The 70,038-nt window shown below is 48.9% G+C and overlaps 3 protein-coding genes across 4 annotated transcripts; 2 read left to right on the top strand and 1 right to left on the bottom strand.

Annotated features, from left to right (window-relative positions):
* Positions 1 to 1,905: 1,905 nt before the first annotated feature.
* On the top strand, positions 1,906 to 5,323 carry LOC100847190 (zinc finger protein 764). Of its 2 annotated transcripts, none has more exons than XM_005224979.3 (3): positions 1,906 to 2,353; positions 2,509 to 2,622; positions 3,387 to 5,323. In XM_005224979.3, exons 1-3 carry the CDS (start codon positions 2,146 to 2,148, stop codon positions 4,298 to 4,300), a joined length of 1,236 nt encoding a protein of 411 aa, XP_005225036.1. In that variant the 5' UTR covers positions 1,906 to 2,145; the 3' UTR covers positions 4,301 to 5,323. The 2 variants fall into 2 exon arrangements, with proteins under 2 accessions (XP_005225036.1, XP_003587878.2); XM_003587830.4 differs by having other exon boundaries at positions 3,384 to 5,323.
* Positions 5,324 to 10,917: 5,594 nt separating this feature from the next.
* ZNF768 (zinc finger protein 768) lies at positions 10,918 to 13,777 on the top strand. Its single transcript, XM_005224981.5, has 2 exons — positions 10,918 to 11,371; positions 11,662 to 13,777. The coding sequence occupies exons 1-2, from the start codon at positions 11,284 to 11,286 to the stop codon at positions 13,257 to 13,259; spliced, it is 1,686 nt and encodes a 561-aa protein (XP_005225038.1). The 5' UTR covers positions 10,918 to 11,283; the 3' UTR covers positions 13,260 to 13,777.
* A 7,643-nt stretch (positions 13,778 to 21,420) lies between these two features.
* Positions 21,421 to 69,541, bottom strand: ITGAL (integrin subunit alpha L). The gene is made up of 31 exons (NM_198221.2): positions 69,487 to 69,541; positions 68,067 to 68,169; positions 67,251 to 67,342; positions 67,081 to 67,148; positions 60,824 to 60,941; positions 60,569 to 60,699; positions 59,682 to 59,827; positions 57,754 to 57,886; positions 57,444 to 57,594; positions 52,305 to 52,378; positions 52,092 to 52,224; positions 43,878 to 44,029; positions 41,889 to 42,026; positions 41,030 to 41,227; positions 40,756 to 40,886; positions 37,222 to 37,382; positions 36,981 to 37,132; positions 34,234 to 34,323; positions 31,244 to 31,300; positions 31,076 to 31,149; positions 30,415 to 30,556; positions 28,183 to 28,293; positions 27,702 to 27,781; positions 27,510 to 27,596; positions 25,917 to 25,992; positions 24,277 to 24,387; positions 23,972 to 24,028; positions 23,778 to 23,876; positions 23,038 to 23,133; positions 22,083 to 22,193; positions 21,421 to 21,591 (listed from the first exon to the last, which is right to left on the bottom strand). The coding sequence occupies exons 1-31, from the start codon at positions 69,539 to 69,541 to the stop codon at positions 21,421 to 21,423; spliced, it is 3,498 nt and encodes a 1,165-aa protein (NP_937864.2).
* Positions 69,542 to 70,038: the final 497 nt, after the last annotated feature.

Genomic DNA, 70,038 nt, shown 5'->3' with positions numbered 1-70,038 from the left:
AGTCATGTCCGACTCTTTGCGACCCCATGAATCGCAGCACGCTAGGCCTCCCTGTCCATCACCAACTCCTGGAGTTCACTCAAACTCACATCCATCGAGTCAGTGATGTCATCCAGCCATCTCATCCTCTGTTGTCCCTTTCTCCTCCTGCCCCCAATCTCTCCCAGCATCAGGGTCTTTTCCAATGAGTCAACTCTTCGCATGAGGTGGCCAAAGTACTGGAGTTTCAGCTTTAGCATCATTCCTTCCAAAGAACACCCAGGACTGATCTCCTTTAGAATGGACTGGTTGGATCTTCTTGCAGTCCAAGGGACACTCAAGAGTCTTCTCCAACACCACAGTTCAAAAGCATCAATTCTTCGGTGCTCAGCTTTCTTCACAGTCCAACTCTCACATCCATACATGACCACTGGAAAAACCATAGTCTTGACTAGACAGACCTTTGTTGGCAAAGTAATGTCTCTGCTTTTTAATATGGTGTCTAGGTTGGTCATAACTTTCCTTCCAAGGAGTAAACGTCTTTTAACTTCATGGCTGCAATCACCATCTGCAGTGATTTTGGAGCCCCAAAAAATAAAGTCTGACACTGTCTCCACTGTTTCCCCATCTATTTCCCATGAAGTGATGGGACCAGATGCCATGATCTTAGTTTTCTGAATATTGAGCTTTAAGCCAACTTTTTCACTCTCCTCTTTCACTTTCATCAAGAAGCTTTTTAGTTCCTCTTCACTTTCTGCCATAAGGGTGGTGTCATCTGCATATCTGAGGTTATTGATATTTCTCCAGGCAATCTTGATTCCAGCTTGTGCTTCTTCCAGCCCAGCGTTTCTCAAGGCTTCTTAGGGCAGGGTATATTTATGAAGGCTTGTGGAAAGCACTGAGTAGGCAGTCAATAAATGTGTCCAGTGAGAGAGAGAGCTTGGAGGTAAAAATGATGAAGAGAGTTGGTGCCATTTGCTAAGACAACACCCCAGGGGCAGCAGGCAAAGGGAAATAAAGGATGAGTTCAGCTTGAGCTTGCAAAATCCGAGGTGTTCATGGGCCATCCATGCCAGGGCACGGTGGCAAGTGGCTCTGGGATCAGGAATTCAAGGAACTTGCCTTGAGCCAGCGGAGAAGGCGATGGCACCCCACTCCTGGCAAATCCCATGGACGGAGGAGCCTGGTAGGCTGCAGTCCATGGGGTCGCTAAGAGTCGGACACGACTGAGCTACTTCGCTTTCACTTTTCACTTTAATGCATTGGAGAAGGAAATGGCAACCCACCCCAGTGTTCTTGCCTGGAGAATCCCAGGGACGGGGGAGCCTGGTGGGCTGCCGTCTATGGGGTCACACAGAGTCGGACACGACTGAAGCGACTTAGCAGCAGCAGCCTTGAGCTAGAGCTAAATGGATGTTCGGGAGGCGTCCTGAAGGGTACGCGGGGAGGGGGTAAGCTTACAGAAAGAGAGTCCTTCCGACCTTTCTCAGACCTCATCCTACCCTCCTCCGGCTGCCCCCACGATCTCCTGAAACTGAAGTTCCCAGAATTTCAATAGCTCGATCAAGTTTCTTTTATCCGCTCCATTCTTTTACCCTCAACACTGGGGGAAGAGTGCGGTCACCTAGCGATGGGCCAGCCAGGAAACCTAACGTTTGAAATCACCGCGCGGAGCGGGCCGGGGTCGGGGCTGGAGGTCGCTGCTCCAAGTCTGGGCGGGGCCGCGGCGATTCCTTCAGCGCGGCGGGCGCGGGGACCCGGCGGGGAAGCCCGGGCTCTGCGCCTCCGAGGCCCGGCGCCGCTCTCTGGAGAACGCCGGCCCTCACCCCCCCGTGCCCGGGCCGGTGGCGGCGTCTTCCCGGGCGCCTGTAGCCGCCGCGGCCATGTTGGCTGAGGGCTCGAAGACAAAGCCACCTGGAGACAGCCGAGTGGCGTCATCCGGGCACGATGGCGCGGGAGCGAAATACGTGGGGCCGCGTGGCCGCCATCTCTTAGGAGAGCACCTTCAGCCACCTGCCCTCAGTGTTCAGCCACCCCCGTGGACCCTCGAGGGGCCGTTCCTACTCTCCCGGCCTCCCCGACTCTTGAGCCCGGTGGGGGAGCGTTCTGGATCTCGGAGGCTCCGTGGACCCCGGCGGGTAGGGGTGGCGCCGGTCGGCCGCCCGGATGGTATTTACGATGGCGCCGCCCCCGGCCCTGCTCCCCGCGCGGGAACCTAACGGGGTCAGGCCCCAGGGGGAGACATCCGAGCCCGTGAGCTTCGCGGACGTGGCCGTGTACTTCTCCCCGGAGGAGTGGGGGTATCTGCGGCCTGCGCAAAGGGCCCTGTACCGGGACGTGATGCGGGAGACCTATGGCCACCTGGGCGCGCTCGGTGAGGCCCCACCTGCTCGCCTGTGCTCACACCCGCGTCCACCCCGCCCAGCCTCTGGATCCTGCACGTGGAGTGGGAGGCCGCAGGAAGTCGGGACCCTGGGCGGCGGCCTCCCCCGCAGCGTGGGCTTTGCGTTCTCTCCCCCTTCCCTCCAGGCTTCCGAGGCACCAAGCCAGCCCTCATCTCCTGGGTGGAGGAAGAGGCACAACTGTGGGGTCCAGATGCCGGGCCTCCTGAGATGGGAGAATGTGTTACAGAAGCAGACACAGGTGAAGTAGTGGGGACTTCCTCTGGGTCCTACCCATCATGTTACCCTCTGCCAACTCCTTACGTGCTCATCAGTTTCCTGCCTGAATTGCTTTCCCAGCTAAGGTTATTATTACGCCTGATCCCTGCCTAGCTTCTGGATTCAGCCTAGAAAGGGCCCGAGAGTGTGACCCAGGCATCCCTGCCTCTCTACTCCCCAGCTCCTCCGAACCTGAGCCCCTGACCTCTAGCTGGTCTCTAAGTTCCTCTGAGCGCCACATCACCCCACCTGTTTGCCTGTTCTCTAGCTCCTCCACCACCTCCTGTGTTCACTTTGTTTTTGTTATATTTTTGTTGCAGCCTCCTTTCTCTTGGCTGGTACTGTTTTGTTCCTCTGGTTCATCCTGTCCTCCTGCTGCACTTGTGCCCAGCCCCTTTGAACTTGGCAATGCCCACCCCCTTCATGCCTCTCTTTGTGCTGTTCCCGCTGCTAGCTGCATACTTAACATCCAGTCATGCTCTGTGATCTAGCTCAATTGTCATCCCCCCCATTTCCCCAGCTCCCAGAATGTACCCTGCCCCTGTCCTTCCTTCTCTTTTTGTCTCTACAGTTTTTCTTTCTGTCCCATGCGACTGAGGGTAAAGTGTAACTTCTAACTTCCCTGCCCGTACTGAGCTGAGTCCCAGAGGCAGCTGTATCTAAGAGGCTTCTCTGACCCCATAGTGGGTGTGGGCATCAAGGACCAGGATAAGCTGAGGTCTGAGCTCTCCCCTTGTCTCCCAGCAGGTTCCGGAAACCAGGCAGAAAAAGGACAAAGAGGAGGGAGGGAGGCACTGGGGAAGATTCCTTCTGTGGATGCTCAGCTTCCCGGGCTGACGGCTTTCAAACCCCTCTCTGCTGGCTTTCCTTATGGTTGGCAGCAGCCACGGAAGGTACCTCGCCGGGGTCGCCCGCCACTCTCTGCCCACCCCCCTGTCCCCAGAGCCGACCGGCGGCATGGCTGCTACGTGTGCGGGAAGAGTTTCGCCTGGCGCTCCACCCTGGTGGAGCATCTCTACACCCACACGGGCGAGAAGCCCTTCGGCTGCCCGGACTGTGGCAAGGGCTTCAGCCAGGCGTCCTCTCTGAGCAAGCACCGGGCCATCCACCGTGGGGAACGGCCCCACCGCTGTCCGGACTGCGGCCGGGCCTTCACCCAGCGCTCGGCGCTCACCACCCACCTCCGGGTCCACACGGGCGAGAAGCCCTACCGCTGCGCCGACTGCGGCCGCTGCTTCAGCCAGAGCTCCGCCCTCTACCAGCACCAGCGGGTCCACAGCGGGGAGACCCCCTTCCCCTGCCCAGACTGTGGCCGCGCCTTCGCCCATGCCTCAGACCTCCGGCGCCACGTGCGCACCCACACGGGCGAGAAGCCCTACCCGTGCCCAGACTGCGGGCGCTGCTTCCGGCAGAGCTCGGAGATGGCCGCCCACCGGCGCACCCACAGCGGCGAGCGCCCCTACGCCTGTCCTCAGTGTGGCAGGTGCTTTGGCCAGAAGTCAGCCATGGCCAAGCACCAGTGGGTCCATCGTCCAGGGGCGGGGGTGCGCAGGGGCGGGGGTGCCGGTGGGCTGCCTGTGCCCCTGGCCTCTGCCCCAGGGGACCTGGACCCCCCCGTGGGCTTCCAGCATTACCCAGAGATATTCCAGGAGTGTGGGTGATGGCTTCGTGGGTGACAGGCCAAGGGTGAAGATGTAGACATTGTCTGAGGCCCAAGATGGCCTCAGGGGCCTCAAACTCGGGCAACTCCGGGGAGGTCACAAAATTCCCAGAAGGGCTGGACCTGGGGGTGGGGGTGAGGACCATTTTATCTTAGGCCTTCATCAGTTTCATCTGCTGAGACCTTGTCCCCTATGGTTCCAGACTCTAGAGCCCCCTTTGTTGAGTCAGGGCTGAGGTAGGAACCCCCACTAGACTTCCACGATGGGAAAGGCTGTTTCTCAGCTTAGGTTTAAGAGGACTGAGGTGGAAAATTTTGTTTTATCCACTGCCTTGACTGCAGAAGTTAAAAACTGATGGCCAGGTACTGAATCTGGTCTCCCAATAGCCTTTTACATGTAGTTTTAGACCAGCCAGCATTTTTAAGTGTTATGAATTATTTGTTAAGATGTAAAAATCAGGCTATTTCACACACACAAAAAAACAAGTTTCTGGCCTCTTGAAAAAATCCAAAGATTTGGCGACTTGACCTGAGTTTCCACAAAACCACCATTGACAGGAGCTGAGAGGCCGCTTTGAATGGAGCCCAGGCTCTTCAGTTCAGCCCACCTGCCAACTCCTTAGCGCTTCCTCACCGGTGTCAGCTGCCACTTGCCATGGCTGTTTCTGGCAAAGCAGGCCCTCTCCATCTGGCATTTTCTACTTATTTACATGACCTGTTGGACTCCTATAGTCATTTTTTTAACAACATGTATTTTTAATACATAAAAATATGTATTTATTTATTTGGCTGGTCTTAGTTGCGGCATGCAGGATCTAGTTCCCCAACCAGGGATCAAACCCAAGCCCGCTGCATTGGGAGCACTGAGTCTTAGCCACTGGACCACTAGGGATGCCCCCTCCTGTAGTCATTTGAGTTTACAAACTAGTCTATGGCATTCAGTTGTTTTTGAATCAGGGATTCAGGTAGAGAGCACATTTGTGAAAGGGCAGCAGGAGAGAAGTAAAAGCAGGCTTTTCTGTTAGATCTTGGCTCATATTGCATTTTATGGTTTACAAAGGACTCTTGTCCATCAACTCAATTCACCCTCATAATTGCCTATGGAAGGAAGCATCTGCTTGGAGAGGACAGATCATCAGGAAGAGGCAGTTAGGACTGAATCTTTTCAGTATTTATTTTTTTGGCTGCATTGGGTCTAGTTGTGGCACACAAGCTCAGTAGTTGTGGGGCGCAGGTTTAGTTGCCCTGTGGTATATAGGATCTTTGTTCCCAGGCCAGGGATTGAGCCTTCATCCTCTCCATTGGAAGGTGGATTCTTAACCAATGGACCACCAGGGGAGTTCTAGGACTGAATCTGTTGCCCCAAACAAGTGGTGTCTCCACCTCGGCACCCCTCAGCTGACCTGCACTTCCTATTTCTGAAGGAGAAGGACCCAAGAGCCCCTGCGATGTGTCAGATCTTTATTCCCTTCTGGGGCCTCCCTGGGAGAGCCCCATGGCTTAGGCTTTGCCACTTTAGGCTCAGATGGGAAGGCCTCATTACATTTTTTTTTTAATGGCTTTATTTCATTTAATCTTTTGCTCTGTGGCATGTAGGATCTTCGTTCCCTGAGCAGGGATCAAACCTGTGCCCCTTGCATAGGAAGCGCAGAGTCTTAACCACTGGACCACCAGGGAAGTCCTCATCACATTTTTGAACTGAAAGAGATCTTAGGCTTTCCATCCTTTTGCAGTTGGGGACACAGACTGGGAAAGACTGAGTAACCTGCCCAAGATCTAACACAGGGCGAGAGATACTAGGATTCTGGGTTTCCTTCTGTCTTCACTACACCACTCCTGAGTTCCTTGCCAGTGTCTCAGCCAGGGTTCTGGAGGCATCTCCCAGACAGGGACAGAGCAGCCCAGTGTCAGTGAAGCCCAGGTACAGGATGAGTGACAAAGCCAACAAGGCAAGGGAAAAACCAGCCTGAGAGGAGAGTTCCAGGGCCAACAAAATCAAAGCTTGCATCTTCACTCTCTAGGATCTCCATCACCAGCAAAGGGGGACCAGAACAGGAACATTTGGAGTCAGTAGCCAGAGGGAACTGTGCTTGTCTATATTCCCAAGCTCTGCACAGAATCCCTCCCCCATCACCCTGCGACTCTATTATTCATCTACCACTCATTTCTTTGTGGTCATTGCCCAGGTGATGGAAGCAGCCAGCCATGGACAGACAGACTTTCCTGCCACTGGTCAGGACAACCTTTCACCTCAAGTAGGATTAGCAAAGGCTTATGTCCTCGGTTGCCTTCTGACAACTCAGCCCTGTGTCTGGCCTAACTTAGGAAGAAACCAGATCTGTCAACCTAAAGGAACTTCTAAAGGAAGAGCTTGAAAATTTGGGGAAAAGACACTGTTGAGGTAAACTAATGAACTGACTTGATTCCAACCTAATTGGCCCCACCAAGACCTCTCTTAGCCTTAAGTTCACTGGGAGAATCTGCCAACTGTCACAAGGGAAATGTGGGAGTGAGGAGAGGCACCTTGGCAGAAGTAGCTACCTTTTAATCCCCTAAAGAAGCCATCCTTCTGCCCTTCAGCACTGCCTGAGGAACTCACAGCCTGCAATACCAGTTCTCAGCTCAGCCTCAAAACCAGATCTAGACCCTGCCCTGAGCTTGCAAATTAAAAGTATTGTAATTACTATTTTCTCTTGAGTACTTTGAAGTTTTCAAGGCTTGCTTAGGGCCCCCAAACCAAATCCAACTCCTCTGCTTCCTGCCCTCCTGACCCAAATCTCCTCCACTTAATGAATTTTCGAGTGTCATGGAACACCTAAGCCTCAATCTTGCCCCCTTCTTAGCTCCTCACTCCTTGGCACGGATTCTTCCCCCCGGCCCCGCCAAAGATAGCGCTTCTCTTTAATTATTGGGTACACTGGGTCTTCACTGCTGTGCATAGGATTTCTCTAGTTGCAGCAAGTGGGGGCTACTCTCTAGCTGTGGTTTATGGGCTTCTCAGTTCAGTAGTTTTTCTTGTTGCAGACCATGGGCTCTAGAGCATGCAGGCTCAGTACTTGTGGCTCACAGGCTTAGTTGCATCCGAGGCACGAGGATCCTTCCCAGACCAGGGACTGAACCCGTGTCCTCTGAATTGGCAGGCAGATTCTTAACCACTGGACCACCAGGGACCTACCATAGGTCTTTGAGGCTCAGTCCGTGAAGCAAGTTAAGCCAGGAAGAGGGTTTTTCTAGGGCTTCTTTGGTGCATCAGGAGAAATGCTAATCTGTACTAGTGAAAACCTGAGCCCTATCCACATGGTCTATCCCTAATGTGTTCAGGCCATGTAAAGGGTATTGATTTGAGCTCCAAAGACCCCCTAAGTCTGGGCAGGGTCGGGCGGGGGGGCGATATTTGTTTATGTGTATCTTTCTAGGAACATGTGCAAAGACATTTATGATTCAGAGGCTAAAATCTGCCCCAGACCAGTACTTTTCAAAGTGAGGCCTTTTTGCTGCAGAATTATATGCAGTATCTTTTCAGAAAGCAGCTGTCTCCCTGGGCCCTGTTCCTAGTCTGTTGAATCAGTATTTCCAGGGATGGAATCTTATGCCTGCTAAAGTTTGAGAGGACGACTGCTCTGAACAGAAAACTTATTTTTCTGGCTGATCTTAGCTTTACAAGTGTAGGGGTTGGTCTCTGGGCATGTTCCGAACGTGTCAGGCCAGCCAATGACCTTGCCATACACACAGACTCCCATTTCCTTTGTTCTTCCCAAAAGGGCCTGTGCCATGACTGGTCTTTTCCTGGATACCTTAAATCTTGAATATACCAGGACATCACTTGTAGCATCTGACAGGACTTTTACTTATTTTTTTAAGGGTTTTTTCCTCTTTTTTTGACTATTATTTATATTTGGCTGCACTGGGGCTTTGTTGCTATGGAGAGACTTTCTCTAGTTGCAGCAAGTGGGGGCTACTCTTCATTGCGGTGTGTGGGCTTCTCATTGCAGAACATGGGCTCTAGGGCACCTGGGCTTCAGTAGTTGTGGCACACAGATTTAGCTGCTCCTCAGCACATGATCTTCCTGGACCAGGGCTCGAGCCCATGTCCCCTGCATTGGCAGGCAGATTCCTAACCACGGCACCACCAGGGAAGCCCCAGAAGGCCTTTCAGAGGGTTTGTCCGTTGCATGCAGGGAGGAAGCAGATCACAGAGGTGCCTCTCTCACACTGAGAACCTACCTTGAGTGTGGGCCAAGCCACCATAAACCAAGGCTACCCACTGAATAGCTCTGCCCCGGTGCTGCTGCACACCACGGGATGATTCTGTGGATAAAGTGGTTGCCCAACTCAGGACACACACACTCAGGGCAAGTTGGAACCCTCAACAGAGGCTTCCCTGTGCTTCTAGCCTGTCACTGCTATGGGCGTGTGTCAGGCAGAGGCTGGCTGCCTCTCGAAGGCCCACTGATGAGAGAGGACAGGTGCTGGAGGAGGCTGCCTGGCAGTCGGTCATGTACTAACAGACTGAATTTCCATGTGGAAATACTGGTGCCAGAGCCGGCTGAAGCCCTGGCCCCACTCCTGCTACTCATGGGGCTTGAGGCCTGTGCTATGAAGAGTCCAGGCAATGGACCACATCAGAGCTGGGGCTGGAGGGCTCACTATACACTTTGCAGGGGACAGCTGTTCTCTGGTATGAATTTCCTGGTAGGTAAGAAGGTTGGAGGTCAGAGAGAAGTGTCTCTGTCTCATGAAGCTCCTTTGTGTGTTTTGGCAATGATCAGAAGGTGCCCCAGGTCCCACTCTTCCCATAATCACTGCACTTGTAGGTTCTGCCTGTGGACCCTCTAGTGCTGGGCCCTGTGAGCCGTTCTCCACAAAGCTTTTTGGACAGACATTGGGATGGGAGAGAGCTATGGAGCTGGAAGCTGATACTTTGGAGGGCAGAAAAGGACTTCTGCTTTATTAGTAGGAAGGTGTCTGTCTGTGACTGTTTGTAAGCCTCTACTGAGAACTGAGATTGCTTCTCTCCAGGCTTTGCCCACTAGCAATTCTCCAAATTCTTGTTCTCATCTCTTTTCAGGAGAATGGAAGATGTTATCTTTCCTCCCAACCAGTTTCCTTCCTTCGTCTGAGTAGGCAACAGGAGAACAATCTATGGCTCCTGCATCATTCACAAAGGGAGAATTTGGTTCATTAATTGTCAAGAACACTAGTTTTAGCAGCAAGGGTAGAAAAAGGTCAAGAATTGGATTCTATTCAGTTGTCTTTTCAGGATCACTTTTCCTTTGATTCAAAGCTGCACCTATGTTTCTCAGGTCCCTTTCTCTAGAAGCCTCTATCCAAGTCAGACAGTGGAAAATTTTTAATTGCCTTAAAGGCCAGATGATTCTCTACCCACTTCCCCTCCTGAACTCTATTACCCTCACCTGAAGGAATTCTCATAGGATCCTTGCGTCCCTGTGAGAAAATCCAGGAACCAGGGACTAAAGCTCCAAGGGACTGAGTTAAACTCAGGCTTCGGAGCAGGTGGAGGGGAGAAGCAGGTTAACAGAAAAAGAAGCAACCTTCTTTCTGCAGCAGGATCCCCCCGAACCCAACCTCCTCTGCCCCGGACTGGCCTGTAACCTGTGAGAAAAAGAAAACTGCTGGGAAGGGGAGAGAGGGGAGCCAAGGGTGTCTATCCTCAGATCCCTGTCTTTCATTCTTCAGAAAGATAAACTCTAATGAAGGGTAAATGAGGGCGGGAAAAGCCCTGAAAGTACAGTTCAGAGAAGACGAGAGACGCCAGGACCTCCCTCGCACTCCTCCCGGGGGCACTTCTGGAGCACGGAGGAGGTGGAACCGGCCTGTGCACCCTGCAACCAATCAGAAAGGTGCCTCGCGTTCCCTGGCGACCCTTAAGGCTTAATAGGTGGTGTAGTGGTAAGAGGCGGGATGGTGAGAGCACGAGCTCCACCAGCCAATCGCAGAGCTCCCTGGGAGGGAGGGGCGGTGCCTCTGGAAACTGGAGGCGGGGCTGTTTCCTTGGCAACGATCCTAGCCCTCCCAGAGCGGGGGAAGGGTGGAGATTAGGAGAAGCAGCGAGATGCGGGGGGTGGGGGGGGACCAGGAGGAGTGAGGGTGGGAGCGCCCGTATGGGGGAGTGGAGTTCGAAGAGGGGCGTCCCGGACTCAGGAGCCTCGATGAGGCTAAGTCGGGGGTGAGGGTAGGGGGTAGGTCTGTCCAGGTTCCCGAGACGCGGCCAGAACTGACCCCAAGGCCCGGGAGGGGAGGGGAGCTAGACACCGCCCCCGCTGGCGCCGGGAAGCGTCGCTCCTTCTCGCTGACCTTGGTCTCTCTTGTTGCCTCGCCCTTGGCCACAAGCACTGACGGACGCAGGGCCCAGGAGACAGACAGATAGGCCCTCGGGCGGACGGAGACCTACGACATAGGCACATAAACTGCCCGAGCCTCTCCCGCGGGCTCCAGGGCGCCCAGTCTTCCCCCTACCTCGACGTCGGGGCCATCCTGCCCAGGGTTAATGCCAACGAGTTTCCACCTCCAGCCACTCCTAGAGAGGCCGCAAAGCTAGCCGGCGGGGGAAACTGGCCGCGGACGGACACTTCCTGTGCGGAGGGGAGGGGGTCGGCCAGCCGCAGCCCAGCCGGGGGCTGGGAGGCCAGACGACGGGGTCTCGGGTGGGGAGCGGTATCGGGGGGCAGCAAGGCGAGTCGTGAAGCCCCTCACCTCTGAGGCCACGACGCTTGGGGGCCTGCGAGGACCTCAGGGCAAACCGAGACCTTGTGGGTGGGGGCGGGGCCGCGGGTAGGGGAGGGGCCCGGCGGGCCGGAGAGGCCCAGGGTCAAGACGTCCGGCCTCAGGGGCCGGGGCTGGACAGCCGGGTCTCCTGGCCGGCGCTGAGCGGGCGGCCGGCGAGGGCTCGGGTCTTGGGGCGCTCAGACCAAGTCGCAGGATCGTCCACCATCGCCCCTGCCGCCGCAGTGGGAGCCGGCGGGGATGGAACGGGAGGCGTCGCCGTGGGGCCTCGAGCCCCGAGATATGCAAAGTCCTGATGAAATGGGGAGCCCTGAAGGGTCCCTCAAAGGTGAGGGAGGGAGCGCCCCTCCGAGAAGTGTGCCTGGGAGCGGGAGAGGGGGCTGTGGTGGGTGGGAGGGGACGAAAGCAGGGGGCTTGGACACCTGGGACTTGGAGGAGGCGGGGTCGGGACGCGGTGGCCTGGGTTTGCTGATGGGGAGGTGGGAATTTCAGCACTTGCCCAAGGGCCAGCGACCCTAATTGAGGAGGAGGGAAAGATTTGTGTCAATTAATGGTGGGACCCAGTAACCTTCCAGGTCCCACACAATCTGGGTTTTTTGTAATTCTCTGATCCTGCAGGTAACATGAGTGAGAATGAGGAAGAGGAAATTTCTCAGCAAGAAGGCACTGGGGACTATGAGGTCGAAGAGATAGCTTTTGGGCTTGAACCCCAGAGCCCTGGTTTTGGGCCACAAAGCCCAGAGTTTGAACCCCAAAGCCCCAGGTTTGAGCCTGAAAGCCCAGGTTTTGAGTCCCGAAGCCCTGGATTTGTGCCCCCAAGCCCTGAATTTGCACCCAGAAGTCCTGAATCAGATTCTCAGAGCCCCGATTTTGAACCTCAGAGCCCTAGGTATGAGCCCCAAAGCCCTGGGTATGAACCCAAGAGCCCTGGATATGAACCCCGGAGCCCTGGGTACGAACCCAAGAGCCCTGGGTATGAACCCCGGAGCCCTGGATATGAATCTCAGAGTCCCAAGTATGGGACTCAGAGCCCAGAGTATGAACCCCAGAATCCGGAGTTCAAAACCCAAAGCCCTGAGTTTGAAGCTGAAAGTTCCAAATTCCAGGAAGGTGCAGAAATGCTTCTGAATCCTGAGGAAAAGAATCCCTTGAGCATCCCCTTGGGAGTCCACCCCTTGGACGCCTTCACCCAGGGGTTTGGGGAACAGCCTGCAGGGGGCATGCCCCTAGGGCCCCCATTTGAGATGCCCACGGGGGCCCTGCTGGCTCCACCCCAGTTTGAGATGCTCCAGAATCCCCTGGGCCTGACGGGGACCCTTCGTGGTCCAGGCCGCCGGGGTGGCCGGGCCAGGGGTGGGCAGGGCCCAAGGCCCAACATCTGCGGCATCTGTGGGAAGAGCTTCGGGCGGGGATCCACCCTGATCCAGCACCAGCGCATCCACACGGGTGAAAAACCCTATAAATGTGAGGTCTGTAGCAAGGCCTTCTCCCAGAGCTCTGACCTCATCAAACACCAGCGTACCCACACGGGCGAGCGGCCCTACAAGTGTCCCCGTTGCGGCAAGGCCTTCGCTGACAGCTCTTACCTGCTTCGCCACCAGCGCACCCACTCTGGTCAGAAGCCCTACAAGTGCCCGCACTGCGGCAAGGCCTTCGGTGACAGCTCCTACCTCCTGCGGCACCAGCGCACTCACAGCCACGAGCGGCCCTACAGCTGCCCCGAGTGTGGCAAGTGCTACAGCCAGAACTCCTCCCTGCGTAGTCACCAGAGGGTGCACACTGGGCAGAGGCCCTTCAGCTGTGGCATCTGCGGCAAGAGCTTCTCCCAGCGCTCGGCACTTATCCCCCATGCCCGCAGCCATGCCCGTGAGAAGCCCTTTAAGTGCCCTGAGTGTGGCAAGCGCTTTGGCCAGAGCTCGGTGCTCGCCATCCACGCCCGCACCCACCTGCCAGGCCGCACCTACAGCTGTCCCGACTGCGGCAAGACCTTCAATCGCTCCTCCACGCTGATTCAGCACCAGCGCTCGCACACGGGCGAGCGGCCCTACAGGTGCGCCGTGTGTGGCAAGGGCTTCTGCCGCTCCTCCACGCTGCTGCAGCATCACCGGGTCCACAGTGGGGAGCGGCCCTACAAGTGCGATGACTGTGGGAAAGCCTTCTCTCAGAGCTCCGACCTCATCCGCCACCAGCGGACCCATGCAGCCGGCCGGCGCTGACCCGGGGCCCTGTCGGGGTTAGGGAGCTGGTAGGCAGAAAAGAAGGGGACAGGGAGCTACAGCAACTTTGTGAGAGAATAGTGGAGACTCTGGAGGAGAAAAGAGATTCTAGGAGGTGAGGGGGCCAGGGTGGAGGAAGTGACATGCCCTGGAGAGTTGTGGTAAATGGGCTATGAAGAGGGGTTGGAGGGAGGCCAAGCTGGCAGCCGGAGGCTCTGGGAGAGATCGAGAAAGAGGTCAGCGGAGAGCTGGCCTCAGCAGCAGCATGCCCCTTGGTGGAAGCCTGGCTTGGCAAAGAGCTAGATGGGGGTGGGGGGAGGGGGGGTCGGGTTACTTAATTAGATTGGGTAGCTTAGACTGGTAGCTACTGAGACCCTCATTGAATCAGGAAGGGGTGAGGGGAGGGATGGGGCCCAAAGTGGGGCCTGGCTTCTGAGCACAAACCCCAGCCTCTCTTGTCTTCCTCAGGCTTTGGAGCCCCTGAATTTGAGTTCAATAAAAACCTTTATGTGGTAAAAGAGACTTGTCCTTAAATTTTGTGTGTGGATAGTGCCCTGGGCATTGAGAGATGCTGGATCATAACGGCAGCCAACGAAGCCATAAGCCCTTGTCTGGGAAGTGCTTTTATATTCAGCGTTTCACCGGAATCCTGTAATCCGAGGCACAGGAGACATGACTTGCCCATATCTGCTCAAGTTCATGTCCTGTGCTTTGAATCCTGCACAAATGCAAAGGGTGTGAGAAAACTCTCAACTTTGTTCACAAACACGGAGGGTCTGTCCTTGGGCCAGAAAACAGACCCTGATTCTCATATCCAGGCCTAGAGCCTGCATTCCCGCATTCCTGGGCTCCCAGCACCCAGCTGGGCCATCCCTTCCCCCTCCCAGCTGGAACCTCTGGCCACCCTTCTGTACACACTGACTGACCGTGTGTCAGTTACAGGGAGTGTCTCCAGTTCCAACCCCACCCACAAGGGAACATACCGGATCCAGTATGAAGGTTAGACAGCTTCAGGCTTCAAGACCCTCCCACCAGGCTGGTCCTTTTTAGGACCACCTTGTTACTACCCCACCTTTCTCCTACTTTACTATCTGAGTCTCAGCCCTCCCAACACTCGACTTCTCAGGAAATGATGGGGAGTTGGTGCCATCAGTCTGGGGGATTCTGGAGTGTGGCCAGTCATGACCTTAGTTGAGGAGGCTAGGCTGCACCTCAGGGAATTACCCAGCTGCCGGACACATCTTGAGATGAACACTTACTGAGGGCTGAGCAGTGCCCTGTCAAGGAGACATTCAGAACATGTCTGCCGGGCACCACCTGCCCCCAGCAACTCAGCCTCACAGGCAGGTGGGGAGTCATTGCTCCATGAGACCTCTAGGGCCCCACGCCCATCCTCATAGCTGCCTTAGAACTTGTCAAAAGCAAATAACCTCTCTAAGCACATTTCAGTCCAACCTCTTGTGATCTATAAACTCTGGAAAGGGGCCCCAGACACGTAGTTCAGTAGTTTGGTGTGTTTAGTGGTTTTCAAAGTTTATATGATTTTGGATACAGAACATTACTTTTCAAGTGAAATCTCAGTTTTTTAAAGACCTTTGTAAAATGTATGCATATTTCTGTACAGACACCCTACTATACACAATTTCAGATAGTAAAATACTCCAGTTCTCACATCTAATATAGTTCATATATGTTGAACAGAGCTGCATTTGAATATCTGACATGATATCACGTTAGTAGACATTTACTGCAGCATTTATTTCAATTATACAATTCAATCTCCTTATTTTGGAGGTGGATTTTTCTTTGGCTCCAAAATGTAGGCACTTGAAAGCTAGAAGGCCTTGGGCACAGTGCCTGTGGTGTTCAACTGTAGCACCACAAAGTAGCCTTGGTTTTTTTGTTTTTTTTCTTTTTGGTCACATGGTTCATGCCAGACCTTAGTTCCCCAACCAGGAACTGGATCTGTGCCCTTGGCAGTGAAAGTACTGAGTCCTAACCATTGGACTGCCAGGGAATTGCCAGTAGCCTAGATATTTAAAATCGGTTCAAATGAGGATGGAGATATAGATGCTCGGCTCCTACCCCTCTCTTCATGACAGCTCCGGGGGTACCTTCAGTTGCCAGGTGGAGCAGACCAAACCCAAAAAGGACATGTGTGTTCTCCAGCATCAAGGTGGAAGGGATAATGGAAGATATTGGTCTCCAGCACCAAGTCTCTTGACTCTTGGTCAACATGTTGCTTTTTTTTTTTTTAATGGTCATTTTATTTATTTATTTACTTATGGCTGTACTGGGTCTTTGCTATTTGCATGGGCTTTTCTCTAGTTGCAGTGAGTGAGGGCTTCTCTTTGTTGTGGCGCTCAGGTTTCTCACTGTGGTGGGGAGCGTGGGCTCTAGAACTCTGGCTCAGTAGCTATGGTGCATGGGCTTAGTTGCATCCGAGACATGTGGAATCTTCCTGGACTAGGGATCAAACTGGTGTCCCCTGCATTGGCAGGCAGATTCTTATCCACTGTGCCACCAGGGAAGTCTCAGCCTGCTGCTTTTACTATGCCCTCCTGCTTCCCTTGTGGCTCAGCTGGTAAAGAATCCTCCTGCAATGCAGGAGACCTGGGTTCGATCTCTGGGTTGGAAAGATCCCATGGAGAAGGGAAAGGCTACCCACTCCAGTTTTCTGGCCTGGAGAATTCCATGGACACAGTCCATAGGGTCGCAAAGAGTCGGACACGACTGAGCGACTTTCACTTCACTTCACCTGCACAACAGACCAACCACTTCTGCCCACCACCATTAGTGCTTACACGCTAGGGACAGTGCTAAGCAGTTTACATGTGTTACTTAATGCTCTGAGCTATTATTCCTGTGTAGCAGATGAAGAAATGAATCCCAGAGAGGGTAAAGAATTTGCTCTACATGACACAGCTAGGAAGCTGAAGAGCCTGGATTCCATCCCTTCCTAAAGATACTAAGGGCTTCCCTGGTGGTTCAATCGGTAAACAATATGTCCGCAATGCAGGAGACTCAGATTTGATCCCTTGGTTGGGAAGATCCGCTAGGGGAGGAAATAGCAACCCACTTCAGTATTCTTGCCTGGAGAATTCCATGCACAGAGGACCCCAGTCCATGGGGCTGCAAAGAGTTAGACACAACTGAGCGACTAACATTAATAATACTAAGAAGTTATTTACTTTTTTCACTCTCTTTCTCCCACAAGGAACAGTTTTCTAGAAGCTGCTTGACATAAGATAACGTATGTCATCACTTTGATGGCTTGCGTGGAATGTGGACTTGGGTATTCTTATGTTTTAAATTTTTCTCCATTTTAATTTCTAATTGGATGAAACCAATAGATTTAATCCATATACACTTAGGGTCACTGAATCAAACCATTATGAAATGATAGCTTACTGTGAACGATGTCAAATTTGTGATCTCCGAAGAAGATTTAGCTTTGGGATCAGGGACCAGGCTTGATTACTCAAGAGCTTTTGTGTAGCAGAGTTTTATTAAAGTGAAAAACGACAGAGAAAGCTTCTGACATAGACATCAGAAGGGGGAGGGAGAGTGTCTCCCAACTAGTCTTATCAAGGCCTTATATACTTTAACAGACCCACTCCCATAACATAAATCTTAAATTAGCAAGATTAGAACTAACAATAGAAAAGTCTTACTAGACCCACTTCCACAATATGTTTTTTAAGATAACAGGTTTAATCAGAAGGTTCTTAAGAAGGAGAAACATGTTCTCGAGCAGGATACATTGTTATTATATAAAGATGAGTTGTCTTGTGTAATCATTGACTCTGGGCTTAAAGAAAATAACGTTTTATGTGACTAAGACAAAGCAATGTAGAAAAAAAAAGTTTGTCCTTTTGTCCTCCTCCCTCTAGTCAAGGCTATGGTTTTTCCAGTAGTCATGTATGGATGTGAGAGTTGCACTGTAAAGAAAGCTAAGCGCTGAAGAATTGATGCTTTTGAACTGTGGTGTTGGAGAAGACTCATGAGAGTCCCTTGGACTGCAAGGAGATCAAACAAGTCCATCCTAAAGGAAATCAGTCCTGAATATTCATTGGAAGGACTGATGCTGAAGCTGAAACTCCAATACTTTGGCCACCTGATGCGAAAAGCTGACTCATTTGAAAAGACCCTGATGCTGGGAAAGATTGAAGGCGAGAGGAGAAGGGGACAACAGAGGATGAGATGATTGGATGGCATCACCGACTCAATGGACACGAGTTTGAGTAAACTCCGGGAGTTGGTGATGGACAGGGAAGCCTGGTGTACTACAGTTGATGGCGTCGCAAAGAGTCACAGCTGAGTGACTAATACTTTCACTTTGGATGAAAACATCCACTTTTCCCCTCATGTCACATCATATTGCCTCCTCAGAGAGACTTTCCTGATCACCTATGAAAAAGGGCCCTTTCCTTCACCCCCTGACCCCTTACCTTACTTCATTTTTTTTCACGGCCCAATTCCTACCTAGAATCACATTTGTACTTTTTGCTCTGTTTCCCACTGAAGTGAAGCTTCTAGAGGGCAGGGACTTGTCTGTTATGTTCACCATGTCCTCAAACTCAGCCCAGGGCCTGACACAGAGTGGTCAGTTGGTCACTCAGGATTGGAAGCTGCAGTTGGTTTTGCCAGGCTGCTACTTCCCCATGGCTTTCTGAGCCAGGGAAGCTGTGAATAGAACCTGACTCTTGCTTCACAAGGCTTATGGATCATTCCATGTACTTTTAGTAGTTCTGTGATACTCCTTTTTTTTTTTTTTTTTGTGATACTCCTTTTTTTTTTTTTTGTGATACTCCTTTTTTTTTAAACTTGGTATGATGAGGCGCCTGGAGAATCCCCATGGACAAGGAGCCTGGCGGGCTTCAGTGCATAGGGTCGCACAGAGTTGGATACAACTGTAGCAATTGAGCATGCACAAGCATGATGAGATTTAATTTTAATATTATTATTTTGGCCATGCCACATAGCATACAGGATCTCAGTTCCCTGACCAGGAATGGAACCTGTGCCCCTTGCAGTGGGAACTTGGAGTCCTAACTACGAAACCACCAGGGAATTCTGTGATACGCCTGGTCAAAACACTTTTTTCCCCTCTTTGGGAAAATGAGCCTCACTTCTTCCTTCTTGATGTCTTGTTTTGGAGCCAGACCCATGGTTCCTTGGGGGCTGGACCAGAAGGGTATTGATGAAGTGGAGAGGCTGGCAGGCTTTGAAAGACTGTTCTGGGCTTTGTGTGTCTGGCTCAGGAATGTCCACTTACCCTGCTGTTGACAGAAAGGAGCCATCGAAGGTCACTGCTTGGGGAACAAAACGTTGCTTCTCACCTCGCAGGTCTGGACGGGAGCTGGCAGGATTACTCAATATTCCCCTGGAATCCTACTGACCACAAGAGGGCAGCAGTGACCAGTCCCATCTGCTCCTTCTGAAGGTAAAGGCCTTCAGGGTCAAGGCCCTACAACCATTGATTGCTTTTTTAAAAAGAGGGGGCGGTGGGCATAAATAGACAATACCTCAATAAAAAAATATTTTTTTTAAACAACTTCCCTGGTGGTACAGTGGATAGGATTCTGCCTGCCAATGCAGGGGACATGGGTTCAATTCTTGATTCAGGAAGATCCAGCATGTCTCAGAGCAAGTAAGCCCATGTGCGGCAACTGCTGAGCCCATGCTCTAGGGCCCGCGAGCTGCAACTACCAAGCCTGTGCGCTGCAACTACTGAAGCTCGCGTGCCTGGATTCTGTGCTTCTCAACGGAAGAAACCACCAAAATGAGACGCCTGTGCACCGGAAGAAAGAGTAGCCCTGATTTGCTGCAACTAGAGAGGGCCAATGCGCAGCAAAGAAGACCCAGCACAGACAAAATAATAAATTAATAAATAAAATTTAAAAGAGGGGTTGTCTACCACCTCTGTTTCCTCAACGCTGACCTGGGATACTGGTGAGCTAGCTTCTTTATTGGGAAGCCTGCTCTCCCACTCATGGCTGTCAAGCACTCGGAATCTGCCCAGTATCCACTGGCATTATCACTGGTGACCTGGCTCGGGAAGCCATGGAGAAGTAGCAGCCTGGCAAAACCAACTGCAGCTTCCAATCCTGAGTGACCACCAGCAGCCACCAGACTTCCTTCCAAGGCACAGGCTCATCAGAGATCCCTCCTCTCCCATCCCCTCTCCAAGACTAAGCAGACTGCAACCCACAGAGACAGTTGGGCTTTTAATATGAAAACAGAAAAATACCAAGAAGGAAGTTGAGAGAACCCCACCCTTTACTATCCAAGCCACACAAGAGACTTCCTGATGTCCCATAAACCTTGCCTTGTACCAAGTGGAAAATAATCTCCAAGCAACAAGTAAAACAAGGCGGGATGGGGGGGTAATGTCAGCGAAAGTCTATTGTCACAGCTTAATAAATGTTCAGTGCCTCTCCCTAACCTGTTCCTCACTTTCTGTGCCTCTCTCACTGCTTCTTCTTTTTTAAAAAATATTTATTTATTTATTTGGCTGTACCAGGTCTTAGTTGCGGCACACAGGATCTGTAGTTGTGGCATGTGGGATCTTATTCCCTGATCAGGGATCGAACCTAGGCCCTCTGCATTGGGAGTGCAGTCTTAGCCACTGGAACACCAGGGAAGTCCCTCTTGCTGCTTCTCTTCAATTAACTCACAATATCAGGCACAAGTCAGTTTCTGAGGGTCATCATGGCAAAAAAGAAGAAAGAAGGGGAAGGAGAGAAAGAAGAGGAAGAAGGGGAAGAGGAAGGAAAAAAAAGAAAGGAAAGAAAACAACAACTAAAAAAAATCTGACTGTTTTGGGCCCACTTAGTGGAAGGATTGAGGAGGAAATATTCATTTAATTGAGTCAGGCTGGAATGTTATACCAGTACAAAAACATCACAAAATTGGCCAGAGTTTCACATTTATTTGCTAAATACATACAAGCATTGTCGTTGACACTGGGAGCCAAGTCACTGGACATAGTTTCCATCTTTGAGCTCACAGTCTCACAGCAGGGGCCATGGTAGGATGTGATGGGGTGCTGGGGTGGGGGGCTGTGGAATGAGGAGGCAGGTGCCTGGGGAAGGCTGAGCCTCAATGGATGACGTTGCCAGGGGGCCCACCCAAACTTTTTTCCCTGTCTTCCCACGGGCACCCTCACTAATGCAGTGAAACTGTGCCAAGCACCTACTATGTATCTGGCTCTGTGATATCACCAGGGGTCCCAAGGTGAACAAGACAGCTATGATCCTCACCCTCATGGAGTTCATCGTTTAATTTCAGAGACAGATATGAAGTAAATCATTTAACAATTAACAAACATGATCAGTGCTATGCAGAACAAGTACAGGCTATGTAGGCATGTATAACATGGGGACCCAACTGAGCTGAGGTTGGGGGGGTGGTGCTGCTCTGCGAAAGTGATGTGTGAGCTGAGAACTGAAAGCTGAGAGTTAGGCAGGAGGAACGTGAGAGGAGTCTGAAGTGAGAAGTGAGAAGAGTCTGGGTGAAGGCAGTAAGCCAGGAAGGAGCCATGCAAGTGAAAAGGCTGGTCATCTCTGGAAGGAAGGCGGGACATTTCTAGAAGAGTCTGGGAGGGAAACAGGGGCCCAATTTTGCAGATTTTGGAAGGCATATTAAGGAATTTGGTTGTTAGTCAAAGGGTTTGCAGGAGCAATGTAGTGACACAGAAGAGATTTGCTCTGGCAGGAGAATTAAAAGCTGACAGGATTCCAGGGAAGGCAGGGCAAGGTTCTGGGGAGGGGGACGTGGTCTGAGGTCCCTGAGGACATCCAGGCACAGGTGGATATGACAGCCTGGAGTGTTACTAGGTCCTGAGATGACCATTTCTCCAAATTTAGATCAGATGTTCTCTTGCAGGGGAGGAAACTAACAGGGGCCGGTGGGAACCAGGACATGTGATGATTACAAAGCCTCACCTCTGGGGCCTTCCTGGTGCACCCCTAAGTGGATCTTTAGCACAAGCCTGCACAGGAGGCAGGCAGGAAAGGGCCCATGTTCAAGATAGGGAAACTGAGGCTTATGGAGGGGCAGTGCCTTGCCCTGGAACACACAGTGAAATTCAGGTAGAGCTAGGCTGGTACCAGGCACCCCGAGTCCAGTCCTGGGCCCTCTGCATATGGGCTGCACCTCAATCTCCACCACTTCCGTCCTCATCCGTCTTCTGGAGGGGCTCCAGGCAGCCTGGGTCCTTGCACTCTTTCTCCAACTCCGGCTGCCCAGCATCTTCTCCAGGGATTTCACTGGAAGCATCTACGTTCGCCTCCATCTTCTCCTTCAGGTTCCGTTTGAAGAAACCAACCTGTAGGAAGACAACACTGGAGTGAACAAAGAGCCCGCAGAGCCCTAACTTCTATTCATCCTTCATATCCCAACTCAAAGGCTGCCTCTCTTGAGAGGCCTTCCTGGACTTCCCTAGCCTAGGTTAGGCTCCTGTGTTACAGGCTGCAGAGCACGTTCACGTCCGTCTGCCATAGAGACTGGGAGCATCTCAGAGGCATGGACCACGTGTGTGGTCCGTGCCTCTGTATCCCAGTGCCTGGCCCTCAATACACGGGAGATTCCTTCTTCTTCTCCCTGGGTACCCAGGTCTGGCTTTGCCAGTGCTTGTTGAGGGATGGGGCAAGTCTTACTTGCTCTTTGGGCCTCAGCGGGCTTATCTGTAGAAGGAGGAGTAGACTGACGCTCCTTCTGGCTTTAATACCCTCTTGTCTTGGTGTTCTGCTCCCTGACTCCACTCAATTCTGCTTTCCATGGCCTGGTTGGGTGCCCGTTCTTCCCAGAAGCTCCTACCTTGTACAGAGCTATGAAAATCAGGAACAGCAACAACAGCCCCCCGATTCCGCTCAGCACGTAGAGATAGAGCATCTCTTTCTCATATACAAGGTCAACCTTCATGACGACCTGTGGGAGAGGAGAGACAGAAATGCGGGGAGGAAGCTGTTCCCATCCTAGATGCAACGTATGAATCTGGCCTCAGACCCTAGGTCTTAGCTTTTCCCATCTGGATTGTGTCACGCAGAGCATGGGGCTTGGGCCCAGACCCTCCCTCTCTAGTACATCTCCCATTGCAGCCACTGTAATGAACCAGCAAAACTGCACCTCAGGCCCCGCGCCCCACCCCTCCTTAAGCCCTTAAAAGGCTTCGCTCAGTCCCAGGATGAAATCCCAACTCAAAGCCTTCCGGAATCTGGCTTCTATTTACTTTTTCAGCTATCCCTTCCCTTCTGCTCTGAGCTCTCTGCTCTTATTTATTTTTATTTTTTTCCTTTTTTTGACCATGCATCACAGCCTGTGGACTCTTCAGTTCCCAGACCTGGAGTCGAACCCACGCCCCCTGCATCGCCTGCGTGGAGTCTTAACCACTGGACTGCCAGCGAAGTCCCTGAGCTTCCTGCTGTTAAACCCACCTCGCCCGCTCTCTCAAAGCTGGGCCCTGCACGTGCTACTCTCTCTGCCCAGAGCACCTTCCCACTGTGCCCCGCCTGCAGGGTAGTGGCCCCTTGGCTGAGCTGCCGTCAAACTCATCCTGGCCTTATGCTTGGTCTGTCTGCCCACCAGCGGTGGTGGGGAGCTGTGCCAAGGCCTGTGGCTCTGGCTGAGAGGAACTTCTTACGGCACTAAAGCCCCAACCTTCTCCTCCATGGCTTCCCACACTCCCAGCTTCCGCTCTCCTAGCTCTGCCCTGGGGCTCCTCCCACCCCTCTGCTCTCCCTTGTTCCCGGGTCTTCTGAGGAGGCAGAGATACCTGGGCCATGGAGGCGTTCCTGCCATAGAGGTGAAAATGCTTGCTGCTGTTGAAGGAGATAGCGAGGGAGCTACAGAGGCTCAACATGGAGGAGGCCTGTGGGAGGCAGGGGTGCAGGAGGGGCAGCCATCAGGCTAGAGGGGAGGAGGACTCAGGACCCCCTGACTTCTGCCCCCCAGCGCAACTCAAGGGGCAGAGGCAGTGGAAGGGTCCTGGTGGGCACGCTGTCTCTACTCCATTCTCTCCTGGAGTGTCCCAACGTGCTGCTTGTTACTGTGGGAAGGAGGTTTTTCCTACAAAGAACTTGTAAGAACCATCCGTGAGTGAGTGAGGGATAGTCACTCAGTCATGCCTGACTCTTTGAGACCCCATGGACTGTAGCCTGCCAGGCTCCTCTGCCCATGGAATTCTCCAGGCGAGAATAATGGAATGGGTTGCCATGCCCTCCTCCAGGGGATCTTCCCAACCCAGGGATTGATCCCAGGTCTCCTGCATTGCAGGCAGATTCTTTACTGTCTGAACCACCAGGGAAGCCCTAAGAACCATCGGTCGGCCCATGAAAATAGTCCTGCAAATTTTAAACAAATGTTGGTCCTCTTTCATCTGCAACTGTGTAAATGTCGGGGACATTTCCTCAAGACAGAACAAAAAAAAGGCAGGTCTGCTGGGAGAACCCATCGTCCCTCTTGAGCCCAACCCCCCCAACCATTTGGGGTCTGTGGCCATCGGGTGCTTGCTACCTTGATCGTCCCCCTCAACTCCACCATCCCGTTCACTTGGACAAGGATCTCCTGTCTGAAGTCAATTGGGCAGCGGAACTCGGTTCCAAACGAGCAAGACTGACGGGAAGAAGGAAAGCAGAGGGTCAGGGAGGTCTCTTCCCACCTGCCCCCTGCCCAGCCCCTGCCTCAGTTGCTGAGGTCACGGCCGGTACCTCAGCCTCATCAGATGGACTCTCCAGATTTCTGGGGCTGCAGTTGACTGGAGGCTCCTGGGAAGGAGGAGTCAGGGTCTTCAGTTAGTCCAGAGCTGAGAGGATGCTGGCCCCTTGAGCCCAGACCCATCCATCATTCCTCCCCACCTCTCCGATACCACCTTGTCTCCCAGTTCTCCCCTCCTTGGTTCTTGGCAGGTTCAATCAGTCTCACTACCATCTCTACCCATCTGTCACCCCTCATTCCCCGTCAGGAGCTCCCCTTCACAGACCTGGGTGCCCTTCCCTCCTCTGGGCCAACTCACCATCTGTATGCTCCACTTGTGGGTGATGAGCCCCTCGCTGTGCACCCGTGGTACCCTAACCAAGGCCTCCAGTGGGGGCATGTTGTCATAGTTAGAAGGCTGGATCCTCACCTGGTACAGAGGACAAGGGGCTGCAGAGCCCTGAATGCCACCCCAACTGTCACCCCAGATCCAATCCTCCTTGGCTGGGGCCCAAGGAGCCCCCTCTTCATTAGGCAGCGGGCCATGGTCATTCACACCATTACAGCTTGGGTTCTTCTCTGCTTCCTCCATATGGCCTACCCTTGCCCATCCTGCAAGATACTGCTCAGACATCATCCCTGAAGGTCTGGCTGACTCCCCCACAGCACTTTTGTTCTCTAGCAAGATAGTAAACCATCTGTTTGTGTGTGTGTGTGTGTGTGTGTGTGTGTGTGTGTGTATCCCCCCTAGACTGTGAGCTGTGTGAGGGCAGGAGCCGGGGATCTTTTCACATGCACTTCGTATAGCCATGACACAGTACTCAGCATATAACCAGCCTCGCAAGAGTTATTTTCTGAATGAGTGAAAGAGGAAGGACATTTAACAAGGACGGATGCAAAAATTATTTGCACAATGCAGGTTGGCAAAGACATTTTGGCAAGTGCACTGGATTGATTTAAGAAACACTTCCTGGGAGTTCACAGGTGGCTTAGTGTTTAGGATTCCAGGCTTTCACTGCTGTGGCCCAAGTTCAATCCCTGGTTGGGGAACTGAGATCGTGCAAGCAGTGCCTTGAGGCAAAAACAAAAACAAGCAAACAAACAAAAACCTAGGTTCTCTCTGAAAGACATGAATTGGATTCCGTACCTGAGAACACAATTAGCAGATCAAATGTCTACATAATTGAATCTTAAAATAAATGGGAATTTTCTATTTCAAAAAACCAAAAAAGCAATACAACATTGGAAATCAATTATGCACGAGTGCATGCTAAGTTTTGCAACCCTATGGACCATAGGCTGCCAGGCTCCTCTGTCCATGGGATTCTCCAGGTGAGAATACTGGAGTGGGTTGCCATGCCCTCCTCTAGGGGATCTTCCCAACCCAGGGATCTAACCTGCATCTCTTATGTCTTCTGCATTGGCAGGTGGGTTCTTTACCACTAGTGCCACCTGGGAAGCACATATCAATCATACTTCAGTAAAATAAATACAAAAATCACAAATCAGTGACTTCCCTGGTGGTTCAGTGGTTAAGACTTCGCCTTCCAGTGTAAGGCGTGCAGGTTGATCCCAAGTCAGGGAGTTAAGATCCCACATGCCTCAGGGCCAAAAAGCCAAAACAAAAAAACAGAAGCCATATAGTCACAAATTCAATAAAGACTAAAAATGGTCCACATCAAGAAAATTTTTTAAATATAAAAACAAAACTCAAAAAATTAGGTTCTTTCTTAGAGTACTTGGGTTCTAGAGTTCTGTGATTCCAGAAACAATTTATCCAGGGGTGGAAAGGAGCCGATGAGTATGCTGCCACTGGGAGCATTTCAGGAAAGGATCACAGAAGGTGGAGGGCTGGGGTCCTTTAGGGACAGGATCTAGTTGGTCTCTGCTGCATACTTAGTTCTTGGGATGGGGCTGCGCCTGGCACTTCTAAGGACTCTTTCACATTGAGGTTCATACCTGGTAAATGTGCTTGACATGGTGGATCTTGGGACTCTTGGGGGTGAAACTGATATACAGCGTGGAGTTTTCCTGGCTGTGGAGAGAGAGGAGCAGCTGGAGACGATGGAGAAGACAGCAAACCAGTCACTTGGGGGGCCCCGGGCAGGGGAAGCCTTGGAGTTGCCAGCCACTGTTCTAGAAATGGTGCAGGCTCGGTCTCACATCATCCCGACACTGCTCTGCTGTTGCCCTTTGGAAATTCAGGCTCATGGAAGGGGTTGGTCTTACTCAGAGTCCTGCAGTGGGGGACCAGGGCAGGATCACAGAGGGGTGGCCTTTGGAGCTGTGTTCTCCCCACTAGACGCCACCTCGCTGGGGCCTCCGTTGTCCTCTGGACCCCACTGCTCATCTCCTAGAGAACTACACCAGCCTCTGGACCACTCCCCACTCCATCCTTCTAATGAGCTCCCTAATCTTGTCATGCATTTCCTTTGAATCCATCAGTGGTTCCCTGGTGCCCACAATGAGTTAGGTCCAGTGTTCCACCACAGCCAGACCTGCTTGTTTCCTGGTCTGCCTGCTGACTGCTCCCGCTCACACCTACCACCTCCGGGCCTGCCCACTCCTTGCTCCCCGGATCGGCCCCACTGTTTGCTGCCTCCGTGTTGCCCCCTCCACTTGTCTCTCTGATAACCACGGATGCCTTCCTTCCTGGCCCATATCTGAACCACTTCCACCCCTATCCTCCAGACCCCAGTTCAAGCCCCTGTTCCCCACCAACCCTTCCTTCCAAGTTTCCTCCAGTCCACATCATCTTTCCTGACTCTGATTCCATATCACGCCTCAGACAACATCATTGTGTGTGGCGTTTATGTTCAAAAGCACCAGGGACACCAGATCAGACACCATCCTCGTCCTTATCTCACTCAGACTTAAAAATGCCACTTCCCTTCTCTGGCCTCCTCCCCTTTTGGTAAATGAGAAAATCCAAGAAGTGAGCCCTATGGGTCCTTCCTACCACAACATTCTGAGACTCATTTCCTCTGCATGTACATGAGTTTGGGCTCTCCTACCTGATCATAAAGTCTCAGTGGGCAAGGGTCATGGTGAAAACTTTTCTATGTCTTCTAGCTCTGCTGGCTCCAGGGAAGAGGGAATCTAACACAGCTGGAAGTAGTAAAGAGCTTGGCTGGGGTTTGAAGTCAGACAGACTCAAGTTCAGATCCTGGGGTCAGTACTTCGTAGTTGTCCACTCTGGGCAAGTTCCTCCCTTCTCTGGGCCTCATGGTTCATAAGTAAATGGGACAAAGGCAAATGGCTGCCCCACGAGGTACTGAAAGCTCCCGGGAAAGTCCCCAGCTGTGCATTGCAGCCGGAAAGAAGGTGACAGACACCGGTTCAGTAAGTTTCCATCTGACTCAGACTCAGAACTTTCCGCGGGCCTTCGCTCTACTGAGTACTGAAATCTGCTGGGCTTGTGGCTGGAATCAGTTCTTATCACCCCTGGGCCTCTAGGGGGTGGGAGGAGGGGCAGCCCTGGGAGGAAGGCTGGGGCCGTGGGTGGGGAGGCGGAGGCGGGAGGAGAAGGCGGGGTGGCCGCTCAGGACTCACTCCTTGGTGAGGACGTTGATGGGGTACATGACAGGGATGCTGGTGGTGGCCGAGTTGTCCTCCAGGAGGCTTGAGTCCTCATTGTTGCTGCAGGGGGCAGGATAGAAGGCAGTGTTAGGAGACGGCTTGGCCAGGACCGTGAGACAGTCTGAGGCCAAGGGCGGGTGGAGACGCGGGTGGGGATCTGCTCACCAGCTCACATTGGCCTGCAGCTCGATAAAATCCCCCCAGGAGCCTTTCTGCAGCGTATTAAACATCACCTGGATATCAACCTGGCAGGAGAGGAGAGGGGTATGAAGGAGGGGGCCTGGGCCTCAGGGGACTGCCTTGGCCCCTCACAGCCCCATGGGCCCACTGCCATAGTCATAGGAACCTCCCTGGGCTGGGTACTTCATCCCCACTGTAGAGATGAGGATACCGAGGTTCCGAGTGATTAAGTCGTGTATGTGCGGTCACAGTACATATGACCCAACCCTGGGTTTCTCCGATTCCAAAGTCCAGCTTCTCGAACATGACACAGGACACCTCTGCACACACTCTCTTAGGGGTAGGGGGTGGGGTACACCTGGCCTTGTCAATCACCTTCCCTTTCCCCAGAGCCAGGAGCTCCCTCCCTCCCTTCCTGAGCTTACAGCCCCTGGCCGCTGGGCTCCTGGGGGCTGGTGGCACTCACCATGCTGTCTTCTCCGAAGATGGGAGAGCTCACATTGCAGGAGAGGGCCCTGCTGTGCACTACGGCCTCCTCAGGGAGCTCCTCGCAGCCCACAGGTACATGGCTGTGGGGCTGGGGGTGAGACGTGAAAGAAGGAGCTTTTTAGTGGGCAAAGCTAAGGGTTCCCCAAAGGCCACTAACCTCTCAGGGCCCACCTCCTCCATGCCAGGGCACGTGTAGAGAACGATGGGGCCAAAGAATCAGGGATTCAGTACAAAGATATTCACTGTAATGACTTCCCTCGTGGTCCAGCATTTAAGAATCCTCCTGCCAATGCTGGAAACGTGGGTTCGATCCCTGGTCCGGGAAGATCCCACTTGCAGGGGAGCAAACAAAGCCTGTGCGCTGCAACTACCGAGCTGGTGCTCTAGAACCCACGCCTCAACTCCTGAAGCCTGTGCTCCCTAGAGCCTGGGCTCCCCAACAAGAGAAGTCACTGCAATAAGAAGCCCGAGCACCGCAACTAGAGAGTAGCCCCTGCTTGCCGCAACTAGAGGGAGTCCACACACAGCAATGAAGATCCAGTGCAGCCAAATAAATAAAGTTTTAAAAAGATGTTCATCTATGTATGACTGAGTCATTGGCTATACCCCAATACAAAATAAAAAGTTTAAAGTTTGGGGAAAAAAATAAAGGCACAGGAATATTAAAAACGATGTTCACTGCAATACTATTTTTCCTAGGCAAAAACTGGAAGCGATCCAACAAGCCAAAGAGAGGAATGGCTCAGTGAATTGAGGTACAATCACAGGGGAGTTAAAACGCTGCTACATCCACACATTCAGCAACCATTTCCAAAATGCACTTGATCCTGGGCTAAGCTGAACAAAACCCTTTATCTTCAGGACTGTCTGGAAGGGACAGATTTCAGCTTAGATTGAGAAGAAAGTTAGACAGGAAATAAGGGTTCAGGCAAGTTGAGTGACTTTCCCACAGTCTCATAATTAGGTAACCTTGACAGGAATCTGGTAGGAACTTGAACACAGGTCTGTTTAACTCCAGATCTCAAGTTTTTAATCACTCTACGATGTGTCCCTTAAGGAAGCACTCAGAACTTCTATAGTGGTCCAATGGTTAGGAACCTTTCTGCCAATGCAGGGGACACGGGTTCCAACCCTGGTCCAGGAAGATTCCACATGTGAAGAAGAAACTAAGCCCGTGCACCACAACTGCTGCGGCCCTCATGCCCTGGAGCCAGTGCTCCGCAACAAGAGAAGCCACCGCAATGAGAAGCCTGCACACTGCCATGAAGAGGAGTGCCTGCTCACCGCAACCAGAGAAAAACCCGTGCGCACAAAGACCCAATGCAGCTATTAAACAAATAAATAACAATTTTCAAAAAGAAGCAGTGAATGTTGCTGTATAAGAATAACTCAAGGGTCCATCAACAGATGAACAGATCAGCAAGATGTGCTATATCCTTGTGATAAAATATTAGCCTTAAACAGGAATGACATTCATACACTATCCCAGGGATGAACCTCAAAAACATTAAGCAAAGGCGAAGAACATTATGCTAAGTGATACAAAACACAAAAGGACAAATATTGTATGACTCAAGGTATACAAAATACCTAAAGATGGCCAATTCATTGAGACAGAAAATAGATTAAAGGTTACCAGTGGCAGAGAGTGGGGAATGGGAGTTATTGCTTGTGGGTACGGAATTTTTTTTGAGATGATGGAAAACTTTTTCAGATAGATAGTGGGGATGGTTGCATGAACTGTGAGTGTACTTTTTTCTTGTTGTACACCCTCCACTTATACAGTGCTTTCTGTCAATTATATCTCAATAAAACTGGAATTAAAAAAAAAAAAAACCCAGGCCATTCCTCGAAAACATGTTGGTCACCTTTAGGAGGAAGGTGGCTCCATCTCCTGGAATCTGTATACTTTTTGGTCCCCAGGTCCTTAAGCCTCTGTCACACTCTCTATCTCATGCGACCTTCTCTCTAATCCCATGACATGCCCAGCTTCACCTCTTGTTGGCAAATCTGAGGCCCACAGAGCATGAACCTTGTATCTTAGGTCTCACAGTTCATTTGTGGCCATCAGGCTGAGAACCCAGACGTGGTCTGAAGACTTCACCCACATCTTCAGGCTGTCCTGGCTGCCTGGGGCTCCAGGAGGCAGCAGATGCTGCAGGACTAGCCGGGCGCCTGGTCTGTGGGCAGGCCCTGCCCTCTCACTCACCTTGAGGATCTCCACTTTGCGGAATGAGAGTCCCTGGGGGAAGCTCAGGGTGACCTGGACCCAGTAAGCATCTTCTGCTGTGTTCCTCAGTGTCAGCCTCACAGAGAGGCTGGCAGAGGGGGTCAGACGCAGGATTTTGGATCTGAGGGGAAATCAGGGCAAAGTTATGGGAGTCCATGAAAGAAATAGGATCAGAGGTGGAGGCTTTCAGAACTGAGGGATCCGATAGGCCAGAAAAAAGAAACATAGCAAAATATGCTCCTATGCACAGGCTTTAAGTTTTGCCATCTCCTCTATGCCTGATAGGAGGGCTGCAATGAACCAGCATTTCTCAGAGGAGGAATCTAAGGCCCAGATGACAAATAAGAGTCAGTGTCCATGGGGGTCTTCTGACCGTCACTTCATACAAATACTACTTCTTTTCTTTTAAAAAATACTTATATATTTATTTATTTTTGGCTGCATCAGGTCTTGGTTGTGGAATGCTGGCTTAGTTGCCCTGAGGCATGAGAGATCTTAGTTCCCTGACCAGGGACTGAACCCGGATTCTTAACCACTGGACCACCAGGGAAATCCACCCTGTGTTCCTTCTATAACCAGGAGCTGCCTCGGGAAAACATTGGGTGGAACAGGAGGGCCAGGCAGTGGAAGCCTTACAGACCTCATGTCGGAGAAGGCCAGCTTCAGGTCTGCCTCACAATTCTTGTCCTCTCCGCAGTTCTTCTCAAAAGGAATCTGAAAGGCCAAGAAGAAAGGACCTGGAGGCTCAGGTCCCCACACCCAGGAGGGCTGGCCCCCGCCTCTCTGTCTGCCCCTCTGCCCCTCTTACCTCCTTGGTCTCCAAGTGTGGTGAGGGTTTCAGGATGGGCGGGATGTCCCTGTCCAGCTGAGCATGGAGGAGTGGGAGACAGGGAAGGTGGTTGAGGCAGCAGAACTGACAGAGGAGAGCTGCGGCGGCTCAGAGCCGGGGCTCAGCTGGGGCGGGGGGTGTGGTTGCATCCCTCCCAGGAGCCAAAGCCTTCCCAGTGTGGGCCCCAACCTCCCAACTCAGCCTGAGGCCGTCTGTGCCACCCTCCTCTGGAGGCAGCTCCTTGAGGGAGGCTCAGCACGTGTGCCCACTTCCCATCCTGGCCAGGAGATCTGGGCCTTGACCATGCACTCCCCTAGCTTCCCCCAGCCCAACTTCTCTGCTTGCAGGAACACCTGGCTGCACAGCATCTAGGCTCTTCTGCTGGGGAATAGCTCTTCCTGTGGTTCTTTTCTGTGAGTCCCACTTCCCTTCTAGAATAGCTCTCCAGCTCTTATCAGATCAAGGCCAGTTTTTTCAATGTTTCTAGAATTTCTGCTCGGGACCAGACTCCCACGTGCATGCGTGCTCAATCACTTCAGTCTTATCCGACTCTCTGCAACCCTATGAACTGAAGCCCTCCAAGCTCCTCTGTCCACGGGATTCTCCAGGCAAGAATACTGGAGTGGTTGCTATTTCGTCCTTCAAGGGATCTTCCCAACCCAGGGATCAAACCCGAGCCTCTTACATCTCCTGCATTGGCCACCTGGGAAGCCCCCAGACCCCCCCACACCAGAGAACAAAACAGACACCCTGCCCTTCCTCCCAATCTGGTGAGAGAAAGGGCCAGGCACCCTCAAGCGTGAGGGTGGGACAAGTACAGGATGTGTTTAGAGGGTCTAGAAGGGGACTCTCCCATGCCTGGAGATGAGGGAAGCTTCCTGAAGGGACGGCATCACAACTGAAATATTATAAAGGATGAGGAGGAGGGAGCCAGGTGAAGAGGATGGAGAGAGAGTAAGAAAGAACAATTTACACCGAGACCAAGGCAACAGAGACTGCCCGTGTAAGGTGTAAGGAGCAGAGAGGTCCTCAGACGGCTGGGGTGCCACCTGTCAGGAGGTGTCCAGATGCAGGGTCCAGATTCCCCCTGGCCTTGCAATTCATATTAGGCAGTGGAGGGTAATGGGGTCACAGAAATATTTTATGGGTGATCATCTGTATGTTCTAGAGAAGACTCCAGCCTCCTCGACTTCCGAGCCACCTGCCAAGCAGCCTCTGACTCTTCCTTAAAGGCAGGGATCCTGGCATTCTGTGCTGAGAGCTTTCGCCTACCCTCAACATTCACACACAAATTATTCCCACCACCCACCAGAAACTACAGTTGGTCCCCAAAGGGGCATCGAGGGCCTCTGTCTTGCTCAGTTGTCCTGACAGAAGCTAAGCCCACCTTCCCATTGTCTCCAAAATTAAAACCATGCCTCTCCTCCCCACAAAGTCCACTCATTCTGGGAGATCCAGAACCAGTGACAGTTCCCCCAGGAAGCCTTTTTGACAACTGTGACCTCAGGTCTCTTTTTAACCCTGAGTTGCCGCCCCACACAGTTTGCCTTTTTTTTTTTAAACTAGTACCTGTGGGAGAAACTGCTGGTTGTCCCTATACATCCTGAGTGCGTGGCAGGTTGGGGAGTGGGGCACTGGCAAAAACCACAAGAGAGTCGCCATGCTTAGCAGTCACCATGCTCCAGCTCTGAAGGGGCCTCACAATGCTGGGACTCACTTCAGAGAACAGACAGTCCCAGAGTAAGACAGAACCTGCTTGTGCCGGGGAAAAAAAAATCCAGGGGTCTTGGTTGGTGGCTCAGTGGTGAAGAATCTGCTGCCAGTGCAGGAGACAAGGGTTCGGTCCCTGGTCCGGGAAGATCCCCCAGGCTTTGGAGCAACTAAGCCACAACTATTGAGCCTATGCTCTAGAGCTTGGGAGCCACAGCTGCTGAGGCCCACGCACCTGCGCCCTGGAGCCCATGCTCTGCAGCGAGAGAAGCCACTGCAAAGAGAAGCCTGAGTACCACAGCTAGAGAGTAGCCCCCACTTGCTGCAATTGGAGCGAAGCCTGTGCAGTGGCAAAGACCCAGCACAACCATAAATAAAAAAAATAAACAGCTTTGGCTGGGTCTGTAATCAACCAAGAATATTCCTTAAAAAAAAAAAATCCTCATCTTCAGGCTTCCAGGCCCAGATTCCTTCCATCAGACCCTGCTCCCTTCCAACAGAAGCTAAACCAGTGGCTGAGTGTCAAGAATTTCAGAAGAGGAAACCAAGCTGGGCAGGGAGCATGCGATCAGGTAGACAAAGATAGACAGGGTTTTCCTCTTCTTTTCCATAACAAGGGCACCCCAGTGAGGCTCTGCAGGAACCACCTGCCCTCAGTGGAGTACCCTTTGGCAAGGCTGATCAAGGTGTCCTGTTCTTCCACAGATAAGGGATGGTCCTGGGCCTTCTGGTGTTCTTTCCCTGTAATTTGCATCTCTCAGAAATTTGCCTCCTGTTAGAAGTCTAATGGGGCTTCCCAGGTGGCCCAGGGGTAGAGAATTTGCCTGCCAATGCAAGAGACCCTGGAAGAGGAAATGGCAACCCACTTCAATATTCTGGCCTGGGAAATCCCATGGACAGAGGAGCCTGGCAGATTATACAGTCCATAGCATTGCAGAGTCAGATACAACTGAGCAAGAGAAGCCTAATGAAGTCTGAAGCTAATGCACTGAGGGACTGGGAGAAGATTCACAGAAGAGGCCATGCCCTGGGCAGTCCATCCATTATTTCTTCCTCTTGAGAGCCCCTAGAGACTCTCCCCGCTCTGGTCCCCATCTTGTCAACCCGTTTTCCAAATGTCTTTTAAGTACAAAACTCCTATAGACTCCTTCCTGCATATTTCATTTCTATTGCTTGAATCCAATATAATACAATCCTGCCAAATCGAATTTCTATTCTCCCCTGTTTATTATCAATTCCCCCAACTCATCTGTTCTTACCGCCCTTGGGTCCCTCGGTGTCCCTTCTTCCTCCCAGAGAGAGTAACTTAGGGAGACGTTGATGGGAGAGATGAGATCTTGAATGCATATCTGAGGACAATAAGAATACACCCCTTGTCACGAGTTTAACCTTCACCACACTTCCAGTGAAAGACACACCTTGTCCGTACTTTATAAATGATGGAATTTCAGCAGCTAGTTGTCTGAGAACTTACCAAGGGAATATGTTTACTACACATCGGGTGTTTGTGAAATGCCTGACTTGCTTTTCTGTCAGTGTTCATCCGTCAGCCCCAATTCCAAGGCAGATATCAGCCCTCAACCATGGTGCTTTTCCTCCTTGAGTCCTAACAGAAGCCCCCAGATCTTTGTCAAACTCGTCTAGGCAACAACTATCAAAGTTTGCACAAAGAAAAAATACTCTGGAATAACCAGAATATCGTAGGTCCTTGAGAACAGGAGTGGGTCTTAGTCTTTTTAAAAAATTAATTAATTTGGACACCTTGGGTCTTAGTCATAGCACCCAGGATCTTTAGCTGTGGCATGTAGGATCTTAGTTCCTGGACCAGGGATTGAATCTGCGTCCCCTGCATTGCAAGAGGGATTCTTTTTTTTAATTTATTTAATTGTGCACTTTATTTCTATTATTTTTAAAATTTTTTATTGAATGATAATTGCTTTACAGAATTTTGTTGTTTTCTGTCAAACCTCAACATGAATCAGCCATAGGTATACATATATCCCCCTCCCTTTTGAACCTCCCTCCCATCTCCCACACCCATCCCTCCCCTCTAGATTGGTACAGAGCCTCTGTTTGAGTTTCCTGAGCCATACAGCAAATTCCTGTTGGCTATCTATTTTATATACGGTAGTATAAGTTCCCATGTTACTCTTTCCATACATCTCACCCTGTCCTCCCCTTTCCCCTGTCCATAAGTCTATTTTCTATGTCTGTTTCTCCATTGCTTCCCCGTAAATAAATTCTTCAGTACCATTTTTCTAGATTCTGTATATATGTGTTAGAATATGATATTTATCTTTTTCTTTCTGACTCACTTCACTCTGTATAATAGGTTCTAGGTTCATCCACCTCATCAGAACTGACATGTGTTCCTTTTTGTGGCTGAGTAATATTCCACTGTGTATATGTACCACAACTTCTTTATCCATTCATCTGTCGATGGGCATCTAGGCTGCTTCCATGTTCTAGCTATTGTAAATAGTGCTGCAATAAACAATGGGATACATGTTTCTCTTTCAGGGTATATGCCTTCAACGGTGATTCTTAACCACTGGACCACGAGGGAAGTCCAGAGTCTTGGTCTTTTATGTTATTATTAATACCAGTGCCTGACACTTTCAGTTCAGTCAGTCAGTTCAGTCGCTCAGTCGTGTCCGACTCTTTGCGACCCCATGAATCGCAGCATGCCAGGCCTCCCTGTCCATCACCAACTCCCGGAGTTCACCCAGACTCACGTCCATCGAGTCAGTGATGCCATCCAGCCATCTCATCCTCTGTCGTCCCCTTCTCCTCCTGTCCCCAATCCCTCCCAGCATCAGAATCTTTTCCAATGAGTCAACTCTTCGCATGAGGTGGCCAAAGTACTGGAGTTTCAGCTTTAGCATCATTCCTTCCAAAGAAATCCCTGACACTTTGGAGACATTCACATTGTACTTAGGTAACATTTCCCCCAACTTGAAGAGGTAGGTGTCATTATCCTCTAATTATACGCAAGGAAAATGAGGTGTAAAAAGGTGACACGTTTCCCTAAGGACCAGAACTAGTGAGTGAACCCAGACCCTTCCAACTCCCAAGCCTCAAGTCTTTCCATGACGTCACAATGCCTCTTCTCTGGCTAATTTCTGTTTAAAATGTCTAAATTCTATGGTGGGGATTTGCAGTATGAGACAGACAAGCTCTGAATGAAGTAAGATTGTGAGCTGATAATTGTTGAAACCAGGAGACGGATATTTGGGATTTCATTGAACTATTTTTTCAACTTTTGTATGTCCAAAATTTCCCTTAGTAAAAAACTAAAAACAAACTTACACACCAATCTTATACTCAGTCTCTTATGAAATACTTAAGAGACCAGGATAAAATTTAGTATCAATCCTATTTCACACAGGATGGTAGTCAGCAAACTGAATTTGGATATTTTAGCAGTTATTTAAACTAATAACTTAAAAAAATTCTTTTGGGGATGGATGCTAATAATAAATGACCATGTATACCTGGAAAATAGTGACACACCACCATGCCTGAATATTCCATAGGCCTACATATTCTGTAGCCATTAAAAATAATCTGGGGATTTCTCTGGCAGTCCAGTGGTTAAGACTCTGAGCTTCCAATGCTGGGGGTAAGAGTTTGATCCCTGATTGATTGGGGAACTAAGATCCCATATGCTGCTCCGTGTGGCTTCCCCCCAAAATCAATAAATCTGAAAGCTAGGCTGCAGCATTGATATACAATATGTGAAAAGAGTATGGGAAAAACGGTAAGCATTTTACAGTTGCAGTCATGTTAAAAATGCCTGTGGACGTGGATTAAGGACTCTAAGATAGCATGCTGAAGGTATAGTTACTACTATGGTACAAAGAGGAAATGGTAGGACTGAGAGATCAAGGTGACCTGTGACCCTCGCTGGACAATGATGGAGCTGAGCCTGGCACCGGGGCTGCCTCCCGCTGCGGTCAGCTCATCCACCCCTCCCCTGCCCCAAGCAGCCTTGCCGGCTCCTTACCGGGAAGTGGAACCAGAACACAAAGCAGGACTTGACAGGGGTGACAGCTGTGTTCCCGATGAGTTTGTGTTTCCCTCCTGGGAACAAGCCCCGGCTTCGGGTCCGATGGCCATCCAGCTGCAGAGTGTAAGTGAGGTTGGCAACCAGGTGCCCTGGGCAGGGTGGAAAGGCAAGAGGTGAGTGGTGGCGGATCCTGGGGCCAGGGGCTGGGATTGGGGGCCACCTGGAGGACAGCACTGACCTTGGAAGGTGGAGATGAGAGACTTGACCTGGAAACAGACTGTGAGGTTAACGCCTTCCTTCTTCTGGTTGCTGGTGGAATAGGAGCACTCGACTTCATGCACTGGGATCTCGGCCGGGGAGAAGGACACGCTTGTGATGATGTCCACCACAGGCCGGGAGCTGCAGGGCAGGAAACAATCAACACTCTCCCTTGGCTTCAGCTGCCACCCACAATCAGACCTGGGGCTCCAGCAGAATCCAGAGGATTTCCCTTCCCTACTACAGACTTCATTGTCACTGTCTCTTTGCAACAACAATAATAATAATCATTCATTAGGGCTCCTCATAATGATAATTCATCCTACCAGCCTTCCGACATATTTTCCATACAGAAGAGTGAGTTTCTAAAGAAAGAAGTCACGGAAATCCCTGGCCTCAGTGGTTAGGGCGCCAAGCTTTCACTGCCAAGGGCCCAGGTTTGATCCCTGGTGGGGGAACTAAGATATTGTACTACTTCAGTGCCAATAATCTTGCAAGGATGCCCCATGATATTCAGAGTAAAAACCAAACTTTTCACTGTCTGTGTCATACCACCTGCCTCTCCAGTTTTACCACCTACCACACTGACCCTCTTTCAGTTCCTTATACACATCATAGTTTTTTTTTTTTAGTAATTTTTAAAATATCTTGGACCAACTTATTTATTTATTTTTACATTGTGGCCTCAAGGCATGTGGGATCTTAGTTCCCCAACCAGGAATCAAACCTGTATCCCTTGAAGTGGAAGCTTGGATTCTTAACCACTGGACCACCAGAAAAGTCTTGACATGTTATACTTTTGCCTGCCTTATAGCCTTGGCACCTCCTGGGCTTTCGACATAGAAAGCTCCTATCCCAGATTTCTGCAAGCCTGGCTCTTTCTTATCTTTCAAGTCCCAGCTCCTCAAACAGGCCTTTCTTGGCCATCCAACCTACCGTAGTTCTCCCCTGCTATTCTGTCTCACAGAACCCTGTTCATGGCCCTAGTGGCACTTACCACAATTGTAGTTACCTATTTACTTTAATTTTTTATTATACGTTCCCCCCCACCCCATACACCCTGCAGTCCATGCCTGCTTCAGTACTGAAGACAGCAGGTGCATCAAGTATTTAGCATGACGTCATTCACTAGGTGACATTACATGAGGCTTCCAGTGACTCTGAAACATGCGTCAGGCAGGAAATGCCATTACCATTTCAAAGATGACTAAAACCTTGACGTCCTGAGAAGCTAAGTGACTGGGGTAAGATGACCCAAGAAGTCAGTAACTGTCTTTGACTTGAACCCAAATTACCAGGTTCTAAAGCTATCTAATTTTCAAGAAAATTAGAGATACCAAGGGAACATTTCATGCAAAGCTGGGCTCGATAAAGGACAGAAATGGTATGGACCTAACAGAAGCAGAAGATATTAAGAAGAGGTGGCAAGAATACACAGAAGAACTGTACAAAAAAGATCTTCAGGACCCAGACAATCACGATGGTGTGATCACTCACCTAGAGCCAGACATCCTGGAATGTGAAGTCAAGTGGGCCTTAGAAAGCATCACTATGAACAAAGCTAGTGGAGGTGATGGAATTCCAGTTGAGCTATTTCAAATCCTAAAAGATGATGCTGTGAAAGTGCTGCACTCAGGATGCCAGCAAATTTGGAAAACTCAGCAGTGGCCACAGGACTGGAAAATGTCAGTTTTCATTCCAATCCCAAAGAAAGGCGATGCCAAAGAACGCTCAAACTACCACACAATTGCACTCATCTCACACACTAGTAAAGTAATGCTCAAAATTCTCCAAGCCAGGCTTCAGCAATATGTGAACCGTGAACTTCCTGATGTTCAAGCTGGTTTTAGAAAAGGCAGAGGAACCAGAGATCAAATTGCCAACATCTGCTGGATCATGGAAAAAGCAAGAGAGTTCCAGAAAAACATCTATTTCTGCTTTATTGACTATGCCAAAGCCTTTGACTGTGTGGATCACAATAAACTGTGGAAAATTCTGAAAGAGATGGGAATACCAGACCATTTGACCTGCCTCTTGAGAAATCTGTATACAGGTCAAGAAGCAACAGTTAGAACTGGACATGGAACAACAGACTGGTTCCAAATAGGAAAAGGAGTACATCAAGGCTGTATATTGTCACCCTGCTTATTTAACTTATATGCAGAGTACATCATGAGAAACGCTGGGCTGGAAGAAACACAAGCTGGAATCAAGATTGCTGGAAGAAATATCAATAACTTCAGATATGCAGATGACACCACCCTTATGGCAGAAAGTGAAGAGGAACTAAAAAGCCTCTTGATGAAAGTGAAAGTGGAGAGTGAAAAAGTTGGCTTAAAGCTCAACATTCAGAAAACTAGGATCATGGCATCCGGTCCCATCACTTCATGGGAAATAGATGCGGAAACAGTGGAAACAGTGTCAGACTTTATTTTTTGGGGCTCCAAAATCACTGCAGATGGTGATTGCAGCCATGAAATTAAAAGACGTTTACTCCTTGGAAGGAAAGTTATGACCAACCTAGATAGCATATTCAAAAGCAGAGACATTACTTTGCCAACAAAGGTCTGTCTAGTCAAGGCTATGGTTTTTCCTGTGGTCATGTATGGATGTGAGAGTTGGACTGTGAAGAAAGCTGAGCACCAAAGAATTGATGCTTGAACTGTGGTGTTGGAGAAGACTCTTGAGAGTCCCTTGGACTGCAAGGAGATCCAACCAGTCCATTCTGAAGGAGATCAGCCCTGGGATTTCTTTGGAGGGAATGATGCTAAAGCTGAAACTCCAGTACTTTGGTCACCTCATGCGAAGGGTTGATTCATTGGAAAAGACTCTATGCTGGGAGGGATTGGGGGCAGGAGGAGAAGGGGACGACAGAGGATGAGATGGCTGGATGGCATCACCAACTCGATGGATGTGAGTCTGAGTAAACTCCGGGAGTTGGTGATGGACAGGGAGGCCTGGTGTGCTGGGATTCATGGGGTCGCAAATAGTCAGACATGACTCAGCGACTGAACTGAACTGAACTGAACTGAAAGCTATCACATGCTTCAGTAGGAGGTTTCAGTGTCAGACAGTTGTTGTTGTTTAGCCGCTAAGTTGTGTCCAATTCTTTGAGACTCCATGGACTGCAGCCCACCAGGCTCCTCTTTCCATGGGATTTTCCAGGCAAGAATACTGGAGTGGGTTGCCATTTCCTTCTCCAGGGGATCTTCCCAACCCAGGGATCAAACCCGCGTCTCCTGTATTGGCAAGTGCATTCTTTACCACTGAGCCACCAGGGAAGCTGGTATCAGACAGACTTCAGTTCAAACCCCAATCTGTCACTGAACAGCAGCTGTGTAATCTGGAGTAAGACACGAAGCCAGTATAGAAGGAGAGCCAGGTTCACAGGGTTGGGCTGAAGACCAAATGCGCTGATGGTGATAGCATTTAGCATGACGCCTACTACACCACAACTGCTCAAAAGATGAGAGCTGCAACTATCCCCAGGTAGGACTCAGGAGGCCCATCTTACCTGAGCACGATCACCTGGCCCTCAGCCCCCACAGCCACATCTGCCAGGCCATCCCCGCCGAGGTCCTTCACCCCGTGGATGGAGCGTCCAAACCATTGAATTCCTGAGAACATCTGGGTCCCTTCTATCCGCTGAAGCCAAGAAAGAAATTCATGCAAGCTAGCGGAGAGGACGGGCAGAAGGGTGGGAAGAGCTGGACTGGGGATCACGATAGGGGTTTGAAAGCTTCCAGGGGCCCGGGAATGGGTTTTGATTGGCAGATCTGGATCATCACCTGACTGGGCCGGGGGCTCAGCCCCCCTTGTTGCCCATTGAAGATGTACACGGCCCCCTGCTCCTCCAGAGGGGCTCCCACAGCCACGTCTGTCAGCTCATCCCCGTTGATGTCTGTCAGGGCAGCGATGGCAGCTCCAAATCGCCCAAGGGGGTAGCCGGTCTCCCCCTGCAGCTCTGAGACCATTTGGAACTCCAGCTGGGAAGGAGCAAGGCGACAGGTTCCGCCTCAGTCACTCAGCAAGCTTTCACAGGGTAAGGCACTGGATCTGGAGTGTGTGTGCTTGCTTCAGTCCTGTCCGACTCTTTGCAAACCCGTGGAACGTAGCCCACCAGGCTCCTCTGCCCATGGGATTCTCCGGGCATGAATACTGGAGTGGGGTGCCATTTCCTTCTCCACTGGACAGGAAGAACACTACAGAAATACTGGGTGTGGTCCTTTCCAGAACCGGAACAGTGCCGTCACATCAACCTGGGTTCAAGTTCCCTGCTCCCCCTTTTTTATTTGGCAGAGGTCTGACTGCTGGGCCACCAGCAAACTCCCCACCCTTTGCTGTTGGTGTGACTTTGTGCCTTTGGAAAGTTGCTCAACTTTGCTGAGCTGCGACATTTCCATTCATAAAGCTCAGAGTGTCCCAGAAAGTGATTATGAGACTCAAACGAGGTATCCTACATATAAAAAGTTTGGCACTGGGCCTGGCACACATTTCAGCCATCCCTGCATACTAGCTATTGTTTGTCATTGTTCTAAAGGTCTGATTAACACAGGGTCAGACAGGACACTTTCAGAATAACTGAGACCTGAGAAAGCCTGGGAGTCTCTTTTTCGCACATTCTGTGCTTAGCGTTCTGGTCCCCACCTGTATTTTCTGGTAGATAAACACCCGGCCTCCTCTCTGCTCCCCATAGTACAGGGGGGCTGCAATCAGCAACAGCTCCGTCTCCCCATCTCTGTCCACGTCAACGCCACACAACTCGCCACCAAAATAAGAGCCAATCTGCAAGGAGAGGAAAACGTTTGAGGAAGAAATCCAGAGCCTTTCTCATCAGCTGCACCATATCCATCCTACTCCAAGCCCTCAAATAAAGGTGCAAGTCCTGGATCCTGAGACAAGCTGGGACCTGCGACACCTCGGGCTTCAGTGTTGCAATGCTTGCACCTGCACACATCTCTTTGTATTTTATACAAAGAAACTGTGTGAGACTAAATATAACTTTGTATGTGCCTGCAGTTAGGTCAAATTCTGGACCAATGATACAAAGAGACCAAAAAACCTAACTGCAGCTTTTGAAGAGCCTGGAGCAAAAACAGGGGGTTGGGAGCAAAAGCAGGGTAATGCGCATGCCCCCTGCACCCAACACCACCTAAGGAGTGGGCAAACCACCTAAGTCAGCCCTCTAGCCCGACCCCTGGATGCATCCCTACCCTCACCTCATAGAAGGAGCAAGTCTGCCCTCTCTCGGGGAGCAAGCCTGCAAGGGAACCTGTTGTTCTTGATCTGCCCTGCTGCATCAAGGACCCCAAAAAGCCACGCCTGAGTTTCTTGTCTGGCCTCTGATCAGTTTCAATTGATGAAGGAGGCCAAGTAACAATCCAACTTAGAGCCCATATGAATTTAGACAAGCAGGGTTCTTTTTGTTTGTTTGTTTAGTTGTGGCCCATGGGCTTAGTTGCTCTACTGCATGTGGGATCTTTCCAGACCAGGGATCAAACCCATGTCCCCCTGCATTGACAGACGGATTCTAATCCACTGTACCACCCAAGAGTCCAAATTGGGTTCTTAAATTGGCAAGAAAGTGAAATTGTTATTCGCTCAGTCGTGTCCAACTCTTTGCTACCCCATGAACTGTAGTCTGCCAGGCTCTGCTGTCCTGGGATTTCCTAGGCAAGGATACTGGAGTGGTTAGCCATTACCTTCTCCAAGGGATCTTCCCGACTCAGGGATCGAACCTGAGTCTCCTGCATTGCAGGCAGATTCTTCACCATCTGGGCCACCAGTTCAGTTCAGTTGCTCAATCATGTCCAACTCTGCCACCCCATGGACTGCAGCATGCCAGGCTTCCCTGTCCGTCACCAACTCCAGGAGCTCACTCAAACTCATGTCCATTGAGTCGGTGATGCCATCCAACCATCTCATCCTCTGTCGTCCCTTTCTCCTCCTGCCTTCAATCTTTCCCAGCATCAGGGTCTTTTCCAATGAATCAGTTCTTCGAATCAGGTGGCCAAAGTATTGGAGTTTCACCTTCAGCATCAGTTCTTCCAATGAATGTTGAGGATTGATTTCCTTTAGGATGGACTGGTTGGATCTCCTTGTGGTCCAAGGGACTCTCAAGAGTTCTCCAACACCACAGTTCAAAAGCATCAATGTTTCGGTGCTCAGCTTTCTTTATAGTCCAACTCTCACATCCATACATGACTACTGGAAAAACCATAGCTTAGACTAGATGGACCTTTGTTGGCAAAGTAATGTCTCTGCTTTTTAATATGCTGTCTAGTTTGGTCATAGCTTTTCTTCCAAGGAGCAAGTGTCTTTTAATTTCATGGCTGAAGTCACCATCTGCAGTGATTTTGGAGCTCCCATACCCCCCAAAAAGTCTCTTGCTGTTTCCATTGTTTCCCCATCTATTTGCCATGAAGTGATGGGACTAGATGATCAGCCACCAGGGAAGCGCCTAAATTGGCAAGAGGGGATGACAAAACACCCCAGAGGCTTTGTGGGGAACAAATGTGACAGTGATTGGCACAGGGCCAGCACACAACAGGTGAATGAGTGTTCAGAAGACAACAGAGAGCATAATTAGTATCACGCCAGCCCCTTATCGACTGAGGCCACTGCAGCCATGCTCACCTGGATCCCATCTATTTCCTGGATCTGGCTCCAGGGTCCTCCTCTCTTTGGCTGTTGGAACAGCAGCACCCGCCCGACATGCTGGTATCTGGGGGCTCCAGTGGCCAGCAATGACATGGTCCCTCGGGAGGGCAGCCAGGTCACCGTGTAACCTGAGGAGAGAGAGAGGGAGGGGCTTGGAGTCAGGAACACAAGGGCTGCTGAAAGAAGGTAAAGCCCAGGGGAAAAGGTGGAGGCGATCCTGGGAAGCTGGGTTAGCGGGAAAGATGCACGGAAATCATCAGAAGACCTTCTCCTGAGAAGAGCAGCCATGTGCTCCGAGGGGTACAAATCCTGGCTGCTGCTGCTGCTAAGTTGCTTCAGTCGTGTCCGACTCTGTGCGACCCCATAGACGGCAGCCCACCAGGCTCCCCCGTCCCTGGGATTCTCCAGGCAAGAACACTGGAGTGGGTTGCCATTTCCTTCTCCAATGCATGAAAGTGAAAAGTGAAAGGGTGCCGGGGTCCAGCCCCGGCTGATCCAGGGTATTCGAAAGAGAGACGGCCTAGGCGACTATTTATATGCTAATTAGAGATATAAAGAGTAATAGAATGAGGATAGCTCAGTAGGAAAATTCAGTGGAGAAAAGAGGCTGAGTAGCTTGGTTTATGCGGAAAATCAATATAACCCGTGACACCAGGTTAGCTCTGACCACGGAGGCCGCAGGCGCCCTCTCGAATAGCGGAAGGTGCCCCACCTTAGACACCTTCTTGAGTGGGTCTTAGAAGCCCAGGCAAATAAATGGTCGCAGAGGATATCCGCGCTCCAGATGGAGACTTCAGCCAGAAGTTAAAGGGAAGAATGACATGGGGAGACCAAGCGTTGGTGAGCAAGGCCCATAGCTTTATTTTTAACAGGGGCTTATATACCCTAAGTTACACATAGAGGATAATAGGGGATGCAAAGTCAGCAGTTTTTGATCCTTATCAAAAACCAGGGTTTCTTTCCTGCAAATTTATCGTATACAAATGGTTTAGGTGATTTACATCATCTTCTGGCCAGAAGGCCTATTAACATTTTATGACTCTTGACAAGGACTTATCAACAAAGACTTATTTTCTGTAAGAGTAATTATTTTAAGGTTTGGCGCCATCTTCCGAAGATAAAATTGCATTCCTATAGGGCGGATGTATAATGGGTTTACAACCAAGGAAAGAATTTATTACCTTAAGGGTCTAAAGTTACTAACACCAAGGCCACTACTTATTTTTTCTATATACCAACTATATTAATTAATACACATTCAAGGATACAATTCAGGGGATGTGAAAACTTGGCAACAAGCATTGGCTCATCAATGAAATCCTTTACTAGTTTATTCTGACAGTTTCTAATTCTCTGAGAGGCTCTAAGCTATTTGAATATCTTAAGCTTCCCGTGCCTCTCGAGGCTGGGAGACTGTAAACAATCGTATGCATAGCTGTAGGAGTCCGGGTAAACTTGTCAGGCGAGTTAGAGAGCCATCTGAGGGGTTTGGATTTAAACACTCCTAATTGCCCAGGAACTTTATTAATTGGAGCTGTAAGTTAACTCTTTGACAGAGAGAGCGAGATGGTGGTGGGGGACAGCCCCCAGTAAAGTCAGAGGTGAGAGCACAAAGCAGTAAAGTAGGCAGACTCTGGTTTTGCGGGGGTAGATGCTCGAGAATATCCAGGGGGACTCCTGAGGCTCGATCCCGCCTTTGCGTATGCCGAGCCTCCTTCCTCATGACCTTTGTCACGAGTGGAATGCCTCACCGGCTCCCGGCAAAAGGGAAGTCGCTCAGTCGTGTCCGACTCTTCGTGACCCCATGGACTGCAGCCCACCAGGCTCCTCCGTCCATGGGATTTTCCAGGCAAGAGTACTGGAGTGGGGTGCCATTCTCCGACAAATCCTGGCGCCATGGTCCAAAACTGTATTTCACACACCGTGGATAACACGCATGCGCAGACAAAGCAGCCACATGCTACAGGGTAAACATCTTCCCGAGATTCAGTTCACCTGAGGGTTTGTAAAGGAGACTACCTTCTTTTTAAAGAATGAAATAAAGTGGGATTATATTAGTAAGAAGAAGGCAAAGTTTGCACGAAGATTAAAAACTGGGCAAGAGAGGCCTCAAGACTGCCGGCCTGCCCCTATGGATTTCAGACTTGGCAGCTCTCACACCACATGACCCAATTTCTTTCTTTTTTTTTTTAAGAAAAAAATATTTATTTTTGGCTGAGCTGGGTCTCAGTTGCAGCAAGTGGGGGCTACTCTCCTGTTGTGGTGCAAGGGTTTCTCACTGTGGTAACTTCTCTGTTTCAGGCACAGGCTCTAGAATGTGGGCTTCTTAGTTGTGGTACACCGGCTTAGCTGCCCCACAGCATGTGGAATCTTTCCGAACCTGGGCTAGAACCTGTGTCCGCTGCACTGGCAGGCAGATTCTTAACCAGTGGACCACCAGGGAGGTCTCCAGTTTCTTAAAACCAATCTCTTTATAGATAGATAAGAAAAGAGACAAAAAGAATTATGTATCTTTATAAAGATACAGTGGAGAAGGTGATGGCACCCCTACTCCAGCACTCTTGCCTGGAAAACCCATGGACAGAAGAGCCTGGTGGGCTGCAGTCCATGGGGTCGATAAGAGTCCGACACGGCTGAGCAACTTCCCTTTCACTTTTCACTTTCATGCATTGGAGAAGGAAATGGCAACCCACTCCAGTGTTCTTGCCTGGAGAATCCCAGGGACAGGGGAGCCTGGTGGGCTGCCGTCTATGGGGTCGCACAGAGTCGGACACGACTGAAGTGACTTAGCAGTAGCAGCAGCAGCATAAAGATACAGATCTAGATATATCCTGTTGGCTTTGTTTCTCTGGAGAATGCTGACTGATAAAATAATATACATTTGTGTATATTACTGTTTACATATATATGTGTATATATGTGCTGCTGCTGCTGCTAAGTCGCTTCAGTCGTGTCCGACTCTGTGCGACCCCATAGACGGCAGCCCACCAGGCTTCCCCGTTCCTGGGATTCTCTAGGCAAGAACACTGGAGTGGGTTGCCATTTCCTTCTCCAATGCGTGAAAGTGAAGTCGCTCAACCGTGTCCGACTCTAGCGACCCCATGGACTGCAGCCTACCAGGCTCCTCCGTCCATGGGATTTTCTAGGCAAAAGTACTGGAGAGAGATAAATCAAAAGTGGCCAATGTTGAGTGAAGTTGCTCAGTCGTGTCCGACTCTTTGTGACCCCATGGACTGTAGCCCACCAGGCTCCTCCATCCATGGGATTCTCCAGGCAAGAATACTGGAGTGGGGTTGCCATTTCTGATAAATTAAGGTGAAAAGTATATGGGTGTTCACTGTACTGTTAACTTTTCTCGAAAGTTTGAAAATTTTTTCATAAAAATTTAATAGAAAAGATTGAAATGAAAAGATTATACAAATCAATCAGCCTGGAGATGTAGCCTAATAAAAATGCTGAAATGTAAACATAAAGAGTTGGAGTGACAGAGAATGAGATGGTTGAATGGCATCACTGATTCAAAGGACATGAGTCTGAGCAAACTCTGGGAGATGGTGAAGGCCAGGGAAGCTTGGCATGCTGCAGTCCACAGGGTCCCAAAGAGTCAGACACAACTGAGTGACTGAACAACAAACACAAAGAGTAGTGATTGTACAGCACAGAGAATATAGCCAATATTTCATAATAACCATAAATGGAGCATAATCTATAAAAATTTGAATCACCATCTTGTATACCTGAAACTAATATATTATTGTAAGTCAACCATACCTCAAGGGAAAAAAAAAATGCAGGTGACATGAAAATATTTCCTGCTTCAAAGTATCATGGAGGTTATCTTCATACTTCACAGCTTCTGTGGCGAGGTTTCCTGCTCTCGGTTCCTACTGACAAAATGCTGGAGCAAGTGCTGCAGGAAATTAGATCAGGGATTGTGTGAGAGCCAAGAGCCAGCTTATAGGAATGCTCTGAAGATGGCTCACTAACTCAACTTGACCTTCTTTGCTTATTTTATTAAATTAATTTGTGTTGGAGTATAGTTGATTTACAATGTTGTATTAGTTTCACGTATATAGCAAACTGATTCATATACATATATCCACTCTTTTTAAGATTCTTTTCCCATAGAGGCCATTACAGAGTATCCAGTAGAGTTCCCTGGGCTATATACAGTATGTACTTTTATTTTATATATAGTAATGTGTATATGTCATTCCCGATCTCTCAGTTTATCTCTTCCCTGCATGACCTTCTTTGCTTAGAGCAATTCAAAGTGGGTGAGACAAAGAGATGTCTGAGATTCTATAGCCCAGGAGAGGAACGGTGAAGAGGCCAAACCACTCTCCTGGTTTCTTCATGTATATTCCTGAAGCACAGGGGTTAAGAACTTGATCTCTGAAATTAGAGAGACGAGGTTTTAATGCAAGTGTGACTTCTTCCTGGCTGTATAATCTTGAGTAAATTACTTCCTTTTTTCTGAGCCTCAGTTTTCTCATTTAAAAAAAAAAATGAGACAGTACCAATCTTACAGGGTTGTTTTGAAGATTAAATAAGATCATGGATGTAAGATGCTTGGCACCATGCTAGTGAAACATAAACTAAGATCTGAAGGATAGTAACATAGCAGGCAATCAAGAATATATTTACTTCTACATATATATAAACACACACACAGACCTCTATGTGTGTGTGTGTGGGGGGGTGTGTGTGTATTATGGGGTGGGTGCCTAACTACAGATTCAACTTTGGCATTATTTCTTCTTATTTAGGGAGCCACCTTGCCAACTATTTTACAGTAGAGTTGTCCTTAGATATCCGCAGTGGATTGGTTCTAGGACTTGCCCCAATACCAAAATTCACAGATGCTCAAAGTCCTACAATTGGCCCTCAATATCCCCGACTTTCAAATCTGTGGCTTCAACCAATCTTGGATCATAAACATGGAACCCGCAGCTTCAGAGAGCCAGCTGGATACTGAAGCACAAAAAAGCTCTTTGAAGGCAGCAGTGTAGATGCTGTAGGGTTAGTGAAGTGGTTACCAACCACAGACCCCGGGTTCCACCTACTAGCTCTGTGACCCTGGACAAGTTATTTAAAGTCCCCTGGGCTTGGGAATTTCCTGGTGGTCCAGTGGTTAAGAATCCGCCTTTCAGTGCAGAGGATGTGGGTTCAACCCCTGGTCGGGGAACTAAGGTGCAACTCCAACCATTTGCTGCAGCTAGTGAGCTTACGTGCTCTAGAGCCCAGGCACCACAGTTCGAGAAAGCCCTCGTGCTGTTGAAGACTCAGCGCAGCCAAAATAAAGAAATAAATAGTCTCCTGGGCTCAGTTTCTTCATTTGTAAAATAGAGATGATAAAAATACCTACTTACAGGGTTGCTGGGAAGATAAAATGAGGTCAAAGAAGTTAATAGGTGTCATGCACTCAGAACAGCGCCTGGTGCATAATACTTGCACAAAAAAGAATGTGTGCGTGCTAAGTCGCTTCAGTCATGTCTGACTCTTTGCAACCCCATGGACTGTAGCCCACCAGGTTTCTCTGTCCATGGGATTCTCCAGGCAAGAATATTGGAGTGGGTTGCCATGCCTGCCTCCAGGAGATCTTCCTGAACCAGGGATCAAACCGGCATCTCCTGTAGCTCCTGCATTGCAAGCAGATTCTTTACCACTGAGCCACTGGGGAAGCCTTCACAAAGAAAGAATACTTGTCCCAAATACTTGTCAAAAAAAGAAAAGGAAAAAAATCACTTGGGGCAGTCCCCCTTAGAAGGGTAGATATGTGATGAATAGCACCAATTTTCCCGAGGAAAGTATTTAACAAGATCTTTGTGTTCTGAGAGTTGAATAATAGTCTTTGTGTACTGAGCCCACCCCTAGGCAAGGGTCACAGGTGAGGAAGGGAGGAAGGTGTTGGTTCTAGATCTTTGAGGAGGTCATCTATCTGAAGCAGTCTATTGCTTCTATCTGAAGCTATCTATCAGAAGCAGTCCTATCTCAGGGCTCTTGAAGTCAGTTTATGCCTTGAGACTGGTTGAACATGAACTAGAAGGGCTATAACCCTGAGTGAAGGACAAGATCCCTCTGTTCCTGAGACTGGCATCACCTTGGATGAGCAGCATCCCCAGGACTGTGCAGGACAAGACATCACGAGGCAGAAAGAAGCAATAACAGTTGTGAGTTGACCAAACGCATTTCCTCTGTGCTTGGCATGTGGTGAATTCTTGAGACTGAATCAATCCTGGAGTTCCTGGACAATTCTAAAAGAAGAAACCTTGCAGAGGAGGGGCTGGTCCTCCTATTAATGAGGTAAATTTTTTTAAACTGTACTCAGGGACTCTCCTGGTGGTCCAGTGGTTAAGAATCCACCTGCCAATGCAGGTGATGTGGGTTCGATCCCTGGTCAGAGAAGATCCTACGTACCATGGGGCAGCTAAGCCTGTGCACCACAACTACTGAGCCTGAGTGCTCTAGAGCCCATGCTCTGCAACAAGAGAAGCCACCACAGTAAAATGTACTCAGGATTTAATGCATCAGTTCAGCTCAGTTCAGTCGCTCAGTCGTGTCCAACTCTTTGCAACCCCATGAATCCCAGCACGCCAGGCCTCCCTGTCTATCACCAACTCCCGGAGTTCACTCAGACTCACGTCCATCAAGTCAGTGATGCCATCCAGCCATCTCATCCTCTGTCGTCCCCTTCTCCTCCTGCCCCCAATCCCTCCCAGCATCAGGGTCTTTTCCAATGAGTCAACTCTTCGCATGAGGTGGCCAAAGTACTGGAGTTTCAGCTTTAGCATCATTCCTTCCAAAGAAATCCCAGGGCTGATCTCCTTCAGAATGGACTGGTTGGATCTTCTTGCAGTCCAAGGGACTCTCAAGAGTCTTCTCCAACACCACAGTTCAAAAGCATCAATTCTTTGGCGCTCAGCCTTCTTCACAGTCCAACTCTCACATCCATACATGACCACTGGAAAACCATAGCCTTGACTAGACGGACCTTTGTTGGCAAAGTAATGTCTCTGCTTTTGAATATGCTATCTAGATTGGTCATAAATTTCCTTCCAAGGAGTAAGCGTCTTTTAATTTCATAGGTATGACTAAATGACAACACAGAGAGGTTGGGCTTCCCTGGTGGCTCAGAAGGTAAAGAATCTGCCCGCAATGCAGGAGACTTGGGTTTGATCCCTGGGTCAGGAAGATCCCCTATAGGAGGAAATGGCAACCCACTCCAGTATTCTTGCCTGGAGAATTCCATGGACAGAGAGCCTGGCAGGCTATAGTCCATGGGGTCGCAGAGTCATACACTACTGAGTGACCAACACACACACACACACACACACACACACACACACAGAGGACTGGGCGGTTTGAATAACATTGGTAGGCTCTGAGCTATAGGGATGGTCTTCAGTTATCTAGTACCTGGGCTAGGGATGATTTAGGTCAGGGCGGATTACTAGCTGGGTGCATGAAAGTTAGATAAAGGACTGATCAGGGAGCAGGCTCTGGATTGGCTGGTTGGCCTGTGGAAGGCCTCCTCCCAGGCAAGCAGTTTTTTCTACCTGTAGAAATTAACTAGCCCTGGGAGGAGCCAGTCTCTCCAGGACTAGCGAGGCCATAAGATGTCAAAGCATCTTAAAAGGACACAGAAAATAAAAATGTGATTAATACCTAGGTGAGAGGTTATTAAGGAAAAAATAAAGACTGTTAGGACCATATCTGGGGCTTCCCTGGTAGTTCAGGGGTAAAGGATTGGCCTGCCCATGCAGGAGACTCAGATCCCATCTCTAGGTCAGGAAGATCCCCGGAGGAGGAAGTGGCAAACCACTTTGGTATTCTTGTCTGAAAAATCCCATGGACAGAGCAGCCTGATGGGCTACAGTCCATGGGGTCAAAGAGTCAGACATGATGAGCAGGACTATTCGAGACCTCATGGACTGCAGCCTACCAGGCTCCGCTATCCATCGGATTTTCCAGGCAAGAGTACTGGAGTGGGGTGCCATTGCCTTCTCTGACACACACTCAAGGGGCTGTTAAAGAAAAAAGGAAGACATAATAATGACCATGTTTAAACTGAACTTCTTCATACTGTTGCTTCATTGCTTTCATTATGATTTTGAAAGTCAATGTGAGTGATTCTCTGGTTCCCCAAACCTGAAAGAACCCAGCAAAAAAAAAAAAAGAAATACTTACCCAAATATCCTGCCCTCGATTCTACTGTCAGTGGTTCATTGCCAACAAATGTACTGCTTTTCAGGTCTGCCTTCAGGTCGAGAAAGCCCCCAGCCCAGTCCTTGGCTCCAACGGCCCCCACAACGCCATGGCCCTGCCAAGAGCGGGAGACGAGTGGGATCAGCTTCATTCTCACCACTTTCCTGTGCCGGCTGCCTCAGGCCCGTCACTCACCTCGCTGAGGTCCGCGCTGATCCCGCTGGAGGACAGCTCCATGTTGAAGGATGTCAGGTCCTGTTTGCTTGTGCCTGAGGGATGAAGTAGGGAGAATGGGCTGAATCCCAAGGAGCAGTGATGCTCATGAAAGGACTGAGAAAAAATCACACAGCATCTGCCCATAGGCAAGGTAGAAAAAGCATGAACTTTTTGGGGGGCTGTGTCACTCACAGTTTATGGGATTTTAGTTTCCCCACCAGGGATCGACCCTGGGCCCCTAGCAGGGAGGGCACCAAGTCCTAAACACTGGACCACCAGGGAATTCCCGAGAGCATGGATTTTAGAGTCAGACAGGGAAACCACTTATGCCCTGAGTGTCCCCTGAGTCTCCATGGGACCCAAATGTGGATATTCTGTTATCCAACTCAGCACATCTAAGAGGCAGCTCTTGATTTCTGTTTCTCCTCGGGCTTCCCCTCTTCAATGAATGCCACTCCCAGCCACCCAGTGACTCATGCTAAAAGCCAGGAGTCAACCTTGATTCTTCCCTTTTCCTTCCGTTCTGTGTAATTTCTTTTTGACTGTGCCTCAAGGCACGTGGGATCTTAATTCACTGACCAGGCATCGAACCCACATCCCCTGCGGTGGAAGCACAGAACCCTCACTACTGGACTGCCAGGGAAGCCCCTTTGACTTCGTTTTTTCCTTTTTCTATGCCGTTTTCCACAGAGCAAGTTAATTCTTTTTCTGAAAAATATGTATCAGATCCCATCTTTCACTTTCTTAAAGCCCTTCACAACTTCGCATTGGTCTGAAGACTAAAATTCAAACTCCTTATGAGGAACTGGGAGGCCCTGCCTTCCTCTCAACCTTCTCTCTCCCTTACTCCCCACATTCATTACACCAGTCTTTCCCCCGTTCCTCCATGTCCATTTCTGCCCCATCTCTGATCCTTTGCACTTGACCTTGTCTCTGACTATAATCCTCTTTGTCCACTCTCCTCCCATAACTGTCTGATTCTCATCTTTCATGCCTCAGCTCAAAAGTCATCTCTGAGTGAATTTTATCCCAATTTTAAAAAAATAGCCTCTCATGGGAGTTCCCTGGTGGCTTAGTGGTTAGGATTCCAGGCTTTCACTCTGTGACCTAAGTCCAACCTCTGGTCAAGGAACTGAGATCCCACAAGCCGGTTGGTGTGGCCACACAAAAAAAATCTGCATCTCAGAAAGGCAAAGGCCTTAAAAAGCTTCCTTAATGTGGCTTCTTCCAGTTAAACCTGTATTATCTCTTTATTCATTTCCTTTACAGTACGTATCAGGGCTTCCCTGGTGGCTGAGAGGTTAAAGCATCTGCCTGCAATGCAGGAGACCCGGGTTCAATCCCTGGATCGGGAAGATCCCCTGGAGAAGGAAATGGCAACCCTCTCCAGTATTCTTGCCTGGAGAATCCCATGGATGGAGGAGCCTGGTAGGCTACAGTCCACGGGGTCGCAAAGAGTCAGACACAACTGAGTACTTATCACAGTCTTGAAACATCCTGCTTCAATCCAGTTGCTCAGTTGTGTTTGACTTTTTGTGACCCCATGGAGTGTAGCACGCCAGACTTTCCTGTCCATCACCAACTCCTGGAGCTTGCTCAAAGTCATGTTCATCGAGTCGGTGATGCCATCCAACCATCTCATCCTCTGTCGTCCCCTTCTCCTCCTGCCTTTAATTTTCCCAGCATCAGGGTCTTTTCAAACGAGTCGGTTCTTTGCATCAGGTAGCCAAAGTATGGAGTTTCAGCTTCAGCATCAGTCCTTCCAATGAATATCTAGGACTGATTTCCTTTAGGATGGACTTGTTTGATCTCCTTGCAGTTCAAGGGACTCTCAAGAGCCTTTTCCAACACCACAGTTCAAAAGCATCAATGTTTAGGTGCTCAGCTTTCTTTATAGTCCAACTCTCACATCCATACATGACTACTGCAAAAACCATAGCTTTGACTAGACACACCTTTGTAGACAAAGTAATGTCCCTGCTTTTTAATATGTTGTCTAGTTTGATCATAGCTTTTCTTCCAAGGAGCAAGCGTCTTTTAATTTCATGGCTGAAGTCACCATCTGCAGTGATTTTGGAGCCCCCCAGATAAAGTCTCTCACTGCTTCCATTGTTTTCCTGTCTCACTATCTTTCTTTGTATTTATTTGGTTTTGGCTGTGCTGGGTCTTAAGGGCTTTCTCTAGTTGCCACGAATGGGCTTCTCATTACAGTGGCCTCTTCTGTTACAGAGCACAGGCTCCAGAGTGCTTGGATTCCATGGGTACGGCACCTGTGGGATCCTACTGGATGAGGGATCGAATGCATGTCCCCTGCACTGGCAGGAGGACTTTCAACCACTGGACCACCAGGAAAGCCCCCTATCTTCTTTTATTCAACCTGAACATGAGTTCTATGTTGACACTATCCCTGTTGACACTATCCCTGAGAGTCTGATTCACAGTGCCTGCTCCTTGGTTGCTGCCAGCATTAATCAATAAAATGAAAATAATTACCACCAGCCTGGCAAGGATACTAAGAAGAATGGATTCAGTGATATAGATAAAGGGTCTGTGACCTGTAAATTTTTAAGAACCATAGCCATTATTATGCAGATGTGTTCATTCACTGAAGAAATATTTACAGTCACTAAATATTTGGTGCCAGGAACACAGTGGTAGAAACGCAGGCACAATGCTTACTGAGATAGACATCTCAGTATAGTGTGGGAGACAGACATCTAATAGAGAGTTCTTTCTCTTTTTCAATTTTTTTCAGTCCAAGTTTTTGTTTGTTTTAAATTTTTATTTATTTATTTGGCTGCACAGAGTCTTAGCTATGGCATGCAAACTCTCAGCTGCAGCATATTTCCTGATTAAATCTGGGCCCCCTGCATTGGATGTACAGAGTTTAAGCCACTGGACCCCCAGGGAATTTCCTATTTGTTTGTTTTTTAATTGAAGTATGGTCGATGTACTTCCTCCAATGATTTTCCAATGTATTCTTTTTTTTTTTTAAATGTATTTATTTATTTTTGGCTGTTCTGGGTCTCCATTGCTGTGCAGGCTTTCTCTAGTTGTGATGTTTCTCACTGCCGTGGCTTCTCTTGTTGCAAAGCTTGGGCTCTTGGGCGCTTAGGTTTCAGTCATTGTGGCTGCCAGGCTCTAGAGCACTGGTTCAATAATTGTGGTGCATGGGCTTAGTTGCTCTGTGGTATGTGGGATCTTCCCAGACTAGGGATCAAACCTGTCTCCTGCATTGGCATGCAGATTCTTTACCTCTGAGCCATCAGGGAAGCCCTCAATATATTCATGACTCCATGGCTAGAATTAACAAACTTGAACTTCCCTGAACAGACATCAGACTTATGCCTCCTGCAGTGGAAGCTTGGGGTCTTAACCACTGGACCCCCCAGGGAAGTCCTAATAGAGAGTTCTAATAGACTGTATATCACAGGGGTGTGATGGGGGACAAACATACAGTGGTTAAAGCAGCACACAGGATCCCAGACTTGGGATCAGCAAGGAAGTACCAGAGAGGATGGCATGTAAACTATGATCTGAAGGATGAGTAAGGGCAGGGAGGATAGAGGATAAGAGCTATGACTTACTTAGAGCCTACAAGCTCCCAGGCACTTTCTAAACAGTCATTAAGGCTTGAACTGTGTACCTTAAAGAACATATATTGAAGTCTTAACCCCTAGTACCTCAGAATGTGACCATATTTGAAAACAGGGTCTTTACAGACGTAATCAAGTTAACAACTTACTGACCAGAGACATGGTTATACGTCTTTTGTTGCTCGGATGTTATTGACAGGAGTGTTTCAATATTCCCTTACATAACAAATTGCCAGCCACAGGTATTAGCTTATGATGTGTTTAAGTGAGGTCATTAGGGTGGGCCCTGATCCAATATGACTGGTGTCCTTATTAAAGGGGCAATTTGGACACAGAAGGACAGACATGCAGAAAAGATAATGGCAGACACATAGGGAAAAGACAGCCAGGCAACCAGGATGAGGCAGCTACAAGTCAAGGAATGCCAAGGAATGTTAGCAAACACTGGAAGTTAGAAGAGGTGGGGAGGGACTTTCCTGCTGGTCCAGTGGCTAAGACTCCACACTCCCAATGCAAGGGGACTGGGTCAGGGGACTAGATCCCACATGTTGCAACTAAAGATCCTGTGTGCCCCCATTAAGATCAGAGATACTGTGTGCCTCAACTAAGACCCAGCACAGCCAAATTAAGTAATTATTCAACTTAAAAAAAAAAAAAAACAGGCAGGGAAGGATTCTCTCCAAAACCATCCCAAGGAGCATGGCCCTGTCAAGCTTTTGAGTATTGATTTCTAGGCTCCAGAACTGTAAGACAACCCATTTCTCTTGCGTTAAGCCCCCTCATATTTGGTACTTTGTTACAGTAGCCCTAGGAAATGAATACAGTGGTTAAAGCTTATCACCTTCTGAGATAGCTATTACTATTCCCGTTTGACAGAGCAACGAGCCTCAGAGACGGAAAGTGACCTGTCTGAGGTCACACAACACAGGCAGAGTGAATTCTGCTTGGTCCCATTATATATAACACATTGCCTCTTCACATGATGTGAACACCAAGGCTGTGTCCTAAGTGAAGGGGCTTCCTGGGGGAATCACGTACCTTTCAGAGACTAGGCTACTTGGGGAAATACTCTCTTGTCTGACAACTACAACCAAACCTTCTCGTATTCTGGGGCAAGAAAGAGGGCCTGCGGGCTCCTTGCACTCAGCCCCTCCCTGCTTGCCCGTCTCAAATAATTTGAAGCCCAGGATAAATGACGGCGAGGGAGCTGAGTTATGGAAACAACTATAGTCATTCTACAGGACACAGCTGACACCAATAAGACATAGGTCAGCTCAGAGCCCCGTCCTGGACCAGGCTGAGCTTCAAGAGGAAGACGGAACTTCAAAGGAAAATAGAGGCTGCTCCTATATCACCCTTCCCTAAGTTCCTACCTAAGGTCTTTTATCCAGAGAACTCTTAGCACAGTGACACATGCTCTGTAAGTGCCCGTGATTATTATTCCACGTGCCTCAAATCTAACGTCCTAGGCGAGGTTCTCTATACAACCCCCAAACCCTCTGTCCCAGGGCCTGCCACTCACCCTCAATGACATAGATCTTTTTTTGCAGCTCGGTGAATAGATCTTTCAGCTTCTCAAACGTGTCCAGGATCTTTACAAACTCCTCCACGGGTTTGGAGGCAAACTGATGGAGCGCCTCCTGACTTTCTTTGGTCTTAAAATTTTTTCCAATCTGGAAGAAATGAAGAGTGAAGAGCTGGCATCTCCAAACTTGCAGTACAATTTCCTACTATTTTCACAAGACCCTGGCCCCAGGGAGAAAGGGAGTGGGGTTCAAGAATAGGAGAGGGAAGACGGGTCCTAAGAAGTAGCAGGGACCTGGGGCCTGTACCCCAATGATGTAGCGGATGATGTCTTTGGCCGCATCAATGTTGTGTTCGTCGGTGGCTTCCCCATCAGTGATGATGATAAGCACTTTGGTGGCATCTGGGCGGGCTCCCAGGTCTGGCCGGAACACTTCTTTCCTATATCCAGGAAGAGGGGGATGTAAGAGACTCCCCCCAAATCCTCTGAGGCTCCGCCTCACCATGCTCATTAAGTCACTGCCCTGCTGATGATGACAAATCCCTCTTCACAATCCCCAGGCAGCTATTTCCAGCCCTCAAAAGCTCTCTTCTGAGCCTCCTTCCTCAGCCCAGGTCACCATATCTCTCCTTCTGAGCCAGTGGTCTTCAACGGAATTCTAGGTAGCCACGAGGTTGTCCCAGAGGCTATGGGCAGTGAGGGGAGACTCTGGCTTTCCTACTCTCCATTTCAACCACATGGCAACTACCCTTCAATCAGTTAGATATGCTGGTGATCTAGGTGAGATTCCAGTGGAAGGATGGGTTACATAGCCAAAGAAAACTGGAAAGGCACTCTTCTAGAGAAAGCTCATTCAACACCACCTGTGCCTTCCCAACCATCTCCAGGCTGCCTGTACATCTCTGCAACAGCAAGTTTCCTAGGGAATCAAAGAGACTTGTTTCCACATCAATCTCCCCCACAAATCATGAGCTCCCTGAGGAAAGAGCCATATTTGATTTGCTGCTGTATCTCCAGGTCCTGACTTGAGTAGGTACTCAGTCATGTGACAGAAGAGAAAGCAGGGAAGACTAAATTCTGGACAGGTCCAGGCTGCAAATTCCTGCCCTGCCCACAGCCTCCTTCTGAAGCGAGACAGGCTGCCCACAACTTCCCCTGGGACAGCCACTCTATCTGAACCATCCTTCTCTCCTCACCCCACAGCTAACCAAAGATGGAGAATTTATCCAAGAGTGGCCATCCCACCATCCCTGACTTAGGACATGATCTGCTTTGGGCACAGAAGCTGAAAGTCACCTGGAGAGGCCACAGCGTGAGGTGAAGAGATATGAGGGGAGAAGGGGAGAGCTATTAACACCTGGAAGCTGCCAAGGACAGAAGAACCTGATGGGTGGGCCGTGTCAAAACCACTTGCTGCCAATATCTCTGGTTCTATCTCAGATGCAAATGTTTCCCCAGCTTCCATCCACCTGAACACGGTCTATCATGGATCCTGTTCAAGGATTCCCACCCTGGTTTAAGCCACCATCATCTCTCTTCTAGATTGTTCAATAGCCTGCAAACTGGCCTCCCTGCTTTCACCCTTGCCCCTTCCACAGTCTGATCACAACTCTGCAGCTGGAGGGATTCTTTTAAAAACATAAGTCAGATGATCACTCCTCTGTCCAAAATCACCAATGAGAGATTTCCCTGGTGGTCAGATGGCCTATACTCTACGCTCCCAGTGCAGGGGGCCCAGGTTTGATCCCTGGTCAGGGAACTAGATCCCATATGCAGAAACTAAGACCTGACACAGCCAAAAATAAATAAATAAATAAAATGTTGAAAAAAAGGTCGTGAGAGTGACATTGAAACATATACATTACCATATGTAAAACAAATAGCTACTAGAAAGTTGCTGTATAACTCAGGGAGCTGAGCCCGGTGCTCTGTAAGGACCGAGAGAGGTGGGATGAGGTGGAAGGTGGGAGTGAGGTTCAAGAGGGAGGGCACATATGTATACTTATGGCTGATTCACGTGGCTGTATGGCAGAAACCAACATGACATTGTAAAGCAATTATTCAACTAAAAATAAATCAATAAAAGGACCTGAACTAAAATTGCTCCACTTGAATTCTTACAATAACCTGTCCCTTGCTAGATCTACCTGTTGAGTTCCTACACCTTGCAACCTGAAGAAGCTAGTAATACCCAGAACAACCAATGGATGGGATCTTTCACAAAAGGGAACTCACGCAACATAGTTGATGGCACCAAAGGTGTTGGTCAACAAACGCATGTGTTTGACTCCAGCCAACAGAGCGTCAGGGTCCTTCTGTCTAATGTAATCCAAGAAAGTAAATTCTGTTCTGAAATATGTAGAAAACTGAACAGCCGCAAACTAGAAAGAAGAAAGAAGACATGAAACTCTTCACACAGCCCTTCCCACTTGTCTGCTCCAATCTCAACTTCTTATCCAAGACCTGGGCAACCCAACTCCACATTCCTGCCTCAGATCATTCTTTTGAAAATGAGGCTGTATAAAAAAAGAAGAAGAAAATGAGGTTGTATATAAACAAACACAGAAATAAATACACTTCAAATCCCTTATAGAATGCTGTCTGCTGGGCTCTGGTTCTCTGGGTTTGCCCACCTCACCAACAGAGATGGTTCCTAGCCGCCATATTTCTGCTGAGTATGAATATGACCCTGCAAAACTGGATACAACTGGCTGGGCCGAAGTTGGCCACTGGACTGAGGTGAGGCCAGTCAAAATCTTTCCTGTGTGAAATTGGAATTTACAGAGGGAGGGGCTGCTTGAGAAGATGATTAAAAAAATTAAAAAAAAAAAAACCCAACAGCCCTCCTGCAGCTTGAACATGTGAACTTGGGCACTTTCCACCAGCCCATGTGATCTAAAGAAGCTGAGAGCCAGTCTGCAGAGAGAAACAGAAAGAAGGAAAAGAGGGAAGCAAGAGCCAAAAAGAAACAGAAATACAAATTAGGGAGAATTCTCGAAGCAAAGGTCCAGTAATAGTCATGCCCTTAGGTTATAGAGACACGTTGTATTAATACCAGATTTTCCCTTTACGCCTTTAGGTAACTATTGCCTACCACCAGGAATCCTAACTACTATATTTACCTGGTAGGAAGAGTTGCTGAGTTTCTTCATCACATCCTTCATGAAGTCCACAATTTTCTCAAATTCATCTTGCTGCAAGCTCATTGAGCCATCAAACAGAAATACCAAGTCTACGTTGCCCTTTATACATTCTACAGAGGTCAGACACGGAGGGACTTGGTAAAGAGTCTCCAGGGGTTGGCCTACCCATGCTTGTTCCCATGAAAGGGCAACCACTCGGAGGTATCGCTCCCCACTGGGCCCCCGACTCCTTACCCTGATAACCAGGGTGCCCTTGCAGCACCGGACCCCTCAGGTTCTCGTGGATGAGGTAACACAGACCACTTAGATAGATGTTCTGGTCACATGTTCGAGACAGCCCAGGATCACAGGCCTGAAGGAAGCAAAGAGTTTCAAAAAGGTTGAGGTGGGCTTCCCTGGTGGCTCCATGTGGTAAAGAATCTGCTAGCCAATGCAGGAGACATGGGTTCGATCCCCCATCCGGGGAGACCTCACATGCCTCAGAGTAACTAATTCATGTGCCACAACAATTGAGCCTGTGTTCTAGAGCCCAGAAGCCAAAACTACTGAAAGCCATGTGTTCTAGAGCCTGTACTCTGCAATAAGAAAAGGTGCTGCAGTGAAAACCTGCAACTACAATGGGGAGTAGCCCACTCAGCAATGAAGACTCAGCCCAGCTAAAAAAAATTTAATTAAATTATTAAAAAATAAAATGGGTCGGGGCTTCCTCTTGCTGTGTGTCTTTTGTGCATCATCAACCAAGAACAAAAACCTTCATCACATCCTTCATGAAGTCCATTATTTTCTGAAATTCATCTTGCTGCAAGCTCCTTGAGCCATCAAACAGAAACACCAAGTCTACGTTGCCCTTTAGCATCATTATCCCTCGACCCTCATTCCTTATATCCAACTGGTTACCAAGGCAAGGTAATTCAGCCTCCAGGTCTTTTGTATCAGTCTCTTCATCCTTACTACCAATGCTATACGCCAATGGATGCTTGCTGCCTCCAGGATGAAACCTAAACTCCTTAGTTTGGCATTCATGTTGTTTCAGTGGGCACTAGTATACATTTCCAGGCCCATCTGCTTCTATTCCCAAAGACACATTCTGCGTTTACACCAAATCAAATGACCCTCTATTCCTAGAATCTTCAATGCTGCCTCCTTTTTGATGACTATCTTTCCTGCCAGACTGTAATTTTGAAAGGTCTGGCTTATGTCATAGTCATCTTTATATCTCATTCCCCTTTCCCCCATCAGAACCCAGTACAGTGCCTAGTAATCATAGCTAAGTAGCCAAACTCCAATTAAATACTGGATAAATATTGGGTTGGCCAAAATGTTTGTTTGCGTTTTTCCATACTGAACCCAAAGGAACTTTTCACCCAACCCTTTATTTCACTCACTTAACCTTCTGTCTCTCATACACCTGGGTCAGAAGAATACTGCTGAGATGAATTGTGAAGAACAACAGACTCTGGCTCAGATTGCAATTTGATTCAAATCCTGGGTCTACCTCCTTAAAACCGTGTGATCTTGACAAAGGCTTTTAACCCCTTCGGTCCTGTTTCTTCCTGTGTAAAATGTGTATACTGATCCCTATCTCACCTCTGTCCTAAGGATTAGAAGAGATAACGCAGGGTTTCTCAAGCTTTAGGCATTTGTGTATGAATTCACAATTTCTGCCATATGGGCATATCACACATACTATTATTTATTTAATATTTCATTTAATTAAAATTTATATTTTTAAAATTGAAGTACAGTTGATTTACAACATTAGTTTCTAGAGTACAGCAAAGTGTTTCCGTTACATATATATATATATACACACACACACACACATTCTTTTCCATATTCTTTTCCATTATGGCTTATGACAAGATATTGAATATAGTTCCTTGTGTTATATAATAGGACGTTGTTGGGAGAGAAGGGATAGGGGAGGAAAGGATTGGGAGTTTGAGATTAGCAAATGCAAACTATTATATATAGTTATCCTATATAATGTATATTATACATAGGATAAACAGCAAGGTCCTACTGTATAGCACAGGAAACTATATCCAATATCTTGTCATAAGCCATAATGGAAAAGGATATGAAGAAACATACGTATAACTGAGTCACTATGTTGTATGGCACAAATTAACACAACATTGTACATCATCTAGACTTCAACAGAATTAAAAGCAAAACAAAAAAAAAAAAACCCAGGACTTTGTTGCTTAAAATTTACTTTTTACAACTTTAGCCTCATCCTAAGCAATGCGTACTGAAAGAGGAGCTCCCCAGGTCAGTAGGTGCCCAATATGCTACTGGAGATCAGTGGAGAAATAACTCCAGAAAGAATGAAGGGATGGAGCCAAAGCAAAAATAATACCCAGCTGTGGATGTGACTGGTGACAGAAGCAAGGTCTGATGCTGTAAAGAGCAATATTGCATAGGAACCTGGAATGTCAGGTCCATGAATCAAGGCAAATTGGAAGTGGTCAAACAGGAGACAGCAAGAGTGAATGTCGACATTCTAGGAATCACCGAACTAAAATGGACTGGAGTGGGTGAACTTAACTCAGATGACCATTATATCTACTACTGAGGGCAGGAATCCCTCAGAAGAAATGGAGTAGCCATCATGGTCAACAAAAGAGTCCGAAATGCAGTACTTGGATGCAATCTCAAAAACGGCAGAATGATCTCTGGTTTCCAAGACAAACCATTCAATATCACAGTAATCCAAGTCTATGCCCCAACCAGTAATGCTGAAGAAGCTAAAGTTGAACGGTTCTATGAAGACCTACAAGACCTTTTAGAACTAACACACAAAAATGATGTCCTTTTCATTATAGGGGACTGGAATACAAAAGTAGGAAGTCAAGAAACAGCTGGAGTAACAGGCAAATTTGGCCTTGGAATATGGAACAAAGCAGGGCAAAGACTAATAGAGTTTTGCCAAGAAAATGCACTGGTCATAGCAAACACCCTCTTCCAACAACACAAGAGAAGACTCTATACATGGACATCACCAGATGGTCAACACCGAAAGCAGATTGATTATATTCTTTGCAGCCAAAGATGGAGAAGCTCTATACAGTCAGCAAAAACAAGACCAGGAGCTGACTGTGGCTCATATCATGAACTCCTTATTGCCAAATTCAGACTGAAATTGAAGAAAGTAGGGAAAACCACTAGACCATTCAGGTATGACCTAAATCAAATCCCTTATGATTATACAGTGGAAGTGAGAAATAGATTTAAGGGACTAGATCTGATACATAGAGTGCCTGATGAACTATGGAATGAGGTTCGTGACATTGTACAGGAGACAGGGATCAAGACCATCCCCATGGAAAAGAAATGCAAAAAAGCAAAATGGCTGTCTGGGGAGGCCTTACAAATAGCTGTGAAAAGAAGAGAATCGAAAAGCAAAGGAGAAAAGGAAAGATATAAGCATCTGAATGCAGAGTTCCAAAGAATAGCAAGAAGAGATAAGAAAGCCTTCCTCAGTGATCAATGCAAAGAAATAGAGGAAAACAACAGAAAGGGAAAGACTAGAGATCTCTTCAAGAAAATTAGAGATACCAAGGAAACATTTCATGCAAAGCTGGGCTCGATAAAGGACAGAAATGGTATGGATCCAACAGAAGCAGAAGATATTAAGAAATGGCAAGAATACACAGAAGAACTGTACAAAAAAGATCTTCATGACCCAGATAATCACGATGGCATGATCACTCACCTAGAGCCAGACATCCTGGAATGTGAAGTCAAGTGGGCCTTAGAAAGCATCACTATGAACAAAGCTAGTGGAGGTGATGGAATTCCAGTTGAGCTATTTCAAATCCTAAAAGATGATGCTGTGAAAGTGCTGCACTCAGGATGCCAGCAAATTTGGAAAACTCAGCAGTGGCCACAGGACTGGAAAATGTCAGTTTTCATTCCAATCCCAAAGAAAGGCGATGCCAAAGAACGCTCAAACTACTGCACAATTGCACTCATCTCACATGCTAGTAAAGTAATGCTCAAAATTCTCCAAGCCAGGCTTCAGCAATATGTGAACCGTGAACTTCCAGATGTTCAAGCTGGTTTTAGAAAAGGCAGAGGAGCCAGAGATCAAATTGCCAACATACTCTGGATCATGGAAAAAGCAAGAAAGTTCCAGAAAAACATCCATTTCTGCTTTATTGACTATGCCAAAGCCTTTGACTGTGTGGATCACAATAAACTGTGGAAAATTCTGAAAGAGATGGGAATACCACCTGATCTGCCTCTTGAGAAATTTGTATGCAGATCAGGAAGCAACAGTTAGAACTGGACATGGAACAACAAACTGGTTCCAAATAGGAAAAGGAGTACGTCAAGGCTGTATATTATCACCCTGCTTATTTAACTTATATGCAGAGTACATCATGAGAAACGCTGAACTGGAAGAAGCACAAGCTGGAATCAAGATTGCTGGGAGAAATATCAATAACCTCAAATATGCAGATGACACCACCCTTATGGCAGAAAGTGAAGAGGAACTAAAAAGCCTCTTGATGAAAGTGAAAGTGGAGAGTGGAAAAGTTGGCTTAAAGCTCAACATTCAGAAAACAAAGATCATGGCATCTGGTCCCATCACTTCATGGGAAATAGATGGGGAAACAGTGTCAGACTTTATTTTTTTGGGCTCCAAAATCACTGCAGATGGTGACTGCAGCCATGAAATTAAAAGATGCTTACTCCTTGGAAGGAAGGTTATGACCAACCTCGATAGCATATTCAAAAGCAGAGACATTACTTTGCCAACAAAGGTCCGTCTAGTCAAGGCTATGGTTTTCCAGTGGTCATGTATGGATGTGAGAGTTGGACTGTGAAGAAGGCTGAGCGCCAAAGAATTGATGTTTTTGAACTGTGGTGTTGGAGAAGACTCTTGGGAGTCCCTTGGACTGCAAGAAGATCCAACCAGTCCATTCTGAAGGAGATCAGCCCTGGTATTTCTTTGGAAGGAATGATGCTGAAGCTGAAACTCCAGTACTTTGGCCACCTCATGCGAAGAGTTGACTCATTGGAAAAGACTCTGATGCTGGGAGGGATTGGGGGCAGGAGGAGAAGGGGACGCCAGAGGATGAGATGGCTGAATGGCATCACTGACTCAATGGACGTGAGTCTGAGTGAACTCCAGGAGTTGGTGATGGACAGGGAGGCCTGGCGTGCTGTGATTCATGGGGTAGCAAAGAGTCGGACATGACTGAGCGACTGAACTAAACTGAACTGAAGCAATGCAATCCAAGGAATCATGAATTTGAGGGACTTGTATAGTTTTTCTAATAAACCATTAAATCAATGTATAACTATTAAAACGTTAAAGTTGTGTACAACTGTAAGTCATCTTGTGTATGAATGGTCACAGATATTTCACATTTGGGGAAAAAAAAAAACTGAGGTAGGTAAGGTCTTAAAAAGAGCTGATAGTTGGGTCTCAATAAATGCTGCTGCTGCTGCTGCTAAGTCGCTTCAGTCGTGTCCGACTCTGTGCGACCCCATGGACGGCAGCCCACCAGGCCCGCCCCGTCCCTGGGATTCTCCAGGCAAGAGTACTGGAGTGGGGTGCCGTTGCCTTCTCCACAATAAATGCTAACTGAATCTAAATCTCTCTGGTGCCTTTAATCTTCCATAGGATCTTTTTTTAAAAATCGGAGTATATTTGCTTTACAATGTTACGTTAATTTCTGCTGTACAATGAAGTGAATCAGCTATACATATACATGGACCACTTGGACCTCCCTCTTGGGCCCTCTTGGACCTCCCTCCCACTCCCCTCATCTCACCCCTCTAAGTCATCACAGAGCACTGAGTTTAACTCCCTGTGCTATACAAAAGCTTCCCACTAGCTAGCTATTTTACACATGACGGTGTATATGTTTCCATTCTAATCTCCCAATTCGTTCCACCCTCCCCTCTCCAATTGTGTCCACACATCCATTTTCTCCGTCTGCGTCTCTATTTCTGACCTGCAAATGGATTCATCTATATCACTTCTCTAGATTCCACATACATATGTTAATATACGATATTTGTTTTTCTCTTTCTGATTTTCTTCACTCTGCATGCAGACTCTAGGTCCATCCACATCTCTACAAATGACCTAGTTTGGTTCCTTCTTATGGCTAAGTAACACTCCCTTGTGGGGTTTCCCCAGTGGCTCAATGGTAAAGAATCCACCTGCAGTTCAGGAGACTTGGGTTTGGTCCCTGGATCAGGAAGATCCCCTGGAAGAAGAAATGGCAACCCACTCCAGGATTCTTGCCTGGAGAATCCCATGAACAGAGGAGCCTGGTGGGCTATAGTCCATGGGGTTGCAAAGAGTCAGACACAACTCAGAGACTAAACAACAGCAATATTCCACTGTATACATGTACCACATTTTCTTCATTCATCTGTATAGGATCTTTAATTCACTTTTTTCTTTCGTCTCTCTTTCCTAGCAAAAGCTTCATAGGTACTGACATCACACTATACAAAAATCTTACCAACAGGTTGTCACTTGTGGGGTCTGTTGCCAAGGTCATTCCCAAGTACTTGGAGGTATAGTTGGAACCTGTGGGCACCAGAAGATTCACCTGGAGAAACTTAGGCAACCCAGGTGTGATGGGGCCAGCCTCGACTTCCTGAGCATATTCCTCCCAAACCAGTTACTCACTCAGTGTGACTGGCAGGCAGTCTCCAGTTTCTGGCTGGCATTGATACAGGTTTCCCATGCTGTTCCCTTCGCTTGGAGCTCCCACGACAACCCTGATGAGGAATTCCACCTGTCAGATGGAGCTGCCCAGGTCTTTACCAACTACTCCGACCTATTAAGGGGGTTCAGACCTCCCAAAAGGTTTCTGGAAGCAATTCAGCCACTCCCTATCTGGGTGGATGCTAAGTTCCCATCTCTTCCTTATTGGATCCCAGAAAAATAATCCAATATGCCAGAATTCTAGAAAGTTAAGGATCTTTTCCATTGACTGTACAGAAAAACAGGCCCAGAGAATGATCTGCCAGAATGTGACACTGTGGTTTCATTCAATCAGCAATCAATTCAAAAGTCACATATGGTTTACCTGCTATGTGCTACATACTAGGGATGGAGAGGGATTTTGAGAGAGAAACAAAATCTCTGCCTTGAAGGAGTTCACTGTCTAGTTTGGGAGAGAGTCTGGAATTGAGAAAGTGTGGCAAAGCGTTTTAGGGGTTGTCATATGTATTCTATTAGGCACTTATAGGGCTTTTTTTTTTTTTTTTCCCACTTTTCACACCACAATGTGGGGTCTTAGTTCCCTGACCAGGGATTGAACTCTGCCCCTGAAGTGGAAGCTTGGGGTCCTAACCACTGGGCCACCAGGAAAGTCCCGGGGCGCTTTAACGATGGATGGTTCTCATCCTACTATCAGATGGCCTTGCTTGGATCCCACTACAGACTCCTCAAAACAGGAAGGTCCTGGTCAGGGCAGAGAGGGCCTGTGGCAACACTCACCCATTTCCAACTTGCAGAACGCGGTACCCAAAATGCCTCCCGGCAAGTGGAAAGGAGAAGTTTTGCACATGTCGCACATCCAGGTTGTAGCTCCAGGCTGGGGCTGAGAGACCAAAAGCGGGTCAGCCACTTCCGACCAGGGGCTCCTCCTTACCTCACAAGCCCCCACAGTGGCAGGCGCTGATTGGCCGCCAACCACACGCCCCCAGTGTGGTCAGGCCACCCATACCTGGGGCAGGACAAGGAACTGCCCTCCAACCTCTCCTGGGGGCCTGGACTACAGGACATATGGAAGCAGCAATTCCTACTACCCAGAGCTCTAAAGGACACACACTTCCGACTGGCCTCTCAGCAAAGGAAGGATGAGAAGATGGTGGCACCTAACGGAGGAGCAATCTGAAGGGGCCCTCCTTGGCGATGGGATGCCGCAAGGGTTTGCATCTCCTCACACATCCACTTCTTCCTGGGACATGGGGCCCAGTCGCCCTGAAAACTCAGATCATTAGCCTCAGGCTTCCTCCCTGTGAAAGTTGGAGATCCCCTGATGCTGTGAGGCTGCCTCCTTGCTCAAGTAACGCTCCCTAACTTCCCCCACCTCCATGGACCAGTCTCTGCCATAACCATTAGATCTCAAATTCCCCATTGCCTCCCCAACCTCAGTGATCCTTGGTGTCATCTGAAAGGCCCCAAACTGTCTTTTTTCAGCCCTGCTTTCCTTACAGGTCTTGGGCTTATTTCACACATCTTAAGATGTCAGAGATGCAGGCCTCGTTTATTTAGATGAAGAAACTGAGCCCCAGAAAGAGGGAAGGGACTTGTCCAAGATGACAATGAGAGGTAGAAGCACGCATAGAACCAGATCCTAGGCCAGATCTATGTGTGCATTAACCATTCCCCCCAAAAAGCATGGCACCCCACTCCAGTTCTTGCCTGGAGAATCCCATGGACAGAGGAGCCTGGCGGGTTACAGTCCATGCTGCTGCTGCTAAGTCGCTTCAGTCGTGTCCGACTCTGCGCGACCCCATAGACGGCAGCCCACCAGGCTCCCCTGTCCCTGGGATTCTCCAGGCAAGAACACTGGAGTGGGTTGCCATTTCCTTCTCCAGGGTTTGCACAAAGTTGGACACAATTGAAGCAACTTAGCACGCAGGCACATCTCCTTTCTAAGGGCCCCTCCTCCACCTCTCACTGCTGTGACCTTTTTTCCGTCTTTTGCCTGAAAAGACCTTCAGATCCTGCCTGTAGTTTGTTTGTCTGACTTTGTTTTTCTTCCCCTCTCTCCAGGATTCCCCAGGGCCCCGCATTACCTACGGCTCATGCCACCCTTAAATCAGCTGCTCATTTACTCCGTTCTGCAAAGTCCTGCTGTTTCCCTCAGCACAGAGGCATGCCGCTTCCCCTCCCCATCTCCCTTGCCTACCAAAGACAAAAGGTCCAGACAGCAGCAACCTCAGCACGATGATGCAGGAATTCATCCTTCAAGCCAGCTGGAGGGAGCCAGCCCAGGTATAGTCTCAGAGGGCTCTTGGGATTTACTGGCGACAGGACTGGTTGAAAGAGGGAAATGATAAAGTCCCAGGGCGTCTTGCAGTGGAACTTTCTCACAGAGGCGCCAGGCTGGTGACAGAATCTGGGGGAGAGGGTTGTGCCTAGGCAGGTTGTGAAACTGTGGGTTTGAGAGGAAGTTTAGCAGGTTAGACATTTCCTGTGCCTCTTGCATTTTTATATTATCCTGGGGAAGACAGCACAGTCGTGCTGCCCAGCAGCTGTGGTGTCTTAGTCCTTCACCAACACGAGAACTTAAGATTCGTTAAAGCTCAGGGGAAGACTGGTCAGATGAACTGTGGTACAACCGTCATGGAATGCATGTAGCCACAAAAAAAGAAGAAGGAAAGAAAAAATAAGATGGGGGTGGGGGAAAAAGGATGAGGTAGCTTTCCCTTGACATTGAAAGATGCCCGTGATATGCTCA

This window comes from Bos taurus, chromosome 25 (assembly GCF_002263795.3).
Source record: "Bos taurus isolate L1 Dominette 01449 registration number 42190680 breed Hereford chromosome 25, ARS-UCD2.0, whole genome shotgun sequence".
NCBI lineage: Eukaryota > Metazoa > Chordata > Mammalia > Artiodactyla > Bovidae > Bos > Bos taurus.
This window is presented reverse-complemented; position numbering and strand designations above follow the sequence as displayed.

Excerpts from the sequence above, each read along its gene's own strand:
- ITGAL (NM_198221.2), bottom strand. The coding sequence starts at position 69,541 with ATGAATTCCTGCATCATCGTGCTGAGGTTGCTGCTGTCTGGACCTTTT. Across the intron at positions 60,700-60,823 it reads AGGGCACCCTGGTTATCAGG|AATGTATAAAGGGCAACGTA; the intron begins GTAAGGAGTCGG and ends TGACCTCTGTAG. Across the intron at positions 52,379-57,443 it reads AAAGATCTATGTCATTGAGG|GCACAAGCAAACAGGACCTG; the intron begins GTGAGTGGCAGG and ends TTCATCCCTCAG.
- ZNF768 (XM_005224981.5), top strand. The coding sequence starts at position 11,284 with ATGGAACGGGAGGCGTCGCCGTGGGGCCTCGAGCCCCGAGATATGCAA. Across the intron at positions 11,372-11,661 it reads CCCTGAAGGGTCCCTCAAAG|GTAACATGAGTGAGAATGAG; the intron begins GTGAGGGAGGGA and ends CTGATCCTGCAG.
- LOC100847190 (XM_003587830.4), top strand. The coding sequence starts at position 2,146 with ATGGTATTTACGATGGCGCCGCCCCCGGCCCTGCTCCCCGCGCGGGAA. Across the intron at positions 2,354-2,508 it reads TGGCCACCTGGGCGCGCTCG|GCTTCCGAGGCACCAAGCCA; the intron begins GTGAGGCCCCAC and ends CCTTCCCTCCAG. Across the intron at positions 2,623-3,383 it reads TGTTACAGAAGCAGACACAG|CAGGTTCCGGAAACCAGGCA; the intron begins GTGAAGTAGTGG and ends CTTGTCTCCCAG.